At 49.6% G+C, this 63,225-nt stretch overlaps 8 protein-coding genes across 8 annotated transcripts; 3 read left to right on the top strand and 5 right to left on the bottom strand.

Moving 5' to 3' along the window:
• Positions 1–6,462: 6,462 nt before the first annotated feature.
• PV07_08697 (uncharacterized protein) lies at positions 6,463–7,629 on the top strand (the record flags this gene model as incomplete). The annotated part of the gene is made up of 3 exons (XM_016395891.1): positions 6,463–6,793; positions 6,914–7,221; positions 7,273–7,629. 3 exons carry the CDS (start codon positions 6,463–6,465, stop codon positions 7,627–7,629), a joined length of 996 nt encoding a protein of 331 aa, XP_016245747.1.
• Positions 7,630–11,519: 3,890 nt separating this feature from the next.
• On the bottom strand, positions 11,520–12,740 carry PV07_08696 (uncharacterized protein; the record flags this gene model as incomplete). The annotated part of the gene is made up of 4 exons (XM_016395890.1): positions 11,520–11,555; positions 11,617–11,704; positions 12,155–12,236; positions 12,656–12,740. The coding sequence occupies 4 exons, from the start codon at positions 12,738–12,740 to the stop codon at positions 11,520–11,522; spliced, it is 291 nt and encodes a 96-aa protein (XP_016245746.1).
• Positions 12,741–22,439: 9,699 nt separating this feature from the next.
• Positions 22,440–22,781, bottom strand: PV07_08695 (uncharacterized protein; the record flags this gene model as incomplete). Its single annotated transcript, XM_016395889.1, has 1 exon — positions 22,440–22,781. One exon carries the CDS (start codon positions 22,779–22,781, stop codon positions 22,440–22,442), a length of 342 nt encoding a protein of 113 aa, XP_016245745.1.
• Positions 22,782–31,254: 8,473 nt separating this feature from the next.
• Positions 31,255–31,626, top strand: PV07_08694 (uncharacterized protein; the record flags this gene model as incomplete). Its single annotated transcript, XM_016395888.1, has 1 exon — positions 31,255–31,626. The coding sequence occupies one exon, from the start codon at positions 31,255–31,257 to the stop codon at positions 31,624–31,626; it is 372 nt and encodes a 123-aa protein (XP_016245744.1).
• A 1,321-nt stretch (positions 31,627–32,947) lies between these two features.
• PV07_08693 (uncharacterized protein) lies at positions 32,948–33,651 on the bottom strand (the record flags this gene model as incomplete). Its single annotated transcript, XM_016395887.1, has 2 exons — positions 32,948–33,078; positions 33,144–33,651. The coding sequence occupies 2 exons, from the start codon at positions 33,649–33,651 to the stop codon at positions 32,948–32,950; spliced, it is 639 nt and encodes a 212-aa protein (XP_016245743.1).
• A 3,744-nt stretch (positions 33,652–37,395) lies between these two features.
• On the bottom strand, positions 37,396–37,728 carry PV07_08692 (uncharacterized protein; the record flags this gene model as incomplete). The annotated part of the gene is made up of 1 exon (XM_016395886.1): positions 37,396–37,728. The coding sequence occupies one exon, from the start codon at positions 37,726–37,728 to the stop codon at positions 37,396–37,398; it is 333 nt and encodes a 110-aa protein (XP_016245742.1).
• A 467-nt stretch (positions 37,729–38,195) lies between these two features.
• On the bottom strand, positions 38,196–38,796 carry PV07_08691 (uncharacterized protein; the record flags this gene model as incomplete). The annotated part of the gene is made up of 2 exons (XM_016395885.1): positions 38,196–38,447; positions 38,506–38,796. The coding sequence occupies 2 exons, from the start codon at positions 38,794–38,796 to the stop codon at positions 38,196–38,198; spliced, it is 543 nt and encodes a 180-aa protein (XP_016245741.1).
• Positions 38,797–49,354: 10,558 nt separating this feature from the next.
• Positions 49,355–50,449, top strand: PV07_08690 (uncharacterized protein; the record flags this gene model as incomplete). The annotated part of the gene is made up of 1 exon (XM_016395884.1): positions 49,355–50,449. The coding sequence occupies one exon, from the start codon at positions 49,355–49,357 to the stop codon at positions 50,447–50,449; it is 1,095 nt and encodes a 364-aa protein (XP_016245740.1).
• Positions 50,450–63,225: the final 12,776 nt, after the last annotated feature.

Genomic DNA, 63,225 nt, shown 5'->3' with positions numbered 1-63,225 from the left:
GCGAAAGCTTTATCTTCCTAATCTAATTTCAAAGTATAGCGTTAGAATATAGCGTAATATCGCGTAGCGGATCCTATTTATTTAAGTTAATAGATCCTCTAGGCTACTAACTATTCCTCTCTTAGTATCCTAAAGATCTACTTAATTCTTTCCTTAAAAACTAAGAAGTTCCTAAAGATTTCGTTTATCTCTTAACTTCGCTATACTAATATAGAGCTAAGGTAGTCCTCTATAATAGGTTTAAACTACTTAAACGCTAATCTATAGAGCTAAAGTCCTATAAATAAAACTTTTTCTATATAGGTAGAGTATTTAGTATATTATAAGGTAAATACCGCCTTTAACTATATAAGATATATACTAAGTTTACTTCTATCTCTATAGTACTATTTAACCTTAAGGTCGTCTTTTATCTTTCCGGCCTCTATATTATTAATAGTTAAAGTAGTAATACTTATAGTAGAGGTATTAGATTACTAGGTGAGTCTAAGCTTAGGCGACTTAGGGTTAAAGCTATTAGACATTATCGTTAAGTCCGCTACTATCTAAGCTAGTAGTTAATGTATTACGAGCTACTATATGATACGTAAGGTATCTATAGGTAAACTCGCGGTAGTTTACTTAGTAATATAGTAGAGAGGGATACTATAGCTAAGACTAGAAACTAAGTGTATAGTATATAGACCTATATATATAGTAGATAATCGTGAGGAACTCGATTCTATATAACTATTATTAACTATAAGGAGAACTATATAACTAGGTACGGCTATATACTACTCGGGATATATATTTAGTATGTTACTCTATTAAATATATTAAACATATTAATATGTTTCTAAGCCGACCTAGGTATATTACTCTATTGCCCCGCTTAGTTATGCTAATATGTTTACTAAGACATTGGCGTCTGACATGTTCTCCTCGGTAGACCTTCCTTCCTGCCTTTCTCCCTTGGCCTCCCATATGGTCGGTTCGTAACACAATGCTGCTCTCCATTTCCGTACGATCAATGACTAACTGAACCTATAGTTGTTGATCGCCAATATCCTGACCTCTTGTGACAGTGGAAGCTATAGAGTTGCTGCAATATTTTCACTCGTCCAGTACCCTCTGGCCCGCAGGTGATGGACAAACATGGACAGATTGGGATTCTATGTGTGCTCAGGTTCCAGTACTTCGAGCAACAGTTGGAGCCTGTCTCCATTAACGAGCTCCCTGACGAGTATATACTACAGCACATCAATAACGTATTCAAGATCTTATGCTGTAAGTCCTTCTACTTCATTGAGTCCTCTGCCTAGTACATCGACCTCTTCAACGACGTCAATGCGCACTCACTCATACCCGACTTCCTCCACGAACCTGTCTTCCACGAGCCATCAGACTATTGTACTTTCATATACACATAGTGGAATGGGAAAGGTTTGGAGAGGACCTGAGGTGCAAGGCGGGCGAGCAAGGTGATTGGTCAACTTTTGGCTGTACATTGTACAGACAGACGTTGCCACTCTCTGATTGGTCAGTTCGAGGGTACCGCTTTAGCTTGGTAGTCTTTTCTTTTGTTATTCGCCTGGGCAGATAGAGAGACAACAAGACAATCAATCAACTGCTTTACAAGATGTGAACGTGCCTGTTACCTACCGCCGTACGAGTTGGCGCCTATGGCTAGAAGCCTCGCCCCAGTTCAATAGGCATACGGTTCTGTGTCGGGACGAGCTTTACTGAGTAGAGTCATCATTCGGAAATACGTGTTCGTAGGCCAAAGGGAATAAATAGTCTTTCAAGAATCAAGATCTGGACTAAAGCTGACTCGATGCTTTTAAGGTCTTGAAACGAATAGTCAAGGTTGTGAAGATGTGTAGTGGGTGGAACTAAACGGCTGTGGGGGGGCTGCCTTCGAGCCCAATCTAGAGCCGCTTCGAGCAGCCTTTGGAGACTTTTGTGTAGTAAAAGAATTAATCCGTTGAGTCCGTGGTGAGAATACAACTCAAGTGGCGGGTGTGTTCCACGAGATTCAGAAGTGTGACGAAGAATTCACTTTTGGGGCGCCGAAGAGAGCGACACTGGAGTTGTAGAATACTCCTGGCTCGACAGTTTCAGAAGGAGGCCAGCCAGCTCAACAACTCCAGAAGGGGGCCACGCAGATGAGCAGTCACCAAGATGGCGCCGAAGAGAGGGCCGGAGAGACACTGGTGTTATAGAGTGCTCCTGGCTCAACACCTCCAGAAGGAGGCCAACTAGTTACGTTGTCACTGCTTGAATCTATCTACCTTGACATCGAAGATGCCAGATACGCCTGTCCACGGTGGTGTGGGATGGGCGTTCGACGCCACGTCAGCGACCTGATGATCAACAAACAACGGAGCCGGCGGCAGCGCTAGCCATAAGATTTTCTCGCACTGCTGCTTGTTGAGGACATCATGGGCTCTCTGGGTAATGAGATAATCTGGACTTGATGCCAACTCTACAATCAACGTCGCTTGCGAATCCGCCAACTGCCGACTCCCCAGTCTGGGTGCTGAGCTGGTGAGAGGTTGTGTTGGCTCTTCTGTTGGAACTTGGGTGGGAGGAGGGCCGCCTTGTGAATGATATGGTATCCCGAAGATACCACTGGCCAAACCATACTGTCGCTTTGGAGCTGGCGGTGTCATATCGTCTGGTCGCATTCTGTCTGTCGTTGCACTGCACACGGAAGAACTGTCCCAAAGCGATCCCGCCGATTCGGTCTCTGTCTCCTACCTCCAAGTCTCCAAAGAACCCATTGTCGTCAGAACTAAGTACTCCAACGGTAGAGCCCAAAGAAACAGCCCTCAGAAGGTTTCAGCGTATGCGAAGATTGCCGGTCGAGAGGTGGTAGGTGCTGTAGCAATCATTCTCCTTCGGCTTCGCTGAAGCTGAATTTATCCCAAGCGCGACGAAGAATTCCCTGTTGGCATGGGATGGCGGCGTCATAGAACTCAGTTACTGAAGGTTGTTGATGTGATTATCAACAAATACAGCAGCCGGCGACAGGGCTGCCTCTCAGTAAGCATTGAGATAGGTTTGGTGGATGGAAATGTTGAAACATTCGACTTTAATCCTCTCAATGTTGTATTGTAGGTGGTGGGTGCTGCTGCTGCAATCTGGCTTCTCCACTAAAGCTGAAGCAGAATGTATCCTAACCTCTGCATTGCAAACAGGATAAGACAAAACAAAACAAAACAAAACACAGCACAGTGGGTGAGTGAGCGGGTCTACGTCGCAAGCAAAGTAAAGTTTCAGCGACTGCGCTGGACAGACTGCGCTGACTGCGGTGCACTGCCTGCGCTACCGCCCCTAGCTGACTGACTACGCTAGAGTGACTACGCTTTGTTCAACTTTCAATCAAAAAACCGCATTTCTTACTCCTCAGGTTTCTTTGCCAATTTTTGTCTTTGGGGAAAGTTACACACAATCCGAGTTCAATAGTCTAAATTGGAAACAACCCATGTTCAGTGGCAGAATCCAAGCCCTCAGTCGTCTGTGCGGGTTTTGTGCTATTTGTATATACGGTGGTGACTGATTTTGCACCCCGGCCACCTCTAGCACAACGTTTAGCACCGCGACCTCTTCCTCGACCTTCAAAATTACCACGGCCACGACCCCAAGTAGAAGCGTCGGTTGATGCGGGAGGTATTGTGAGATGGTGCCTAAAGTAGAATAATTAGCGATTTTAGGCATAGGAATATGAGTGTCAGCTCTCTCACTACCTGAAATGCGATTAATAGCAGTATTAACGTTGCCGTCGGTTTCGTTCAAGGCATAGACTAAATCTTCATCGCTCCAACCGGGATAGCTTTCTTTGAGGAGAGGGACCTTATCGGCAAACTTTTTGAGCAGTTCACCGACTTCACCCTGATCTTCTAGCGGCGCGGGAGGGAAGTTCTCTTAGTCGTGATCTAGTTTGTGTTGTGATCTCGAAGGATTGCGAGTGCCACGGAAAGCACTGTCCGTAGTGGGAACACCGGGGCTGGGGCTAAATTCAGCTTAAGCTCCAGCGAAGGAGAAGTTAGCTGGCAGCAGCACCCACCTGCAATGCAATATTGAAAAAAGGTAGCAGGGCGAGAAGGTAGCCCCGAGTACGTCGTAAGAAACCTTTTGGTAGTAAAATAATTAGTCTGTTGAGTCCGTAGTTGAAACCGTAGAGAACATGGAGGTTGTTGGGTAGGCAGCGAGAACACGAGGTTGGGATAGATTCAGCTTCAGCTTCAGTGGAGAAGCTAGATTGTAGCAGCACCAACCTGCCATGTGATTCTAGGGGGCGGTGGAGGGCGCGGTGCCTCTGAGTAGGCGTAATTAACTCCGCAGTGAGCATACAGCCAAAGTGGCGGGTGTGTTCCACGAGATTCAAAAGTGCGACGAAGAATTCCCTGTTGGCATGGGATGGTAAAGTCCCAGTTCCTGGAGGTCGTTGTCGAAGTGTAAGCGCCTGCGCCTCTCGACCCCTCATTTCGCAAAAGATCCCTCATCCTCGTCGCCACAAACATTGCCCCTCATCAGTTATCGCAACCCAAACATCAATTCTTTTACTACAAAAAAAGTTTCTGGCCCGGCGGCTTCTTGCCCTTCCATCGTCTTTTAATATTGCATTACAAGTGGTGAGTGATGCTGCAATCTACCTTCTCCTTCGAGACTGGCTTCCCACTCCTCTCCCAGGAATCAAGCAACTGTCACAAAACGCGGTCGCGGGCTCGTTTCACGTCCAAAACACGAAAGCACGTGCCACCTGAAGCTAAAGCTGAAAATTTATCTTAATAACCTCACTACAGACTCAACTGATTAATTCTTTTACTAGATAGAAGCGTCTGGCCTAGGGCCTTCTCGCCCTTCTATCGTCTGATGGGTGATTGCCTGCAATCCACCGTGGGCCTTGGGTCTGCAGAAGACTCCGTTTTCAGCTGGCTGGCTCTGGAGTTCTTTCCGCTGCAATCGGCGCTGGTACCACCGACTTCGCCGCCGACACGGGCATTCTCCCTCCAGACTACCCGGTGCTCCAGGAACAATACTTCTATTTGTGAAGGCTTTATATCACACCGCTGGTGACTCCCTAAGCGTATCCTGCCTGGCTACAATGCCAATCACATCCACGTCTACACTTACAACTATTCTAACCTCAGACTACGCGGCCGGTGACCCCCCAGCACAGAGCATGACGGTGGATGGTTCCTTCCAAAGCCTTGTCGACCCAAGGGCTCGCTCTTGTCCAGTCCATGGGCGGTTCCTTCCAAAACATTGTCCATTGTGGTCCCGGAGGAGTTCCCCTTTAGTAACGAGGAGCTGAAAGGGTTTCCGGCGTCCATGATGAAGGAAGACGTATCGGAAGTTGGCAAATCGGGCGTTTACAAGGTCGCAAGCTGAGAGCTGGAGTAATGTTGTCCAATGTCGACCCAAGGACTCCCCACTCTTTTGCCAGTTATAGACGGTTCCTTCCAAAGCCTTGTCATGAGGGCTCGCCACTCTTTTGCCAGTCGATGCCACCGCATCTTCGACAGGGTGGTTGTCAAACCCAAGGTACGCAAGACGAAGAACCTTCTGACTGTCGCCGAGCCCAACCACATCCGCATCCACACCTGCAACTATTCCAACCTCATATCTCACCTTTCTCTTATGCTTTGTTTCGCCGACATTCACATAAAATGAATCGTGAGCTAAGACGTTGTTGTATAGTGGGTGGGAATGCAGTTTCTGCTTTCTTGTCATGGCGGTTGTAAGCCAGATACTTCCAGCTCAGCAGAGAATGCCTCTTTCCCAATAGACGGGCGAGTTCTCCCCTACGCCGGTCGCCTTCCCAATTCCGGCTGGACATGAAGTTCTTCGCACCACAATCAGCGCTGGATACGGCGTGTTTCGACAGACAGCGTGGTCTGGCCACGCAACCATGCAACTATCCTTGGCCATCAGGACACGCCTGCAACACCGGAACTACGCGAGAAATCAGACCTAGTGCTCCAGGCACAATGCTTCTCAAGGAGGTTTCACATCACGCCGCAGGTACTCCCCCAGCGTATTTAGCCTGGTTACTCCATACCTACAACTATTCCAACGTTCTTGACGTATCCACCAAACCTCTATCACTCCAGCGTGCCTCCAAATCAAGTGGGCGCTGGTGCCACCGACTTCGCTGCCGACATAGGCAGTCTCCCTCCGGATTACCTAGTGCTCCATCCAAGCATAATACTTCCAAGGAGTTTTCACATCAAGCTGCCGCTAGTGACTCCCTAAGCGTATTTGCGAGGGCGCGTTGTGGCCACAGGTCTATAGCCATTGTGGACGAGGGCGGCCCCACCGACTTCGCCGCCGACATGGGCGAATGATTCCTATTCTCCCTCTGGATTACCTAGTCTCGGCACATGCACGTGATAGATGCTCCAAATGCACATCCGCATCCACGCCCGCAACTCTGGAACTACGCGCTAAATCAAACGTGGTGCTCCAGGCACAATGTTTCCAAGGTGTTTTCACATCGCTGGTGCCGGTGACTCCCCAAGCGTATCCAGGGCTGACCTGGCTACAATCCCAATCACATCCGCATCCACAGCTGCAACTATTCCACCTCAGCACCTCAACCGACATTATTATCACGCCGGTAGCGCCATCTTCGCTACCTCGAGAACCCTCCCAGACAGTCGCTTCAGCCTCTACCTCCGCAAACATCACAGTGTCAGCTCCTTTGGAAGGAGCTCAAGACCCACTCAGCCTCAGGGACGGTTGACACACCTTATCATCCACCCGGACCAAATGCGGGCAGGAGAGATCCAAGGCGGAGGAGTGCGTACAATGAGATGTCTAGTCCAGTCTCACACAAGCTTTGACTCCGAATAACCGGAACCCCTTCTCAGACTCTTTACAAGTCAATTTCCTTGGACACGCCCTTTGATTAACGGCTCTCAAGGCGTTGAACATGGTAATGCTCTGGTGGCCGCGTTGCTGAACGGCGAGAGCAACGTGGTCCAACTGCTTCTTGAACATGGTGCCGACGTGAATGTTCCGGGCGGAAATTACGGCACTGCTTTGAAGGTGGCAGCTCTCCTGGGATATGAGAAGATAGTCCGGCTACTCCTTGGCGGGGGTGCCGATGTGACCACCAATGAAGGATTTTGGTACACCGCGCTAGAAGGGGCGACGAAGGAAGACCGAGATAAGGTAGTCCGACTGCTCCTTGAGCGTGATACACACGTCAACGCCCAAAAGGACCAGTTTGTAAAGGTTTTATAAATAGCATCGACTCGCGGCAAGTATGAACTCGCCCAGCTGCTTCTGGAAAAGGGTGCCGACGTGAATGCGCAAGGAGGAGACTTTGGCAATGCTCTGCAAGCGGCATCAATGTCTGGCCAGGAAGGGATAGTGCGGCTGCTCCTGGATCGCGGTGCAGACATCAACGCTCGGGCAGGCTGCGGCGACGCACTGCAGGCCGCGGCCTACCATGGCCATACAAAGGTGGTCAAGCTGCTGCTCGACTACGGTGCGGACGCCAAGGCACCCAGAGGACTGTTTGGTACAGCGCTGCAAGCAGCGACACGCTCCGGTAACGAAAGAGTGATTCAGATGGTGGACAAGGCAATCGAGTCGGATCGGAAGGATTTGATGGTACCAGGCGTGTCTACTTAACGCACCGGCTACGCCACAAGATCCGAAGCACAGCGAAAGATCAATTGGAGAGCAGTATGGTCGGAGGCGACTGAGGATCGTATCATCACTTTGTCGATGTTACAATGCCTCTTGCTACATAGATATCGGCAACTCAATACAACTTTAGCTTTCGAGTCGACCCCCAACTGTCCGCCCTACTTGTTGTCCCTTAGACCAGATACTGCAAGTCTGTTAGCAAAGACAGGTGCTAATGAACTGATCCTGGCCCTTTACGTTGGCTGAGAGTACAGCCCAATTGGGGTTAGTTTCATGCTCCCATTTCGAAGTCGGAAAACCGAGTCCCCAGCGAACGGGATAGAGGCGGCAGGTGTGAGCGCATACTCTATTCCAGCGTTTGCAAATCCAGCAACTTCCCTTCGCTGTAATAGTCCCCTTTCCCAACTTCGCAGAGTTGATCGTGGTCGGTGGCGCTCACCATTCCTCTTTGGACGGCAGTCGAACGTTGGCCGCATACGGTTGGCAATGTTCGTGCGGCCCACGGCAAGTTCGAAAAAGAAAAGACGTGAGATTGCGCTTCTAGTGTCTGGTGTCTCCGCAAGCTCAACAGAGACAAGTCTAGCATCTGCTCACTATCGCTAGCGGCAGCCGAAGACGCATCAGCAGAATTAAACCGATGATGCTAGTTCCAGTACAGCCACCGTGGGCTTAGATATAAAGGTAGGCAAGCCGCCCAGCAAGTTTTCTCATCACGCATTTACAAAGTGAACCGACGCAGAAGATCAAGAAAAGTCACCACTTAGCTATGCTCGACCTCTTAGAAAAAATGGATCCCTGGACAGAAACCTTCCAGAAGATGGAAGAGAGCCTAGCGCAGGCAAAGGAAATACTGGAAGAGATCAAGCAATTTCTAAGCGCAAGCCAAAGCCAGCCGACCATGGTAGCCACCGCCTGCCCAAGCTGCGGAAGGCAAAGAGCATGCACTGACCGTTCAAACTTGCCTGGGCTATCGCAACGTTCAAAGCTACTCAAGGAGGAAGTAAGTACTTGCAACATTGACATTCGCTATCCCGAACCACTATCACTTCAAGGCAAGCATCTACCACTGTGATTCTGCAACCGTGGTGCGATCTGTGCTTCAAGCGGATGCTATGGCAACTGAAGCTTGATCTCTTCCGATTTTTTGGTGTGAATGGCGTGTCAAACAGACGACTTATCTGTTCCCTGCGCGGTGGACGACCAGCTGTTCCCTTTCGTTCGTACCAAGGCCAGGTTCGAGCCCCGCTTCCTTCTGTGGCGGCAATATTCAAGGAGTAAGGCTACGAGTCTCTCGCTACGTCGATATCGGAAATTCAGTATAGCATTAGCTTGCGGTCGGCCTCTCGGATTCCATCTGTTGGTTATTCCAACTGCCATAAGAGAGTATCCAAGACTAAGGATCTCGTCCAAGCGAAGGCGCAGGTAGGAGGTGTTCAGCAATATTAGAACTGTGACGGAGATAGCTTGTAAACCTACAAACCTACTCTCTGTCTTGTAAGCTTGCTCTCTAATCTTCCTCACTTGCAAACTACAAACCTGCTCTCGTTCTCTGGGGAACTTGCTCTCCAGTCTCACTCACTTGCAAACCTACTCGAGGAGCAGGTAAAAGCGGTGTTTTGGATCAACCGTGGAAACAAAGTGGTTTTTGGACGAGAAGCCAAAAGGTTTGTCCATCCAACACACTCGAGGAACACGAAAAGTGGGTTAGAGGGCACTCAGTGAGTCTCAGCCGACGCTCGCAGGGCACTCGACAGGCATTCCCAGCACCTAAACCGTTTCCTGGCACCCAGCACTCACTCTGTAGCGCACTCTTCGACTTCACTCGCCCACCCACCCGCTCACCAGTGTCACAGTTGTAGCGTAGTTAGTCAGCGAGTAGGTGAGTGCAAATGTGTGGGTACAAACGGGCCCGAGTTGTTCCCTGACGAAATTCAAGTGGAGTGGCCACTGCCCACGGAACTCCGACGAGTATGCAATCAAGTTGGCTGCAAGGCATGCGGCGGGCAAGTACCGGGGTGCACGATCTCGCTTGAACTACATTCTTATCTATCCATCCATCCATCCATCCATCCATTGATGACTCGCAAAGGTGAGCGAGCGAACATATTGCACAGGATAAAAACCCAAAACAAAACACAGCACAGTCAATCAGCCACTGGGTGGTTCTGCGTCAGGAAAAAAAGCAAAGTCAAGTCCTGCGAGTGCGCTGCTGAGTGCCCTCTGGGCTGCCGAGTGCCCAACTAGACGATCGCAGGATCGGTATTATCCCATGAAGTGTCATTGATGATGCCCGTAGAGTCGCCGCGACTACACGACGACGAAGGGGGTCGGGATTGATGTCTTCGAGTGTCTGCCTTCTGGGGTTCAAGCGCGAATGATTCCCAGCACTTCCACATTCTTGACGGCGTGCATAGCTTCGTCTTCGTTGCAGAAGAGCTATTGCTCACTGCGGCGCATATTGAAGTCGGTCTTGATGATGGCGACTATGGCTTCGTCTTCGTTGCGGCAGGGCAGTTATTCACACCAGGATGTGCCATGATATGGTTCTTGAGGACAGCGTTACGTCACGGCTTTTCTTGACTGCTAGGATTCCGATGACGCCAGCACGGGTGCTATTGCTCATACCCAGGTGTGTCGATGATGTGGTTCTTGAGGACAGCGTACATCGCTTCGCCTTCGCGGCACCGCTCGAGTTGTCGTCTTTCCCCCTTTCCTTGCGCACTGAATTGTAGATGCGATCGGCGTGCCATAAAATAGCTCTTGATAACGGCGTGCGTCGCGTCGTCTTCGTTGACTGCTAGGATTCCAATAGCGCCAGCCCCGCAAACAGCCTGTTGCTGACACCGAGATGTGCCTGCCACATGATATGACTATTCATGGCGGCGTGTATGGCTTCGTCTTCCTTAACTGTTGGGATTCCGAAGACGCTAGCATAAGGGCTGCTGAGCGCTACTGCTCTCAAAGCACTCCCTGTATAAACCAACTTCTTTCTCCTGAATGTATTGAAGGCAAACGAATCCGTGTTGTGGCCAAAGGGAATAGGAATGGCGTCCTGGCTTTGACTACCAGGACTCCTTCCGTAGCGCCAGCACAAGGGCTGTTACTGGCACCGGGATGCCACAAGGCAGTTATTGATAACGGCATCCCGTTGTTGATCTCACCAACGACTCAAATAACGACTCGTTACCGGAGATTCAAGCGGTTGTTCCAGTCGTCGCACTGATCAAACACGAACAAGACGAGCAACACAATGAGATTCCCCATCACGACAGCGTAGCGACCTTGATGATACCGCAGTCGTCCCACTGATCAAACACGAACAAGACGAGCAACACAATGAGAGTCCCCATCATGACAGCGTAGCAACCTTAATGATACCGCGTTTGTAGAGCCTTTCAGCGAGACGACTGATGATGAGCTTGTGAAGCCCAAAGACGACCATAAGGACGTCAGAGTGGATGCCGTCACGGCGTTTCTTGACTACTGGGACTCCGCTGGCGCCAGCATAGGGGCTGTTGCTCACACCGGGGTATGCCATGAAGTGGTGGTGTTGATGATGTCTGTTGGGTCGCCGCAACTGCCAAGTACTCGACGATGAAGGGGGTTTGGTCGGCGGAGCCCGGCTCCAAGCAGAACTCAGCAGAGCTTCGGCGGTATGTATCGTTCCAGAGCATAAGTACGGAGAGTTTGCTTGCCCAGGGGACTCTGGGGCTGCCGTTTTCAGTGATGATGGTAGGATGAAAGGCCTCTTCGTATTCGTGATTGTCTTATGGGGCTTGAGCCTGAATAATTCCCAGCACTTCCACGTTCTTGACGGCGTCCATCGCTTCGTCTCCGTTGACTGCCAGGATTATTTCCGGGGCTTGTCTCCTTTAGGACAGTAGGAGGAGCATCGTGACGGCGAGAGCCTGGCTCAATCGTTAGCAATACGGTCCTTGTAAGGAGCCATCACTCCGACTGGAAACATACCGGTGCCTCAGTCTTGGTCTTGGCCTTGGGTGCTTCCGTGGCGGTGTTGCCTTGGGCTGAGGTGTGGCAGTAGCGGCCTTCTTTCTGCCTGTAGTGGTCTTTAGCTTGCTCATGGCGTTCTGCAGCTCCACCAGAGGTGAGGGAAGGACGGCTTCTCGCTCAGAATGTCGGTTGCTGGCAGTCGAGATCTCAGTCGCCTCGCCTCGACCTAGATCGGAGAATTGTTCAGTGCCTGCCGTGACTCGCCTAGCTCCTGTGACTTCATCAACTGCGTGTGCCTTCACTTGGTCTCGGTCTCGGTCTCGGCCTTGGTCTACTTCATGCCAGTGGGGGCATCGGTGACAGTGAAAGCCTTGCTTGGTCTTGGTCGTGTGTGCTCTCGTGGCGGTGTTCGCCTTGGGCTGATCTGCAGTGCGGTCTTCTTGGTGGTGGTCGCCGTGCTCAGGCGGAGAGACCGTCGATGGGTGCTTGAGCCTCCCAATGTAATACCAGGTTCGTCTCGTCATAAGATCATCAATGGCCTTCAGGTTCAAGTTACTTGCCCAGCATCGTCAGCGAGGGGGAGGAGAAGCTGGCTAAGCTGGGGCTGTCAGCGAAGGCCAAAGTGCCGCCGGTCTGGTCTGGGTCAGGTTCAGCGTAGTGAGCGTTTGAAAGTTGTCGGTGTAGAAGCCTATGTACCTAGCCACGTTGGAGAGAGAGGGCATGTCGATCTTGCTGGCGTTTCGGAATTCTCGGAAAGCTAAGTTGGCAGCATCCTGGAGGTTGGGGAAGGAGATGGACCGGGGGTTTCCCTCCGCTAGCACTGTAATGGAGAGGTAATGCCTGCGCTGCATCTGACGAGGTGGTCGTAAAGGAAAACGCGACTGAACTCGTCTCGGTTCGTCTCGGCCTGCGTTGCATCTGGGAAGGAAAGGTCGTCGTCGTAAAGGACAACCTGGCTGAACTGGTAGTGTCCTGGGACCGCTGGTGGCAACCACTCTGTATCGTAGTGAAATCTCCCCCTAGCGACCACTGATATGGTCGGGACTTTGCGACTCACAGAGCGAAGCGCCATCAACCAGATAATCGCCGTCGTTCCAGAAGATCTCGTCGTTTGCCATGCTGTTCATCATATCCTCAGCCATCGCGTCTCCTGTATTACCATGCCCGAAGCCGGTCTGCGTAGTCGAGAACTCGTTATTAGATATGTAGAGAAGAGTCTGGACCATCGTAATAGCACCGATTAAGTTATTGCTGGAGGAATCCGTGGAAGAGCTATACATACTTACGCTCGGAAATTGGGCTCCTGCAAATGCGCGTGGTATGGTGTTCATAGGCAGAGCAAGCAGGTAGGGCAGGTCGTTTTCCGCTGCAACTGCAATTGCTGTTGCTGTTGCTGGCGCTGGTGTTGTTACCGTCGGTATTGTTACACATTCACATAGATTCGCGAGTATGATATGCGAAGATACGCGAGCTGCAAGATAAGCGAACAAGATACGCGAGATACTTCAACAAGTCAGTGAGTGTGCATGCAACATTTTTTCCCAAAGAAAAAAAAAATTCGCAAAACCAACTCGAGGGACTGGGCGGACATGGACGTGCACGTGCCTTGTAAACTGCGCTACTTGCTGACTGCAGTGTTTGCTGTCCAGCTTTATTTGCTGTCGAGCTGTTGATTTTGTGCAGCTTTGTTTGCTGTCCAGCTGGTCGTTCCTGTGCAGGCAGCGTTTCCTGTACATCTATTGGCCCTGTGCCTCTGTGCTTACTGTCCAGCTATGCATGATGCCTTACTAGCTGCGCAGCTGAGGCAACCCTCGAAAGCACAAGAACAACCTCCTCCACTTCATCACCCCTCGCCTTCCGCTCCGAGTTCGCAGAATCACGCCGAGAAGGAGAAGGAGAAGGAGATACTATTTCTGCCCTAGTTCTAGGTGCGTAGATTTGCCACTTTGGTCTGCTATAGAACCTCACTTTTACACCAGTTGTCGGTGGAAACAGCCAGATCAGTGGCATAATATGGAATCGAGGCATTGAGAGCGATTTAAACATCTGTGTGGCACTGGATGGCATTGGAGAATCCAGCCGGGGTTGGTATCGATAGCATCTACAATTCAGTGCGCAAGGAAAGGGGCAACTTGGGCCGTGCAACGAAGACGAACTCCTTGAGAACAGGACTTTGCCATAGCGTACTGCTGCTGCCGATCACATCTACCGAGCGAACAAGAAGAACCGGTCTTACGCCTTCGTCACAACCAACGATCTCGATGCATCCATCTTTATTTGCGGCAGCAAAGACAAGAATCGTGCTCTTGAGGGCGTAGATGAAGAGGACGGACTAGACGGCGCACCGATTCTTGACGCATCGAAGACCCAATGAAGAAGCCTTTCAAAGTAAGTTATCCTCCAGCTCAGATGGATTTCTCCTGACAATAGATCTAGACTATTTCGGCGGCCTACAAACCATACACCACCTGAACGGACGGTCGGCCTTTATTCACTAGAGGACTTCTCAGACTCGAGCCTCAGTACCCGCCTCAAGCACGAGTTTGCCTACGAAGAACGATATCCTCGTTGACGGACAGAAATTGAATAACTGAAGACGAACATGCTCTGGACACGAAGTCAAAAGATGGCACAGTGCGACGTGAGTTGCGATCGAACTGCTTGACGTCGATGAAATCTGGGGCCAGAAGAGCGCGAGAAAGAAGAAAAGAAGAAGCGCAAGGACATCACCGACAGTTAGGTGGATGACTTCATGACACATCCGGGCGGGGGCCTATGCAACGAAGACGCAGCGATGCACGCCGTTGTCAACAACTACTTCATGGTGTATCTCAGGCTGCCGATCGCATCTGCAGTTCGCTGCGGAAGGAAAGGGGCAACTTTCACCACAGCGCCTCCCGGTCCACGACGTCAACCACCCTGTCTCCATTCTTCAGTTTTGGCACCTCCTCTGCATTGGACAGATCAACGGCGGCATCGAGAAGACCAAGATCAAGACGACGAGTGGGGTCCTTCTTCATTCCTTTCCATTTGATCACCATAAGCACCTGAACCGGGCTATCTTGCCACAGCCTCGGAGCATTTCCAGCCCAGCCCGGGTGGTATTATGCTACGGAGAGCCCTCACCCATCACCAAAGCCTGGCCCACCAATGTCCTCTTTCTCGACAGCAAGCTGCCAAAGTCGTTGGAACAAGAACCCCGCTCCTGATTCTAGAATTCGAGACTCGGATAGGAACTGACACTCTCACACATCTGGCGAAGCCCTACCAAGTCGGTTCGGTTCAGAAAGAATGGCATCATTGCTCTTGCTAGTGCTCGTGGAGCCAGTAAGCACTTTGTTGATCTTTCATATCTGTCAAGGCCTCCTCAGCGCCGCATGCAGCCAGCCAGGGAGGTCACGTTTGCCAGACAATCTGCAATTCAGAATGAGCCCACCAAATCCTCGTTTGCACACGCCGGCTTCGAGATCCTGCGGGATGGCGAATTTGAACCGTCGTTATCGATGAAACTGCACAGTCAATTGAAGTCTCGGTGTTGATTCCTCTCAAATCATAGATGTTCAAAGGGCATCCTCGTGGGTGATCCCAAACAATTACCACCTACAGTCTTGTCGCGGAAAAGCGGCCAAATTTCAACATGAGCAGAGTGTTTGCAAGTGTGCAATGCAGAACGGGGGTGCAAACGAGCCCAAGTCTTGTTTTCCCTGACAAAGTTCAAGTGGCTGCGGAATTCCGACAAGCACTCGGGTGGGCGGACCCTATCATGGGCGCAGGCAGATTCACATGGCGTCAACGGCTGCCACCCACGCGATCCACCCCTTCCAGGAGGTTTTTCTCAAGGGTTTCAAGGACAGCAGCGTCGAGGTGAGATATTTGGACGCCATGATGGATCGTGAGCGATGTATATTGGCTCGGTCTAGGTCCGTCTCTCCGCCATCAAGGCGTTTACCTAGTTCTTCCATCCCGCCACGAAGAAGACACAGCCAAAGCATTATCCATTGATGCCCGAAATTCTCAATATTCTACTACTACGTAAAGAAGCTGGGGCGACACCGATAATCTATCAAAGGCATTTGATGATGGTGGATGACGTCAAGAAAACGAATACTATGCAAGCCAATACAAGACAAGGAGCTCGTTGGGGACAAAGCAGAACAAAAACAGAATACAACAAAACACTGCGCTGCACTTACTGCGCTGACTGCGCTGCACTACCACCACTCACTCAGCTCCAGGTTATGCTTACAGAACTTCTTTCTCGCCCACCCTACAAGGCGGTCCTCGAGGAGACGCGGAAAGAACTGGGAGTGACGAAGAATTCGAAGAGAGAGACCATCGGCGGCCCAGAAACCTCGGGGAGAATGGTTCTGGAGAGGGGCACGGTAGCATTTTTCCCTCGATGTCAATTAACTACTACTTGCAAGATCGTGTTTGACATATTCAGCCCCGACGTTGCTTGCCCCGTCTTTTTTGACCCCAATATTGTGTGTGCCCCGTATGTGAACTTTGATTGTTTGAACTGGGATTGTTTGCAACTTTCGCCCAAAGACAAGGAAAGGGGTGGTGTCAATCAGGTCGCATGGAGGACAAATTCTTTCCTTTTATGTTCCTACATTGTCGTTGTTCGTGGTCGTCCGGCTCCTAGGCTCGTGCTTAATAGCTCCGCTTATATCTCCCTATCCGAGAGCACTCCTCTTTCCGGTACAGCTCTGCTAACTTTCTCTTTTGTTTCGTCTTGCTTGGGAGCAGTCTCGCTACGCCTCTCGCTTTCGTTTCCGATTGCCTCATTGATTTGGGATCCAGTGGGCGCTGAGGATCGCCATTTGGCACTGGTTTGGAAGAGCGGGCCTCGAGGAAGAATAGAATCGATGTGCATTGACCGCGAAGGATCGCCGTTCGGCATCCGGGGGTTTCGAGAGTGTGCAGGGTGCGTGCCATGTTGGACGGAGTGGTCTGGCCAGGGTGAGTGTGAGAGTGAGAGTTAGGATGAGGATTAGCTTTTGGGGTCCCAGCGGTGCGGGTGTTTGCCGTTGCTGGCTGGTGCGGGACTGACCTGTGACAGTTGGTGATAGGTGGAGGTCGTGCTACTCGAGTAACAACAGGATCGATGTGCGTTGGCAAAATCCCCGGTGATACATCGACAAGACTTGTAGACCATGAGCCGATCGATCCGCGTCCTATCATTTGGCTGATGCGCACCTGCGGGCACAGGCACCGGCTGAAACGGAGAAGCTGTCCTACACCGTCAAAACCCGGTCTGGCGATCTGCAACTCCTGGACAACGTGCAGGACTGGATCAAGCCCGGGACACTAGGGGCGCTGATGGGGTCTTCAGGCGCAGGCAAGACCACGCTCAGCATAGCGTGAGTCCAGACTTGTACGGTCGCGAATGTCTTTTGTGTAACCTTTACACGGCGCAGGAACGTCTCAAAAGCAATGGAGTCGAGCTGCCCTCGATGGGGTCAAAGAGTCGATGCGGTTGTTGAGGAACTGGACGGCTTTCCGGACAGTAAAGCGAGGGCGCCGAAGGGAACGCAAATGAGATCACTGGCTCAGATACGCGAATATGCAAGATAGATAAGCTGCAAGATATGCGACCTGTAGATACACGAGATGCAAAGATTCGCGGAACAGATTTGCGAGACGCAGATTCGTGAGATGTAAGATGCGCCGAGCAAGACACACGAGATACAGCAGACGAGCTGCTTTAACAAGACAGTGAATGTGTGAAGGTGGATTGTGTGAACTCGGGCTATGTGAAACTAAGGTTGTGTGTTCAAGTGGCTGCGGAATTCCGACAAGCACGCAATCAAGTTGGTGCCAGACGTGAGTGAGTGGGTGGCTGATCTTCCGATCATCCAACTGCTTGATAAGACTCTTTTTTGCCCCAAAAGCCGGGTCCAGCGCTGCATTCTTGCTATCATTGGAGTACAATGCTGTGGTAAGTCGGACGTACTCTGGGTGCTGCAGCACAAAATGCTTTCGCGTGACAAGTGGCGTCAGCACCAACTTGGTATAATTGCTGGCACCTGGGCATTGGAGCAATAATTGGCATTCACCAGGTGGGTGCGCGCGGCAAATTTCCCGGATCCAAGCCAGAAATAGAAGCAAAGACGGGGGGGCCTCATTCAAACGAATGGCCGTGAGACAGGCGATTGCCAGCTCAGCTTAGACGCACCCTGGCAGTGGGCTTTGACGGCCCTCGAGCGAGGCGGTTGAGGTTGTTTCTCTGCTCATCTGGCGTAAAGTGAGGCTCATCCAGTGGAAAAGGTGTAATAGACCGGGTAGGCTATGATACTAGAACATTGAGCGTCCATAAAGTAGATGAGAAAGGCTGAGGCCGGAATTCTCGTCAGTGAATCTTCAATCTTCGTCTACGAGAAACAACTTCCCGCACAATCGTAATAATACAAGGATATCACGTCATCAGCAGCATCAGTTGGACAGTCGCAATGCTTCTCGCAAGTCATTCTGACAATGGATTACCAGTCTTGGTCCCCAAAGGCCTTTATGTCATCCTCCCCAGCTATCCACCGAGCTTCCAATACCGAAGATGAGAATGGATGGGCCTTTAAGGACGAGCAACAAGTGCCAGAGGAAGAGAAAAGGAGTCTGGCAAGAGAAAAGAAGTCTTAAGTATTCCCAGTCTAGTCGCCTCCAGCCACAGCCCGGTCGGCGGCCAGATAGCCAGCGTCGACCACTTTCATACGCATTCCCACTCCATCCATTGTCTGAGGCCGTACAAATAGCTTCTGCCACTCTTTGGGAGGACCAAGACGTCAATCGGCGGACGCCCATAGTGACAGAGGATAGACATAGCCTTGAAATAACCCTCCTTCAGGTAGAAAGCAGCAGATTTAGCCGCATTATAGACCCTTGTGCCAGTTCCATGCCCAATACTTCCTACATCACACTCTTCCAGAAGATATTCAAGTACCGTATCTAATGCCACGGTCAAGATGGCCGAGCATCTGAGATGTTCCTCCGCTTCTTCGCCCCCATGCAAGCCTCCGACGACAGTTGCGGCGAGACGGGCGGAGACAGGATCCAGAACGATGGAGACGAGAATCGAAGATTGGAAGGCAAGGGAAATGCTTCCCGGGATCTCATCGACGCCATTTTCGCCCGTGACAGAAGGCGACTGGATTTGGCGCACCCTCTCGCGCAGGGCAGCCTTTGCCGCGAAAACGAATGCACTGGCCGATTCCGGTTTCTGAAGATCTGGGCAAAGGCTGCATCGTAGGGGCGGGCGGGCGGGGGATGGGTCCGTGGCTTGCAGGCAGGCAGGCAACGTCGACGAAGCAGCCCAGCAGCCCAGCAGGTCGCTTCTCGCCAGGCCCGTTGCGTTGCCCCAGCGCCATTCCGCCCCGGACACGAAATACAGACAAATCGCAGCCCCAAGGCCCTGGAGCCGTGACGTAGACGGCACAGATGCGCGAGCAAGACAGCACGAAATAAAGATCCACGAGATGCTTCGACAAGGTCGTGCGTGTGTCGAGTTTGAGGCAGCGAGCGAGGGTGTGTCCCTTTTTTCCCACGCGCCAAAAAGTGGTTAAATGCCAAAAGTTGCCAAAGTCCCGAAGTTGGTCCATCAAACACTCTAACACACTCACACACTCGAGGAGGACGAAGAGGGTGGTTTTGGTCGACAGTGGGACACAAGTGGCGTTGGGACGAAAAGCCCCAAAGTGGTCAAAGAGCAAAAAGAGTAAAAGTGGCAAAAGTCCAAAAATTTGGCCATCAAACACTCGGACACACTACTGCCCTATGACCCTCAACTGCAGACGGTCGATGCGCGCCACCGACTCGTCAGCCGCGCCAGCCAGCCAGCTTGCGACACCTCGGACGCGCTCAACCTGTTCCTGTTGGCACAGACCATTGACCATGCCTAACCATGCCTGCGCAGGCACACATGCATGGGCTCACGGTCCGTTTGGGAAGGGTGTGGCGTGGTATGGCACAGCACACGGTATGGCGAGGCGATGCTGATGCTGCGGTTGCCCTGCCACCTGCCTAGGCGACCGAACCGTGTGTGTGCGGTGCCGTGGACGTCCCGAACTATGCTGAAACCGTTTGCCTACAGCGATCAGTCAGGGATCTGGTGCTGGTGCTGGTACACAACACCACACTTGACCCTCCCTCCCTGTTATGGCGTGTGAGTTGTGCAACTAGGAGAACACAATACCTTTTGTGAGCAAAATACAGGCCGCCTCATAGTCGGCGTGGGCAAATTCCATTTCGAACGAATGCACTGCTTCAATAGCAAGTATGACTAGAACGAGGGGGGCCGCTGCGTTAGCAACTGCGTCAGCCATTTGTCATTCTACAATATAATACCGTTTGGGGGGGGGCTTACAATTGGCTTCGGAAATTTTGAAAAAAGCACAATGGATGATCGGAGCGTGTGGATCAAAGTGTCGGAAGTAGGCGACAATGCGACGCAGGGTGCGAGAAAGGCTTGGTCGTGGGAAACGGCCCAATTAACCATCCGAGTCGGCCACGGTCAACCTTGCCAGAAATATGTCTAGTTCGTCGGGCTGAATCTGCAAGGCCTGCTTACTGCGAACGCCGAACGGGGGACCAAATGATGGCTTGTCCACGAGGGAACGACCACCATCGTCCGGGCCGATGGTCGCAGCTGATACAGGTTCTTCAATGGGCGCGGGCGTGGAATGGTGATTCCAGAGGAACTTTAATCTTTGGTCCCTTGATTTCCCGGTAGAGTTGCATCACATATGACTTGTCTATGTCGTAAATGAGCACGCCACAAGATATAATGCTTAACGATCATCTCACTGCTCCGCGGGAACTGCTCGAGTAAGGTGCATATCTATCGCAAGCCCTGCTCAGCATACGATACCGCAGGACCATTTACTGCCAATCTGATATGTCTCTTTCCGTCAACGAAACTTGATGCGCTTGCGCAACCAAGCTCGTCAGCGTGCTACCAGCTTCGATATAGTCCACAACTCTCAACGGTGTGCATGGGTTGCTTCTTGTGATTCGAATCTTTATGGACCGAAACTATTGAACAAAGATGTCGACCGCCGAAGCGAAGCAGAACACATTGCGAACATGTCGAGACAGCTGCCCTCTGGACGTGGGAAGTGAAGCAGCCGGATCGACCATCATGTCTTGACTAGCTATTTCTGCTGGCAGACGATGGGACAGTTTGCTTCGACCGCCATTCAAAGGCGAATCCGACCGTATAGATGAGGCCCATCAACTTGGACAGAAGCTCCCTCGGAGTCCAGCAGTCATTTCCAATGTGCATGGGGGAGCAATTGAGAACGCCCGTTGAGTGAGATGTGGGTGCAGCGTCGGCGTCATCATTTGAAATGCCGAAGCCGATGGAACCACTGCACCATTTAAATGGTCGTCGGCACCGCAGCCCGCGGGTGCAGCTCGCCAGATTGCACCGGAACCATCGCAGGTCTCTGAGCCAGCAATTGGCGACAATGGCTAACTCTGGTGCATCCCATGACTTTTCAGAAACCGACGAATGGCAGTCTTAGGGATGGTAGCATATCATATACTCGCCAGCGGCGTTCGGTTGCCCCCTCTATCACCCTTGGATGACTCCATTCTATCCATCGAGACGCCGAACGCGAATCCTAGCAATCCTCCGAGTGTATCTGCGGCCGACCACCGAGACCTATTCCGTCTGGGGAGACAGGTGTCAGTCGTGACACCGGGATGTAACAGCCAGGAAAACGTATGCTAGCATGCAATCTCCTTGTACCGTTTTATAGAAGGTGAAGCCGGAGAGTCGAATCATTTGGGAGAGCACACAGTAAAGGACGTGACTGTTTCCACCGGCGGATTTTTGGCAACTCACTTTAACACCTCAGCTTGACGAGGTCTTATGCACGAAAGTGCCTCACAACTGGCGTGTGAAACCTAAGGACACGAAAGTGTTGGTATCGGTCAATCAAAACGCGGAGAATAACCTTGTCCTAGGCTATGCCGAGTTGAACATCGGATGGTGGATCGTAAATAATCAGCTCAGACAGTGGAAAGCCCTTTCCCTCGCCGAGAAAATACTTCGACTAGTAATTACTTTTCCATTGTACGGGGATTGAATTCGTTGGCATGCATGTGCAAGAACGCACAGGGGCCTGTCCAGGGGCCGGTAGATGGGCGCGGTGCTCTAGTCGTAACGCTGTCTCGCTCGCCTACCAACAACAACAACAACAACAACAACAACAACAACAACAACAACAACAACAACAACAACAACAAACCAAACACTGGAGGTCTGCGTATAGTCGCTATGGCAGAATCGATCGCACGACTGCCTACAGCGCGTCGTAGGAACAGTAACAAAAGAAAGAACAGAAGGTCTCGAGCACAACTAGCACTCTATTCGTTGTTTGAAGCAATGCTGAATTAATCTGTTGCTATTGCTTGAGGACTATCAAAACTACTGCCTGCTCCGCCATTGGTAAAGCACCTTGCACAGTCACGTGACTGTACAACTTGACCACCGCGCCAGCCCATTACGATATATATGGAAATAGGGAGCAAATCAACTGGACAAGCTATCCAAGGTAACAAGAGAGGTCCAGTAACAAGAATAGACCCGAATGCTCGCGGATATGGACCGACACCTCGAGCTTCAACGACTTGTTAACAGGCAATGCGCAAATTTATTACTTGCACAGAGGGCTCGAATGTAGCTCAATCGATCGCCGAAGGAGGCCCAAATTCGTCAGGTCCATGCCGAGGATTAGATCATGCGGGTTTTCGGGCTTGAAGGTCGTGATCATGCAGTATAGACCGCACGGTTTAAAGGGCGACTCGTTGATTTGATCGAGGGAGGTGTTGCGGCGGTAGCGGGACTAGAGCTCTTCGTCCGTGCCGCCAGCGACTTGGACCGTAATGCTAACGGCCATGGTGATCGGATTAGGCACCAGGCCCACGGCGAAGCACGCCAGATTGATCATGTCAAAGACAGGACTGGCTTTCGAGGCTCTAACTAGGTCGTTGATGAAATCAATAAAGGTCTTTGATCTATGCCAGTCGTGTGGCACGAGTTGCTTGTAGACAACGGCAACTTTTCTGGGTGCACCAGCAGGTCCATTAGCAATAAGAACAGGGGTTTCACAGCAACACTGCCTTAAGAACCGAAGATCGAAATGAGTCGCTGATTCGAATTGATTTTCCGAACAACTTCCAACCATGGAATAATGGGACAATTGGAAGCTTGGTGAAAAGTCCAAGTGCAATGTTCAAGTGGTAATCAAGTTGGTGCAAGACGTGGGTGAGTGAGTGCGCTGTAGACTGGGTTGTGCTGGATGCCAGAGTGGGTCTGCATCGAAAAAAGTTGAAAGGTTACAAGTTCGGCGAGTTCGAGAACAGCATGAAGGACATGGTCAGCAACCCGCAGCGCCTGGCGGGCGCTGGCGAGACCCTACGGGTGCAGGCGTGCTTCCTCGAGCTTCAGTCGGCTGTTCGTGCCTCTGCACATGGCGAATGCGATGCCTTTACGTTCCCGGCTTGGTGTACTTGATTGCCGTGTGGATGCCTTGCACTTCTGCTGATGGACTTGGTTGCCATAAACTTGCGCCTTTGTACTTTTCAATGTATTTGATTGGTATTGATGCCATGACTTTGTGCTTTGCACTTGATCCTTGATGCGATGCCTTTCTTGGTACTTGATGGTTGCGTGTTGATGCATGACGTGCGCTGATGTACTTGGCTGCCATGAGTTTGCCATGACCCTTGCACTCGATGCATTGCACTCAATCAAGGTCATTTGATGTACTTGGCGCGCTGCGGCCTTGGTGTACTAATCCATTCCGATGCCATGACCTCCTTGATCCGCTGCTGGCTTCGATGCCCCTGTTCCATTGCGCTTCGTAGACGTCTTGACCCGTTGCATGACGTTGGATGTACTTGGACATTGCAGGCATGATATACATGGCCAACTGCCATGGCCTTTGGTGCACTTGACCTTTGCCATGAGGATGCCATGACCGCACTCCATCCATGCCAGGCTCTTTATTCCGGTGCAGGCTTTGATGCCATGACCATTGCCGGCTTTTGATACGCTTGCTTTGTCTCGATGGACTTAATCCGTTGCCTTGGATGCACTTGACCGTTGCAGGTTGATGCCATGACCACTGCACTTCATCCATGCCAGGTCCTCGTTGATCGTTGCTGGCTTGATGCCATGGCCATGCCAGACTCTTGTGCACTTTCCTTTGTCATGGCCTGATGGACTTGATCCGCTGCGGGCTCTCGCACTTGAAGCGTTGCCCTATGATGCCATAGCTTTGCACTTTCGTTGACTCCTTCTGATACAATTCGTTGCCACGAGTGTTAACGCCATGGCCTTTGCACTTCCGTTGCCAGACTTGACGTCCTGATCCGCTGCGCTTCGTGGACATGTTGACTATTACTATGACTTTTGATGCGCTTGAACGTTGCGGGCTTTATGTACTTGATCCAGGTAGGATTTGATGTGCTTCGTTGCACGGCTCGAGACGTGAACGGTGAACCATGACCAGGCTTGATGCATTTGGCTCGTCGCAGTTTGATGCGCTCCCGTTCCCATGACTTGCTCCGCGATCTTGATGCGCTCACATTGCCGACTTGATGCACTGAACCATCGCGATGAGCTTACTCTTGATTCATGCTGACTGCGCTATCCCGCTTCGTAACAGCTGGTCCGCTTCGACCACTGCGTCGCCTGGCTGCACTTGTAGCAAAACCATGCCGGCTCCATCAATGCTCTTCCGGCGATTCGTATCCACGTCGGAACCTTCGCGCCTCGCATGTCTCTGTGAGCACCTGGGGCGCCATGTGAGGCAGAACCGGCCTAGCACTGGGCACCATGATTGGCATCCGCCATCGATGACGGCCATTCCAGCAGATCCTAGGCCGTGAAGTGCGCCACCAGCTGGCGCACCAGCACCATCTTGGAGACGCAGATCGATGATATGGACCGACTATGACCATCCATAGACTTAGCTCAGCCTGCTCTTCCAACCGCATCCTACAGCCGCGGTATCGTCTACAGACGTCCACGCGGATATGCTTCGAGCGCAGGAGCCCAGTCCTCAGCCCACACCGCAACAGGAAGCCTGCCTGAGCGCTTCGGCAGCAGGAGAGTCTCAACAGTCCTGACGCATGCTGAACAGCTTGACAGTCCCGAGGCTGAAGCGACATGCCAGCATCGACCGCGCTCGTTGTTTCGTCGTCCGTGTCTCCGAGTTCGTTGTCTTCGAGTCTGCAACATGCCACTGGCACCACTTGGATCAACAGCGCGGCAACTGAACGAGGCCAACTTACATATCCAAATATCGTGCAGGTTGTCCAAGGCAAGAAGAGTGTCGTCGTCGAGGCACTCAATCGCCCACGCTCTGGCTTTTCGGCGACGCAACAAATTCTGGCCCTGCGCCAAAAGTCGCCGGTGCAAATACTAAAGGTAAAATTGAAGCGCAGGAACCCACCAGGAGCAATACACGAGCGCCACATCAGCACCGTAGGCTAAGGGCCAGGACGGATGCATCGGACTGAGGAGATGCATCAGGACTCGTAGTGTGTCAGACTCGTGCCAGAGCCGACGCCAGATTGATGCAGCACCTCTTGTGCGTTCATCTTGCTGCGGCTGCGCATGTGTGCTGCTCTGTGCTGCCTCGTACGTTGCTGTCGTGCTGCCTTGTATCTTACCATTGTGCTACCCTGTCTCTTGCTATCCTGCTTTGCACCTTATTCTGCTTCTCTGGATGCTGCTCTGTGCTACCTGGATCTTGCTTGTCTGCCTCGTATATTCTTGCTGTTCTCTGTCTGCTCCCGTAACCGTTGCTGGCCACCTCCAAGTGCTAGCCATAGGATGTCGTCAAGTAACGCACTGGCTGTCGATCTACTGGTAGAGCCGCAACCGAACCTCGCATCCGCCGGTTGACGCCACGCGCCCTGCATCCCAGGGCGCTCGGCAGGCACAGGCACGTAGCCACGTCGTCTCCACGTTGCGATTCATCCCCAGGTCTGTCTTTCGTCGTCTCCAGCTTGGATTGTCGAAGCGATCCGATCGTCGTGGTCCGCTGTCCAGCCTGTCGTGTCTTCCTCTCGATGCGTGCGTGCTGTCCTTCTTCTCGAGCTCAGCTTCATTGTGTCCTCTCCAAGCCGGCCCCATGGTTGTCTCCTCAGATTCCTGTGTCGTGCCTCGTTCCTCCTCGATGCCGCCTGCTGACTTGTCTCATCCCAGATCGCATGGTCTCGTCCATCTCCTCATTGCACCTGCCATACTGTCCCATCTCTTGATGCCGCCTGCTGAAACGGACAGCTGGCTCGGCTCTCCTTGCCCTGATCCCGGCCATATGAAGCCGCCCCGAGAGACGTCGCAGAATAAGTATGGAGGAGTAAGGATGCCTGAGTGGGTGAGTCAAAGGATCGCGGTCGAAGGAAGGAGGAAGGAGGTTGAAGGTTGTCGTGGAGGTGGGAGGAAGGAGGTCAAAGGTCATGGTGGGTAGGAGATATACCTGTTCGAGGATTAGTAGTCAGCTGGATACCCGACTCGCTGGATACCCAACCCGCCAACTAACCGACCACGTCGACCGATCCCATTTCCCGGCGCCGCATGGCATCAGTTGTTGTTCGGGGCCGATCTCTGCATCCGAGGCTGGTGGCATGCGAGGCCGAGAGTTGCAGTTTCCGTCACGCCCAGATGGCTAACGCCGCACAGTCATCGTGCCATGCCAGACGGCTGATGTCTCGTCCCTCTCCCGGCCTCAAACACGGCGTCCTGTCCAGCAGGACGCCCATTCCGCGAGAAGCGTGCGTCAATCCGGCTGGTTGCAGTCCTCATGTGCTCCGTCATCTCCAGGCGTTGCGTCAAACACCCCAAAGACGTGGGCGATCCAGCAGGTGCAAGCATCGTGCGAGGTCCAGAGCAGAGTCTCGTCATGTGCGTTCCTGACCGCTCGTCCCAGCCGGGAGGGCGTTCCTGTGTTTGAAGTAGATGCGCGAGTCGTCGCGAGTCCCATCGTGTTCAGAGGCCATCTTGGGTGGAGCGAGTGTTGCAATCCAGCGCGTGGTTGCCGTCTTGACGTCGTGTCTCGATTGCTGACGCTCGTCCCAGCACATGCTCTTGCAGGCTCAAGCATCAAGCTGTTCCATCAGAGACGGTCGTCCTGAGACGGGGCGAGCATTGCTGCAAGCCCGGAGCAGTCGCCTCCTCGCTGTGTTGTGTCTCTTCTCCTAACTCTGCCTGTCCGGCATATACTCGTCCGGCACTCAAGCATCGAGTGCCATCAGACCGTCATCCTGAGATGAACCAATCGCTTCTGCAAAGTCTAGCTGGCGGCCGAGTCCTTGTTGCGCGTCCTCTCCCGCCCCAGTCCGTCAAAGTGTTTGTGCAGGAGGAAACCGTCTGTTGGAGAGAGCGCGGATCGATCGAGTCCGGCTGTCGTAGGGTCCGGATGCTGCAGACTCTCGCTTGCCACGCATCAGCATACGCGCTGCCGTCGAGGAAGACGTGGGTCCAGCGGGCGTGCTGCTGTCGAGCAAGATGCGGGTTCAGCAGCCGTTCGTCTGAGCAGTCAGCAGCGATCCGCGTGGACAGAGAGAGCTGGACGTACGGGAGCACCCGAGGTCACTTCCAGGCACGCACCGCCTGCGGGAAGTTCAAGGAAAGAGGGAATGCAGAGAGATGAGCAAAGGGATGCCAAAAAGAAGGAAAAGGCGTCCGGTGTCCACACCAGAGCGCTTGATGCTAAAGTCCAGGGCACGACCAGAGCAGGTCTGAGAGGCGTGCCAGTTGCATTTATGACAGCTCTGGGCTGCCACCGCCAGCCCACAGATGCCTGCTATCACGGGGCAACCTACAACAGGAGAGATCGCCGTTAAGGGTGCAATTGAGATATGAATTCTGAGACGGAGGAGTCTAACTAGGTGTTGCGACAACGGCACGAAAGATAAATGTGCACTCAGCCTCGTGTGGGGTAACCAGCCTCGTGCGGGGTAGCCTGTCACGCTGGCCGTGATACATGCGCCCGCACTGCCTGCACATCTGCCCTGCCATCGAGGCCAGATCACGCAGGCTTCCATGCAAGGACTGGAATGGCAACATCTGATGCGGTCGCCGAGACGGACACCGAGACGCACACCGATGAGGCCTTTTCAATTGGCTCCACCTCCGGAAGGATATGTCTGAGAGGCAGGTGCTCGGCAGTCAATGGGGCGAAGAAAAAGGGGTTCATCTTGAGGCAATTTTGCCATGGACGCCACTGACGCCAGAGCGTCCTGGTATGGCCTCCCACATATGCATCCTTCTCGAACTGGTATGGTTTACGATTCCGGATGCCACTAGCCACCACGATTACGGTTGGCTGATGCCTCTGAACCGTTGCGCCGGGTTTGATGGCGCCACGGACCAGCTGACGACCTCGCCATGGGCATGGTTCCTCGGTTGCGGGCGTGGGCTGCATGTGCAAAGGACCAACCGAAATCTGCCTTAGTCCGAGGCTGACCGGTCTAGCTCGCAGGTCCAGCCCCAATTTGCAGGAGTTGGTGTGTGCAGACTCAACAAGTTTGCTGCCTGGCCGAATTGCTCATGTTTAGCAGAGCCTGACCGGCTACTAATGCCTGTACCTGCACCACGCAGGGGCCAGTCCCCCCAAGGCTGACTGCCTGGACCTGAGATTGCCGGCCACGCGGACAAGGCATCAGGAGACCGAGCTAAACCGATACAGCAACCTCGTGGTGTTGAGCAAGACATGATTGGCGAAGCCGAGTAGTATCTGCATGTAGGGCTTCAGCCCCCGATGCAGGTCCCTCTACCGTCTCTGCACCACAGCATTTGTACAGTTTCTGATCTTCCGCACTAGATGCAGGGCAGACTGAGCTGCACAGCGTTGTACACTTTTAATTTCCTAAAACAGAGCAGCAAGGCAGACTTCAACTTCTGCACCGCAGCATTTCTACAATTTCTGATTTCCTGCACCTCGGCCAAGGCAGATTTCTGCACAGCAGCCCCCATTTTAGCAGACAGGACGGACTCAGGCGAATGGTGCTGCCTGGAACTGCTGTCCCAGGGTTGCCGATCTCGATCTTAATAATGTGGGTCCAGCTGTACAGATCTCGATCTCAGCGACGCGGGGTAAAGATCTCAATCTCCACTATGTTGCTGCCTGGACCTGAACGATCGGCGTGCAATTCTGAGTAGTACCTTGCTCATATCTGTGACTTACCGCTCAAATCCAATCGCAGCTGCCGCAGGATAACAGGGTGCAACTCCCACATTTGCAGCTGTTGATTCCGGGGTCACTGCTGGTCGAATTGCCCTGGCGTGACTGGCCCGTGCCGCACCATTCCTTTTGCACATTTTGGACGCAGTGGGCGCTGCTCTGAGCTCAACTCCGCGATCAGACTTGTACGCTAGAATGCCTCGCAAGACTTTGCACGCTAGCCAATGCGATGATCCCTAATAGAACTTTTGCACACTGGCGTATACATTCCGACCATCCTGATAGGACTTGCAACGCCAGCTCATGTATGTAATATCTCTAACAGGCCTTTTACATGCTGATGTATGCAATGCGACCATCCTGTTAGTACTTTTGCGCACTTTTGCCGACTTTTCAGGACTTTGGACGCTAGCTCATGCAGTACGACAATCCCAGGACTTTGCAGGCTTGCACATTCTCTCGCGGACTCCGGCCTCGAGAATCCCGCAGCTGGCCATGCACGTGCTTGATTCATTGGCTACGACAAAAGTCTCAATGCTGATCTCTACACGGCAAACTTTACCATTTCCAAGTCTGGCCACCGACTGTAAGCGAGCTAGACCATCGGTTCCATAATGGATTGTACACATCAGCTCGATTCCTGCGTACGGACCTTATACCAGCTCGACGAATCATACTATACGCTGTGACCGGTGAGTCTACCAGCGCTACCATGTCGATTGCATGCCACGCAAGTAAGGACTCGAACCCCGACAGGTGCATAACGCCACTCGCCCTTTACTTCCGGAACTTCCCCTCTGCTTGCCAGCACGTTTGTGGATATGCCAACGCATATGCTAACATATGCGCCACGGCTGGCATGATATGCGACGCCATTCCACGCCCTGATGTGAACCCCGTCTGCACAGCCAAACTTAACTCCAGCCCAAGTTGACATGGCAGTAGAACGCATCTACATCGCGGGAACAAAACGAAGCGTCCATTTCCATGACCGTCGCGGCCTCACGACGTCCTCCAGACTCACCGTAGGAAAGAACACGGTCGGGCGGTCGATGAGATACAGCCAGAACATCGGCACCGGTGCGGTACCAGGACGCCGGGACGCCTTACGGCCCAGGACATCGAGTCTGGTGGCACAAGTGTCACGGTCTCGGGATGCACTGAGTCGAGCGGGAAGCACCCGTGGCGCGGCCGGGGTACAACGGCATCGAAGGACTCTGCGGACGCCGAGGGAGAACAAGGGAGGACGTTGGGGCCATCACTGCAACGTGGAAGGTGGCTGCCACAGGCTTGATTGCGTCAACAAATGCATAGCGCGGCGAGGGTTTGGGTCCGGCGCGTGTTTTCACCTTTGTTTTCCAGCATTTGATTCCGTTTCTTTCACTGCATTGCTCGCAGGAGGATATTGTCTGGTTGGGTCTTGTCTCGTTGCTCGGGTCGCTTCTTTCATAGTTGACCAATTGAATGCATTGCATACATCTCTGGCAACTGCGTTCCATCACGTCTTCTGCTGTGCCATGCACGCGACTGGATTGTTGGGCACGCTGGCCCTGACGAAGCTGAGGACTCACCTTTCCCAGTTTTGCTTGCCGCCATTCATCTACCGACCCAGCCTCATGTGCCAAGAGCCGCCTCCTTTGTGATGGCACAGGTCGCTGCAGATGCTGTCTGACGGTGCAACTATGGCAGAAGCCCATGCCCATCCTCGCTCTGCTCAAGCACCCTCTGTATTTTACCGTCCTTGCACTTGATCGCCCATAGCGTCACAATGCCGCCAACGTCTTCTCATGTACACTCCCAGCAATCGTTGGCATCTCGGGCTCACGTGGCAGTGTCCAGGCGGAGCCGTCAACATGTCCAACTACACCGTGTCGGCCGAGGGCGAGGCTATGTCGCATCGTGAAAACATTGCCAGATCCCAAGCCTGTCTCGCATCTGCCTCCACTCATCATATCAACCATGGCACAGTTATCTGGTGTCTGTAGGCACTGAATACGAAAGGCCTGGGCGTAAAGGCCACCGACATGTCGGTGGCTGGCCGCGGCGAGAGAAGCGCTGGCGAACAAGGCTCTTGAGGTCGGAAAGCGGGAACTGCTCTGATATTCTGCACTGTGGAAGAGAAGGGAGGTGTTTCTTGACGGCCACGCCATCCTTGTGTCGTGGTCGTTCGCAACGTCTCCGGCAAGCGACGTGCGCGAGTTCGACAAGATATGCACTGGGGATGCCACCAGCGTCAAGGGGTCAACAGGAAATGTTCATTCTAGCCAATACTCTACAAAACATACTGCTGCTGAGAATGCCACCAGCTTCAGTGCGCATGAAAGGCCTCATTTCTGGCCAAATTCTTCGTCCTCAAAACATGACGTGCCAGTGTGACACCCGGTCTTCGAGTCCCAAGTATTGAAGCCCCGAGTATCAGGTAAAGAGTCCTATAAGGAAGCCCGAGAGTTTTGCAACCAAGATGCATGCTGCAAAAAAGACTAACATCGTGACCTCCGGTCCATACAAGAAGTTTATGGCAGACAGGAACCGGGATATCGCATCCTTCAGGTCCAGTCCAAAATCATGGCCTGCCCCAATCACCAGAAAAGCCACGCCCCACTCCGAAAGAAATATGGAGACCTTGAAGGATACAGACCATGATCCTGGCAGAAGGGCCGTTGCGGATCCAAGCCTCCACAAACACGGTATCGGTGGCCGCGGGAGCCCTCTCCTCCGCGTCCGGTATCTGCTTCCCGAGCCGCAGCAGCCGGTACAGCAAAGACATGGCGACCGAATGCAGTGGAGACGTGAGGACGTCGTTATCGTGCACCAGAAACTCGCGATCGTGTAGACGTCCGTCCTGCACCCGGAAGCGTACCACCAGGGATACGTCCGGGTCCGTCATGGGCTTGTGCACGCTGTGGACTCCCCATCGGCCAGAAGGATGCGGCGGCAACAGACGGTGTCGGGTAGGGGGCCCAAGTTATATTTGTGGTTCTTCGGTTTGGTGGTGGTCGTCGCTGTGGCATGTCGAAGGTACGACGGGCAATGTAGGTGATTGATATCTCGAGGATTGATGCAGCAGAGCCGGACAAGCAGGGCAATGCGACAATTGACGGCGACAAGCAGAGAATGAGAGTAGGCGTGGCAACGGAACAACTGACCAGGACGCGGACGCAGGAAGGAGGCCGCAGCCGACAGAGCAGAAAGACTGAGACCTACTCTCCCCCCTTGAAGGGGCACGACACGGTCCAAGGCAGCGACATTGCAAGCGCTGGCGGGAGGCGTGCGTGCAAATGCCGTAAGAAGGCGCAGCTGGTTCAGCGACATCAGGAAGTCGCGTGCCACAGCGTTACTATTAGGCTCGCGCGAGGACCCAGACGCCACGAGGCTCTGATGCGGGAGAGTAGAGACGGCGTTGGGGCGGGTCGTGGAATGATTTGGAGTTGCTGCGGCCTCGTGCTGGGGCCACATTGGATGCGAGCGTAAGCCGTCTTGTGCTGTCGGCGTAACATTGCGCCTGTCGTTGCAACGTCTGCCGTGAGCGAGTTCGTCCTGGTACGAGATGTAGTTTTTTGAGCAAGTGCTTCGTTTCGTGCCCATTGCCGCCTCTCGTGGTGTGCCTCTGCAGATCCGTCGTTGTCTGGCTCGCATGCACTATGGCACATGATTACATTTCAGTCTTTTATCGTGCTCATTATCGTGTTCTTCTTATTATGGTGTTATTTGTCTTATCGTTTTCGTGTGCATCTGATAATTGCCAAGTTGCCCGTTCACCCTGCCAGGCGAGCATATCGCTCGTGCTGCCTCGCCATCGCTGCTCCTGCCCTATGTCTGATCCTTTGGTCTTGGCTGGTCCCTGGGGTCGCACCAGTGGCACCGTGGTTGTGCTTGTTATGTAACTTGCCATCTCGGCATCATCGTGGTTATGCTTGCTGCAGCGTACTTCGGCTTTCGGTGGCCGCAGTGGTGTCTCGCATGCCCGGGCATTTTCGGGGCCGTGGGGCCTGCAGCTTGTGCTGTCGCGCTTCGGTGCCTTGTGTTCTCGGTGCGTTCCATTCTTGTGCTGTCACTCCATCAGTGCCTTGGATTCTTGCTTTCCATCTGCATTTTCGCTGCTGACCCAACTCGGTGCTTTTCCTGTCCTTGTGCTGTCGCCCATCTGGTGCTTTCTATCTTCGGTCCCGGCCGATTAGTGCTGCAGTTCGGTGCTGACTCCTTGTGCTGTCACTTCTTGCCTTCTCGTGCTCTTCCGGAGCTTCTTCCCTTCCGAATCGCATCTCCGGTGCTGTCCTCTCAGGAGCTGTTGATCCTGTCAGTGATGTCTTGTTGCGCAGTTGCTGCTCAGGGGTGGCCCAAAGCACTCACGCCTTGTCCGTGACTGCTTTGTCCGGTGTGCCTTGCTCCGTTCCTGAGTGTCCGCAAAGAGTGACGCTTGTTCGGTGGCTCTGTTGATACCTTTCGGTGACCGCTTTGCAATTGCTCGTGTCTCGGCCGCAAAGGCTTGCCTGTGCCTCATGCTTGGTCGGTCCTCGAATCGTGATCTTTCGATCCGCCACTCGGTGGCCCCGTTTCTGGCATTGTGTCCTTGCCCGTGACCTTTCGGTGACGGCTGAGTCGGTGACGGTTTCGGCAATGCCTTTGGTAATTGGTGATGTTGCCACAGCAACTCGTCGCCTTGTTCGGTGTCGTGGCTCGGTACCCCTTTGGCCTTATCCAGGACGCCGTCGCTCATGCCACGGCTCGGTGACGCTTTGGTCTTGTTCCATGCCGCCTTCAGCACCGCTCTGGCTTCCGTGATTCTCGGTGACGCCTCGTTCGTCTCGTGGCCTTCGCCGTAATGCCACAGCCACGTCCGGGACTGGCTCAGCGCCATGAGAGGGAAGCCACGTCATCGACGGATGCGACACCGACAAAGTGAGGCTGCAGGCCATGTCGTGCCCAGGCAGATTTGACATGCATCTCGTGGCTGTGATGGGGTGCTTTACGATTTGGTGTCTGGCATCTCTCGAAGCACCAGTCTGGACGATCAGCCAAACTCCATACAGCTGACACTGAGGCCCATCTCGGTGAACATGTCCAGCAGATTACTGCATATGATGCCCAGGCAGAACTGACAAATTCCTGGCCTTCAAATCCTTGCACCTTCGAATTCCTTCCCCTTTCTTGCCCTTTCCTTCCCCTGCGCCACCGGATTCTTGACATCTGCCTCCGAATTACCCCAAGACAACCCGCACTTGCGTGCGTCCTGGCAGGTGCCACTCACAACGGCTCTACAACTTTGCAGCCTGTTCACCGCTGCTGCCCAAGGCGCTTTGCACGGCACGTGGATGACGAGCCAGCGCAAGGCAGCCAGGCAAGGCAGCGAGCGTGGGTGACGAGCAGAGCTCGGTGAAGGGTTCTGGATTCCGCGAGTGTTTGGCAGCTCAAAGCTTAGACTTGGAGATTCTGTGAATGCTTCTAGAATTCGGTAATGGTCCTGGACTCGGCTCACCCGGAAACTCGGTAATGCTTCTACCGCTCACAGTATCCGGAAACTCAGTAATGCTTCTGGACTCTGGGCTTCTGGAAATTCGTGATGCTTCTGGCCTCAGAGCTCACTCGGAATCCGGAATGCTTCGACTCGGAATGCTCAGCCAGACCATCGTCATGGTCCAGAGCTCACCGATTTGGCGAATGCCAGCAGAGCACGTCTGAGTGCTCCAGAGCCCATGACCATTCGACAAGGCGACCAATGAGCTGAGCCTGACGTTCCCCGACCATCCGCGAGATCCATGAGAGCACAAATGCACATTGGGTCGATGCTCCGTACCGAGTGCGACCCCAAAGCACGTTGGGCTCAGGACGCCCCACGACATGCGACGCTCCCCCACGACGAACATGCAGCGCCATTGACATGGCGGCCGCTGAATGGCCAAAGAAGGTAGAAGGAGGCTCGCCTCACTGACCAGCGATGGCCACGAAAGTGAGGCTCGCAGTGAGGGCACAAGCTCCGATCATGTCCATCCGCACCATGCTCCAGGCGTTGACCGAGGAACTCATAAGGGCCGAGTCGTCCTCGAGGAGACAACCTCAGACCACGAGCCAGGACCCAGAAGGGCGTCCCATGGCGGCCGAGTGAAGCGTCCAAAGAGGCACAGGTGAGCACGAGTCCAGGGCGTGGAGCACTTGCTGGAGATGAAGGTGGAGCGCCAAGACTCACCAAGAGGCATGAGCACGCAGTAAGTCCACGAAGCGTGAGCACCGACCGAGGAAGCAGAAGTCTCGACGGTGAGTACCGAGTCCAGGTGAGTACCGAGCTTGCCGACGGCACCGGCCAGCATGGCCAAAGTGCAAGCTTACTGACGGCATAAGGACCACGATATAGCGCGGAGAGCCCGGATTCGAGAGCAGGTCAGTGCATGAGCCATGGGGCTTGAACCAGGGAGTGAGTTGCAGCATCGACATTCTCAAGTACAATGCACTGACAGCATAAGGAGCCACGACACGACACCAAGAGCCAGCGAGTCAGTGCCTGAGCCATGGAGCTTGAACCAGGTAGAATCACCAGCGGATATTCGAGTACAATGCACTGATGGCATAGGAACCACGATGGCATGAGCCACGGAGAGCTAAACGATACGGGGTAAGTCGCCAGCGGACACCCCAAAGTGCATTGCACTGATGGCATAAGGAACCACGATGGCGAGCCACGGAGAGCTTAAATCATGCCGGTAAGTTGCCAGCATGGACATTCCCAAAGCAAATGCCTACTGACGGCGCAAGGAACTACGATATAAACAAGAGCAAGTCGCAGTGGCATGAGCCATGGAGCTTGAACCATGTCGGGTAAGTCACCAGCGTCGACATTCTCAAAGCACAAAGCTGACTGACGGCATAGGGAAATACGATAAGTAAGAGCTTGAATCCGAGAGTAAGTCGCAGTGGCATGAGCCATGGAGTTGAAACCAGGGAGCCAGTTGCCAGCGTGGACATCCCAAAGCAAATGCTTACTGGCAGCACAATGCTGACTGACGGCACAAAGAACCACGATACAAGCAAGAGCTTGAGAGCATGTCAGGCAGCAGCCTGAGCTTGAATCATCTATCAGCTAACTCTACAATGCTACGACGCAGAGCCGCATGAGCCGAGCACTCGGCGTCAATGAGCAACTCGGATGAGTACCAAGTCCACGGCGTGAGCACCAAGTGAGCATTACTGACAGCAAAAGGACGCCGTTCTCAGCGACTCCCACAGTATGAGCACTCGACGGATCAGCACGGGCAACACGGTCCACGACGGCGTGAGCCGACAATGCCCAGATGAGGACGAGGCCACAGAACCATCATTTCTGGCAGCCAGGGCTCTTGTGGACAGCCGATCTCGACAGCATGAGCAGACGCTGACCAATCTCGACGCCACGCGAGACGCTGTCGTTTAGTCACCTCCATCCGCCCCCATTGCCGACCTGGTCTTCCGCAGAGCTCACTTGTCCAGCCTAACATCAAGCCCGGTATGTGGTTCTCCTCGATCTCCGGCCATCTCCTTGTCCTGCGGCCAGTTTTGTGATATGCAGTCTTGTCTTATGTCCTCTCCTCGTGCTATGCTAGTCTCCTTTGTGGTCTAAGCAGACGTCTGAGGTGGATGGAGTCTGCTGCGGAAGCAGATGTCGACGGATGTGTCGAGATGGGAGAAGCAGGTCGGTGGCTGTGGATCGGTTGCTCGTGGTCTGTCGGTGCCAGAGGCGTTCGGATGGTGAGCTGGGAGCAGCTGTGGCTGCGTGGAGTGTCAATAAGAGTCGAGGTGCCAGAGTGTTGAGTTGGCCCCATTGCCGGCTGCCATTCGGTGTTACGGTCGATGCTGGAGACGGTTCGGTTGTCACTGCAGCAATAAAGGTCGCCATGTGCAATAAAGAGGTCGTGACTACATCTGCCGTTCTTACTGTGCATGATCCCCTTGTAGCTGCATCTGCTGTTGCTGAATAAAAATGTCGACGCAACTCTGTCTGCTTCTGCGTATAAGAATACTCATATTAAAATTACATCTGCAGTTCCTATTCGTATATAAAAATATTTACTGGTTTTGTTGTAAGCATCAAGATATAGTGGTTGCTCCAGCTACAGGTAAAAAGACATGGACAAATGGCATCTTGCTGTAAAAAATGTCAACTGGCTGTTACTGCTGCTGCATAAAATATCGATAGATGGCATCTGCTCCTGCTGCAAAAAGGTCAACAGACTGCTGCTCCTGCAGATGACACGCACCACGATGCCCATCCACCGAGATCTCCCGCCCAGTGCGTGCCTGCAGCAGCCACGCACGACATCCTCCATTCACCGCGACATCCTGATCAATACAAGCCGACATACCCTCCTGGGCCGCCTGCTCCTTTGGGATGCGCGGAGATGCCTGCGCTGGTAGAGTTGCCTGGCATCGACAAGCCGGTACCGCCTAGGACGAGCCTGTCTACAACAAGCCAGATCAAGGCGTTGATTCCAAATAGCGCTGCGAACATGAGCGTGGTAATGGGGTACAGTGGCCGGATGTGTAGGCATGGTATGCTCATGATGGCGGTCGGGATGAGAAAGACAGCGGTCGCCATGAGGCACAGCCCTACCACCACCGGTAACAAGCTTTCCTCTCACGGGAGGGTAGGGTTGTAGGCGCCGCCCGCCAGGAGACTAAGTTGGAGGACGGCCGCCACCAAGAAGCAAAACAGCCTCAGCTTCTTCTCGGCTTTCTTGCGGGATTCTTTTCTTTCCGCCTCGCGTACGGCGTCTGCGTCTTTCACGTTACTTGCCTTGCTGGCATCTGTCGGATGGTCTGCATCGTCGACACCGGCCTCGGCAGCCTTGGCAGGGACATCTTCCAGCTCGTCGCTACCATCCGTGGTTTGTGTATTGGTCCTTCTCAGAGCAGCGTCTGCCTTGAAATCGGCCTCCATGGCCTTGAGAGCCACAGGAGTGAAGCTCATCGTGTTGTGTTTACAGGATGTAACGTTTCAGCAGTGTGGTCCAAGGCGTGGTCGAAGACGTGACGTTTGGTGGCTGTGAGCAGATGGTCAGAGGGTGCAGGGAGCGGTGTACCTTTGTACCAGCTCGGCTGGCAAATCTGCCGAGCGGCCTAGCAGGCCATGTTCTGGTCAGTGGCTCGCGCGAGCCTAGCAGGGCTCGTTCCGCGTCAGCACTACCATCACCTAGTAGACCAAACCATCCACAGACGGTCCCTCCACTGCAGGCTGACCATCCAGAGACGGTCCTTCCACTTGCGGTTAGCGGCTGCTGCCATTGTTACCGTCCATGCCAGAACCGAGACTCCCTCGTTTCCACAACTCGCCATCTCACGAGGTCCGAGCAAGATAACGGTTGCTGTAACAGTGCTGCATCATGTCTGGCCGCTATCTGCCTGACTCGAGATGCCCAAGCGCGAGATGCCTCCATCTTAATGGGGCCCGAGATGCCCTCCTGAGATGCCTGCTCTGATATGGCCGGAGATGCTTGCTCCGCCGTCTTGCTTCGACTTGCCACGGGCCTGGATGTGCTGGTCCAACATGTGCCAGACCAAGGCGTTGACTACGCACAGCGCTGCCATTCCCCACATGGCAAGATGGAAGTTGGGCGCAGGGCGCACGCATGGGATGATGGTAAGAAGGGCCATAAAGACGAAGGCACCGGCCGCCATGATGCATAATCCCTACCGACGCCGATAACAAGCTCTGCCCTGGTGGGTAGAAGAGCTGAGGGAGGCTGACGGCCAGGAAAAGGAGTTGCAAGAAGATGGCCAAGAAGGTGGTAACCCTCCGTAGCGTCTTCTCCTTGTCGGCCAGCTCGGTCGTGTCGCGAGGATCTGTTTTCACGTCGCTTACGTCCTTCTCCGGGCCGTCTGCATCGTCAGTTATGTCCATAGCGTCGAATTTCGGATCAAGGTCTGCGCTGGCGGCAGCTTTTCTATGCTCAGGGGCCGAGCTCATCGTGGTGTCGGCAGATGTGATGCTCCCGGGCGGATCGTGTTGAAAGACGTGGCCTTGCTGATGGTGAGTCATGAGGCGGACGGTTGACAGACGGGGTGCGAGGGAGCCGCGCTTTTATACACTGGCCACCCCAGCGGACGCCATCCTGGCTCGCGCTCAGCCTCGTCCATCCACCGACGACTAGCTGCAGGTTTGTCCGTCCAGGCAGACTTGCCGAGCCAGGCAGACTTGTCCATCCACTGCAGCTCACTTGCGATTCGCGAGAAACGAACCGTCTCCGCCTCGCATATTTGTTCTCCCAAGCTGTCAGCGCTGGCCATGTCAATCGAGTGGGCGACATGAAGTGGAGGCTCAGGATAAACTTGCTGTCTAATCTTGTACGTCCATGGGCCGGTTGTCACGTGTGGCGCTAACCCAGATCAGGACTAGCCTGTCTGCCACTTTCTTTTATTCTAGTCGAGTCGCAGGCTCTCTCTTGTTCTTACTCCTCAAATAGACAGAAAACATCAAACAACCAACCTGCCATTGCGGCAACACCTCCTTGTCCTAGTTGTGGGCTAGTGTGAGACTCATTCGCTTGATATCTTACAACAAACTGGTAGCAACGCTTTCTCCGCCGAAACCTTACTGCAAGATTGGAGCGATCCTCGAAGGTCTTCCGTGGCACTGTGCCCGGGCATCCTTCACCTGCCCAATTACCCTTATCCTGCCTACTCGTCGAATCCTCCTCCTTGACACCTTTATTTCCTTTGTCCTCAAAAACACAGAAAAACCACATCAGAAAAGCAGACAAAAGACCATAAAAAACGAAGGATCTGGACACAACCATTCGCTTGTTGTCTTACAACAAACTGCCCATCTTATTCATGTCCCGAGCCCTATCGCCAGTCGAAAAGAACTAGTGGCCCACTGAACTAGAGACCGCAGCTTTGATCTGGGCTCTGCAGAAGCTTTCTCAGTATGTCGACTACGGCAACTTCACCGTTATCTCTGACCATCAAGCTTTGGTTCAAGGATTTAAGGACGAAGGACCTCTTAAAGGTAGTCGTTCTAATCGCCTGAAAGCCTGACGAATCGTCCTGTCGCAGTTTCGTGGACGCATGGAAATCTTTCATAAGCCTGGCAAAGAGCACAGATGCCACAGAAATGCAGACTCGCTTTCGCGTCTGCCTAAAGTCGATTTTCCTGTCATCACGCTGAGCGTCATGCATGAGTTCTCTTTGAGCATGTTTGCGGATCGAAATGAGACGAGCCCGAATAGATGTTTCAAGACCGCACCTGCGCCTGCGCCTGCGCCCGCGCCGGAGTCGAGTCCCATCTCCTCCGAACCTACCTGGAAGATGGATTTGTTTCAAATCGATCCTAAGCTCCGGCAAGCCATTCTCAGGCACCTGCCGCGAGACAAGAGGCTGGGTTCCATCTACGCCGACATTCGCCGCAGGGATGAAGGAAACCGCTGTGTAACCAGATGGCCCAGTGACGACTCGGGAGAGTTTCAGAATCGATCCAAGCCTCCTCATGTATGAAAGCAGACAATTTGGTCACGAACGTCTCTGCATTCCCGCTAAAGTTGTCCCGACACTCTTGAAGCAAGCCCATAATGAGCATGCCCACCAAGGGCTTTCCCGTGTCATTGATCGCCTACGCATGAACTTCTACATCCCTGGGCTCAAGGAAACTGTCTCAGATTACATCAGGTCGTGCCCTGTCTGCGCAGTGTCAAAATCAAGCAACAAGCCTCCCTTCGATGAACTGCAACTGTTCGAAACTCCTGGAAATCCATTTGTGGTTCAGACCACAGATTTCATCGTCTCCTTACCTGTTGCCGCCAACGGTTTTGACGCCATTTTGACTGTGACTGACAAGTTCACTAAATGAGTCACTCTCATTCCATGCAAAACCACATGGGATGCTTTCGAATGGGTCATTGCTTACTATGACTACTGTTTCCCTCATTACGGCCTACCTGCACAGATTATCAGCGACCGAGATTCCAAAATCACATCAGCGTTTTTGAAGGCCCTCTTCAAACGCTCTGGCACTCGACTAGCCTTTTCCGCAGCCTACCACCCGGCAGCAGATGGTCAGAGTGAGCGCACCAATCAGACGGTGGAAGTTGCTCTTCGCTGCATGATTGCAGATTGAGCAAATGACAAAGCCACCACTGACTGGGATGAGCTGCTTCCCGACATCCAATACGCCTTGAACACTTCTGTGAATGCCACCACGAAGTAGACTCCCTTCGCTCTCCTATACGGTGTTCTACCCCGTTCCGATATCGACCCCACTTCTTCCTCTGCAACCGACCAAGGCGCGGAGAGTTTCCTACAAGATCGCAGACAGATAAGAAAAGAAGCCGTGGACACGATCAAATTAGCTAAGGCTTAGATAGCTAGATACTTTGATGAAAAACACACCCCACTACGCGAATCCAACATAGTTTACTTAAAGCTAGCTAAAGGTATATAGCCTAGCTGTCGTCTTCTAAATATAACTGTGATGGGTTGAACCCAGGAGAAGGCTCGGTTCTGGCGAACCAGCGTCAAGACTAACGCTAGGAAACTATACCTTCTGATTAGGTGTGTTCGCCTGTATAATGTACAGGCGAAATGCTGCCTCCTGATTAGTTAAGACATATACGGTGTAAGGGATATAGAATCCTAATAGCTGAGACACCGTACGTAAGGGAAGGTAAGGAGCTGGAATAAGTACGTAAGGAAGGAGTAAGGAGGTAAGGACACTAGTTACCTCCTTACAGCGCGTTAGAGGATATAAGGAGAAAGGAAGGACAGCCATTCCTTCCTTCTCTCTCCTCAGATTTGTCCTCCTTATTACTAGGCTGGCTAGCTAGTTGCGGAACTCTTTCTAAACCCTCACATTAGTGCTCTATAATGCGTTACGTCGAGTCTTCCTGAAATTGCTCCGACCGTCGTGTTTCGTCCTTTTGCTGCAAGAAGCCTTCTGGGCGCAAGGCTGCTTCCGTTGTGACAAAGCTACAGTAGGTCCGCAAAAGTCACCGGACACTAGTCTCTTAGCACGCCTCCTGAATACTACCCCCCTGTACACATAATAGGTTTTTTCCATATATTTACTATGGTAGAATAGTATAATGAGGATCAATAGATAGCTTAAGCGAAGCACTTTCAGGAAATCGCATCTTCTAGATTAAAACCGCGTATACTAGCCCTTAGCCTCAATAACTGCGTTAACTCTCTCGTCTATAGACTTAATAGTATTCTTAATCTTTTTCTTATCTAGACTAGCCCAGGCCCTAGCGATAGCTCTTATAAAGCGATCGAGGACCTCTTACGACTCTCCTATTATACACTAAAGCTCTAGATCGATTACGTTAACGAGGCATTTAAGCTCAAACCAGAGGTTCTTAATAGGGTTTAAATCTAGTAAATATGACGATTAATCCGTAATATCTATTCCATAAATATCTAGCTACTACTTAACCTTTTTAGCGTTATATATAGGGACGTTATCCTATATAAGGGCCTGCTTGGCTGAGCGCTTTTGAGCGCTTTTGGCCCCCAATCTGACCAAAAGCGCTTATGCCAGAACAGGTCCTTAGCTACACAGGCGCTTTTGATTATGTCAAATCCACCAAATTTTTAGTGTAAAAGCCATCGAACGCCACAGGTTATAGCGCCTCTTGTATATCCACAATTTCATAAGCGTATAAACGCGACGAATTACTACGTTTACATGCGCTTTTAGCCCCCACTAGGTAGTTATGCAATCGCTGTAATCTATGTGATATTCACCCCCTTTTCCTATTGAATATCTCGCCTTTTGCTATCCTCTAGATAGCTAGTAATTTGCAAAGGAAGCAGAGTAAGATACTAGGCGAGAAATAGTCGAGCGAGGAGGAGTTACTATATCTAGAACTACTTAAAAAAGGCAAAAAGGAAGGCCGTATAGGTAAGCGATTCAAGGCAGATTTCTATAGAGACGTTATTAGCGTAATGAAGGTTAGATTTCCATAGGTAAATATAGACCGATTAAACTCGAAGAGGGCTAGTTAGAAGGCTAAATGAGAGCTATTCTTAAAGTTATATGAAAAGACAGGCTATTCGTTCGATAAATCCACTAGGTAGTTCTCTACGGAGGAGGAAAACTAGTAATCGCTTACTGAAGGGCCTCTTAAGGACTATGTGTGGTTTAAGACGTATGCGATGCCGCATAAATAAGCCCTTAAGGAGATCTTTTCTAGGTTAATAGCGATAGGGAGACTTACGCGAGATCAATATAGAGCGCTTAAGGATTCGATCGATTTAACTGAGTCTCAACGTGAGAGTGAGGAGGAGGGTTTTCTAGCGTCGATTGAAGGTGGTTTAGCCATTCCAGCGATCGATCGAAAGCGTAAATCTGAAGATCCAGATAAACTTAAGATCGCCATAGACTAGGACGTCACTCCGGTAAGGTAAAAGAAGAAGGTAGGATCAGCTAAATTTAATCGAACGATAAGAGTCCTCGTAGACTCGATTATAGAGGAACAAAAACTAAGGTCTTAAGAGAGGAAAGATGAGAGATCGAGACGCCTAAACGCTAAGCGGTAAGAGAAGACCGTCAAACAGATAGCGATTCGATCGCTTTAAGACGTCTACCTGGACAAATTGACTGAGATAGAGATGATAAAGGCGATCAAGGTAGTCAGCGCTTACGCTAAGATGTTCGTTGAATTATAGCCTAGGTTACAGGAGGCTTAGTTAATGGACGAGATTCGTAACCTGACGGACTGAGGTCGATCGACTAGGTAGTAGTAACATGTCGAATTTCATACGCTTCATCTACCTATCCAATACTATTAATAATCTAGCCACATCCTCTCTGCGATCCAATCTCTTACTTCATCCATCTCTTTGCGAACTCGTCTACCTACCTAGATAGACTAGCGCGGAGGCCTAGGAACGTCAATATCTGTGCTATTTACGATGTCTAAAAGGGCCAGATTAAGATCCTCGTCGTCTCGATCGCGCTGAGCGATAAAGTTAAATACTATCGTAAGCGTAATTATAAGGTCGATTTACTTCTCAATTAAGTACTCATTCCTACCACTAAGTATCTTAAACTTACGTTTAAACACGCTAAATAACCTCTCGATCGTATTCCTTAACGTGAAATGCCTTAGGTTAAATAGCTCCTCCTTATTACGCGGTTTATTAACGCCCTCGCGTAACCACTCCTTTAGGTAGTATCGGACACCGTCGTAAGGAACCAACATAAACGAGGCGTTATAGTACCCAGCGTCCGCAAGGAAATAGCGACCTAGAGGAGGCCGAAACGCCTCTGTCGCCAGGGCATCTTTCAGGACAGTACTATCGTAGGCAGAGCCCTCCTAGCTAGGATAGACTAGCTAGAACTGCAGATTGAACGAGGCGATTCTAAGGACGTTCTGTATCAATATGCCTTTACGATTACGCTAGGCGCCTACCCCCTCTTCGCCTAGGGTCGAATAGTTAAGGAAAACCTATATATAAGTCCCATCTAGAGCCCTAACGCAGTCCTTAAAGTAGGGCTAGAACTTACTGTTATTACGGATGAAAGGCGGAACCGGTGTATCTATCGTTAGCTACGTTACAACCTATAGATATAACGGTAACAAGGTCTTCAGGATCAAGTTGAATAAGTATGAGATACCCTAAGGACCTCGAGAGAACACTATTAGCGCAATAGCCTATGTAGCACCAAATCGGCAGATAAACAGGAAGATCGCCACCTTCTCCTCTCCTCGACAGTCATATAGCGTAAATCTTATAAGCCTCCATTATCACGGACCTAGGCGACGAGGTCGTCAAATGTCTCAATCGAACACCCCAGATTGCGGTATAAAAGGACTGGTCTACGTCGCCAATCGATTAATAATTCAGCGCCACGGCGAGGATTCGAGTAAAGGGGCTCGCGATTAAACCTATTAGCGATTTTGCTAGCGAATAGCATAAACAGGAACGCGAGGACAGGTCCAACTATGGCGGTAGATTGGACAGAGATCGCTAGGTAGGTAGGTAGGGCCATCAACACTAAGGAATGCTATATAAACAGCTAACGACGAGGTCTTAACTGCGCTCAATCGACTCGTTTGCCTACAGGAAAATCAGGAACGTCATGGCGGCCGATCTATGCCTAGTCAGGGATCGCGCCTAGTAAATTAGGCGTGACGGCGCCAGAGACGACGCGGCTTGGCCTGTTCTGCCACAAGCGCTTTTGGGTGTCAAAAGCGCTGTCGAGCCAAGCAGGGCCTAAATATCCTCCTAGGCTCCTAGACTACTAGAATATTATTAGCGAGGACTTAGATATAGGAATTCGCTAAGGAGCCCATCTTTACTAACTTCTAATTACGGAATAAGATATATATATCGGAAGATTCGCCCTCGCTAAAGATCGCTACCTAAATCATAATAGAGAAATCTCTAGATATACCTTTAGTAGTGATTTTATCGCTATCCCATTTCTACTTAGGCGTACGGAAGACCCATTCTCTCTTATTACTGCTACCGCGTTAAATAGAGTATTCGTCGCTCTAGACGACTTTGAGCTAATCCTCCCACGTCTAGTCCTTATGGGCCATGGCCTATTCAAAGCGCTATTTAGTACGTTCGTCCGTAGGCCTAGGACGCTTTTTCGCGAGTCATTTCTTAATCCTATTGTCTCTAAGTAGGCGAGAAATAGTATCGTCCGAGACATCAAGTTAAAGCCTTTTTCTCAGCTCAGCGTACGAGATCTTAGGCGAGAGCTTAACTATACGTAGAATGAGCCTTTCTAAACGCTTAGAAAGCTTTTTAGGCCGTCTAGTCCGAGCGCTCTTATCTGGTTGTGGATTCTGTAGTATATCTAACACTATCGATTTCGGGATGTTTATGGTAGTCGCAATTTCGCGTACAGATTTACCAGCTAGATGAAGGCCATATACTGTTCCGCGCTCAAAATCAGAATATGCACGTCTCGAAGGCATCTCTATAACAATTAAACAATAAATGAAGCGATGGTGGTTGAGAAATAATCAATTGAATTGTACACGTCTATTCGGTGGTGTGGGTGCCAAGCGACTAGTGTCCGGTGACTTTTGCGGACCTACTGTCGCTCCTTTAGTAGGTAGCTCAGGCACCCCTCTCAGTAGCCGACTTTGAAAAGTCCAAGTGCAAAGTTCAAGTGGCTACTTCCGACACGTACGCAATCATGTTGGTGGAAGACGTGAGTGAGTGAGTGCGTTGCAGACTGAGTTGTGTACTGTGGTACTGTGGGTGCCAAAAAGTTGACATTCTGGAAGTGGTTTCCGGCGTGTACTGCCAGAGTGGGTGTGCATCGCAAAAAAGTTGACATTCCGGAAGTGATTTCCGGCCAGAGTGGAAAAAAGTTGAAAAGTGAAACGTGAAAAGTTCAAAAGTGCTGTGTGGTGAGGGGTTGTGCGGGGGACAAAGGCAATGTGGTGGTGGCGTTGTCATGTGGTCACGTTGTCATGACAAAACAACCCCATGTCGCGCGACCTCAGGCACGGCCTGTGATTGGTCCATACCGCCAAGAATTCTGTCAGACAGAATAATATTTTTTCAAATGACAAATGACCAAGATAAATGACAACCTGCACCGCCGGAAAAGACTTCCAGCATTTTCAACTTTGAGCGTTTTCAGCGGTTTTCAGCTCCCTCGCTGCCTGGAGAAGTCTCGAGAAGTGCACCCTCTGGAATTTAAACTCTCGCTGCCTGGAGAAGTCTCGAGAAGTGCACCCTCTGGAATTTAAGCTTTTCGCTGCCACTCGAGAATGTTGAGAAGTCCCCCTCGACTTGGATCTTGGGCACTCCTGGAATTTCAACTTTTCCACCCGCGCCATGGTCGTTGGCGCGGCTGTCGTGCAGGACGTTAGGGGCGCCTGAAGGATCTTAATTAGGGTATCTAAAGGTAGTGGGGATGCCTAAAGGACCCCCCCCCCCCCCCCCCCCCCGAAACCGCCGACGGGCCCCAGCGAGCGAGCGAGCCAGACCCGAGCATCTCGCCATGTGACCTGAGCACCGATTCCATTCAACATGGGATATTTTCATGTTGCTCGCTGCTGGGGCCGAAACGAAAGAAACTCTCGGACAATACATGAATGAATGCTAACCAACGAGGGAGCGACCAGCGCTCGGCTATCTGAGGCGCGCCAACAAGAATGCATCTGCCATATGCCGCCGACCCCGGGCCACACCTGAAGTGACGCCACATATATGTACAAAACCAGATCGACTGGAGATGGCCTCCCTCACTCTCGGTACCATTTTCGCGTGCAACAAACCTTTTGCTCACCACGCTGACAGATCATGCTCAGAAGCTGCCCACACAGGCGCAGAGTTTCTGGTGGGGGGAAGAAAGGCGACGGCGGATTGTGGACGACCAAGGCGAAGAAGAAGGGATTGCAGGTCGGTTGTGATGAAGACGGGCGGGGGGTTAAGATGGTTGGTTGGTGGTTGAAGGGTGCCTTTGTTCAGCACAGAGACGTATTCGGCTGCCGGTCTAATGCTTTGTTCTTCAGTAACAACTCATGGCATAGATCTTCGGCGCAGTTACCATAGTAGCATCTCCCCTCCGTGAGTCGGTTGTCGATAGGCTTCGGGCCGATATATGCAAACCGGTGCAAGTAGCGGCATTTGATGCAAGGGGCGTAGATTTCGAGGATGCTGCCGGCTCCAGCCAGGACATGGAATGCGCCTCCATGGGCAGTCAAGTGGTCGAAGCCTTCGAAATGTTGTTTCTGCAGCTCGTAGCTCATTGTGTGGTCATTCTTCGGCTTCCGCCATTTGTCGTGCGCTTTCTCGAATAGTTTCCACTGCTTTGGCTTCTCTGTCAAGCTGAATTGGAAGCGCTTGTTCCGCATCCGTCTCATATTGACTTTGACCCCATCAAACTCGACCTCTCGTTTGTTTGGTGTCGTCTCATTGTTTTCCAAGGATAACTGCCATCTCGCTGCAGTAGCTGTGATAATGATGCCATGGGGTGCAAAGCATATAAAAACGACCGAGGGCAACCCGCAATGGTTGGCTTGTGTGAAGTATTTGCCGAATCGGGCTTCGAAGGCCAGCACGAATTCATCTGCAATCAATCAGTCACCTGGATATACCAATATTGCCGATCACGTACCGATATCTTCAGGCACCTCAGGCATAGCCTTGTAGAATAGCTCCAGGAGAAGCTCAATCGCCGACGAATTGGGTATTTTGTTTTGGTCATCATCCTCTTGAGCAAGGTCGCCCTTGAGGTCGTCCAAGAGGCCCGCAAAGTCGTCAATGGTTTTCGTCAGGGGATCTGACTTCGGGTTGGGGTGGAGTAACCGTGCTCCCTTCGAAACGAAATCGAGGACTTTGACCAGGCGCTGGTATGTCAAGTATTTCTGGAGGAGGGCGTTTTCGGAAAGCAGATCTTGCGCACATTTGGCAATGCTGGACATGTTCTTGACCCCGGCGGTCAAGATTTTGATCGTGTCGTCGTTCGTGAGGTTCGTGAGGTCGCGATCTGACAGCTTCCAAAAGTCTTCAAAGTCAGCAGAAGTGCTCATCTCGTTGGAACCAGCCATGATGAAGGAAATGATGAAGGAAATGTGTATAGAACACTCACATCTCGGTCCTGGAGTACTTCCCTTATATCACGTACCGTCTGTATGAGCATTGTCGTATCGTGAAACAGCTCCCGATCATCATCTGAGTGCTCGCTTTGTGGAAGTGGCAGTGCAGTTGAGGCATCTGCCCATCTCACAGCCTTGATCCATGGGAACAAGAACACATATCCTTTGTTGAAGTAGCAGCGCAGTTGAGGCATCTGCCCATCTCACAGCCTTGATCCACGGGAACAAGCACACATATCCTTTGTGCAATTCAAACAGACCAGATGGAAAGTAGGCGTTCCCACCACTGGTGTTGTTTGTCTTCTGTCATCTCGGAAAGGAAACCAATGCTCTCAGACATTATCGCTCGTGCGACTGATTCCTAAGTCTGCGATGAGTCAAATCTGTGCCTGATGGACTTGCTCACGATTCAGGGGGGTGATTCTCAACCTCAAGCTGAGAGCGAGGCTAGAAGTTGAAACATTTTGTTGTTGTTGGGTTTTTTTTAGCAACTTTCGAGACAAATCGGTCTGGAACAAAGCCGACAGAATCAAAAGTTTCGATGGAGATCAAAGACCTGGCACCAGCTCTGTATACACCAACGACTCAAAGTCCTTCGCACCGACTCACTGGGATTCGTGGCCAGCTTGGCTCATGGGCGCCATTGAGGAACCGACTCGTCTAGACCGACTCGTCTAGAGACATGGTTCCAATCGAGCAGTGCCTAGATTTTGATTTGCAGCCCCGTGCGGCTTGCAGTGCAGGAGAGCTGCCCCCATGCTGCGGCAGGTGCGTAGACTCCCAATTGAGGGCAACTCCATGGGGTGCCAAGCCTGACTGCAGTCTTGAATGCAGTCTGAGCGAGGTCGTGAATGCAGTCCTCGTGAGTCTTGACCCTTGCACTTCTCCACGGTTGTCATCTCTTCACTCTTGCCTCGTCTTGGTCCCAAAACACCTTGTTGATCACGTCAATCCCATTCATATCCAGACCAGCGAGTCGAAAGTATTGCCGTCCCTCCCAACCTTCTCGAGTCCTGCGAGAGTCAACTCACGATGACTCCTACACAGAACGCAATAGAAGAAGCAGAGAAGAGAGCAAGGAAAGCAGTAGACGAGGAAGCAAGCGAAGAAAAAGAAAAAGAAAGGAAGCTTATACCTCGTCCCAGAGACCGGGTGACGTATTTTGTGGCACAACATGAGTACGGAAGGACAATCACACTCCGCGAAATCGAAATGGGAAAGGCGTCCAAGGTTGCGGACCCCTTACCATACCCTGGGCCTATACCATGCCTCAAGTCTTTATCATGGATCGGCTCTGGCTGTCTCAAAGAATTTTTTCAATGGCTTCACCGGTTCGACTTCACTCAAGATGACGAATACACTTTTAGTATATTTCTTTGTGGCGTCTACGACACGCTACGTATCTTTCGGATTCAAACTCAGCCTGACCCGTTGTACTTCGACCCCGATACTTCTTTGATGCCAATGAACGCTGCCGGCGCAACTACACCTGACAAGAATGAGGAGTTTATGGACCTTATTCATGAGTTCGACCCGGCTCTTCAAGTAGAGCGCGGCTCTAATACCGAAGAAGAACCTGTTCTCCCTCTACGGTTCGGCCTCCCTGTGGGAAGAGTGATTAATCAAGACCCGTATTACACGGTGGAAGACGGCGTTTTTGGTGTATTTCATATGGTCTTCCATCCAATTGACAAGAGCTTTTGGTTGGTGCGGGATCGCTATCTCGGCATGGAGAGGTTCACGATTGACGACCCTGAGGAAGAAATGAAGCCTCAATTTGAAGAAGTGGACAACCAAACACGACGCCGGTGGCTAAGCGTGAAATTTGGGGAGCAGAACCATCTGCAGTTTGCCGAGGCCTTCCGCTTGGGGACAGCGGATCTTTGGTTCCCCGAAGGCTTGGGTCTCAGCGAGCTCGACGCCGGCGAGCGCCTTCCTCGATTCAACGACGAAAGAGACGTGCCGACTATTGATTTCTCCCGCATTCCAAGCGTACCGCTGTTCCCCGACGACGAGCCCCTACAAGTTCACTACGCACGGCGCTCCGACTTCATGAGCTATCTTGGGGAGCACAGGGTGGCGAAGGGATGCTCATGGCTCAGTGTGTCACTGCCGCTCGAGCACTAAGTCACTGATCTCCCCGCCTGTGGATTGGTCGTGGGAGGGTTTCCGTGACCGGGTCGAATTGGGAAAACAACTTGGCCAGAAAGGACGAGGGGGACAATGAAGGGGGGGGGGGCCAAAGGAGGTTGTCGGCCGTCCTTCTGGCGAGGTCAGAGATATTCCCTGATGGGTGGACAAAGGATGCTCATGGCGGCAGTGTGTCACCACTGCTCGAGCACCCGAAGAGGCGAAGCCGCCATGCCCAGGCGCTCTGGATTTGAACCGCCCAAGAGGTCGACATGTTCACGTCGGGAAGGCGGGTGTTTGAGCATGGCTTTTCACAGTGAACTTTTTTCATAGTGCACCGATAGCTTAATAGTGTTGCTTCTAGCTTTGACGGCTCCTGTCCTTGCGGCTCCATGTGCTTTTTCGTGCTCCTCGATGGAAACTTGGTATGAAGGGCGGGGGGTGAATGTCAGTGCCCACCCAGCGTTGAGCGCCATCCGTTTTCCTGAGGGTCGGCCGACCTCGCTCTCTTCCGTTACCTTGTCAAGGGCGGGTTGAACCCATGCTTGGACCTTTGGGGCGCCTGGCGCCTGTTCAAACAATGAAAGGCATAGCCTGGACCATCCGATCTGAAGCCCCGCCGGTTCCCCGACCAGACAACCCTGAATATCCTCTTTCCAGAGAACAAGTCTGCGGGACAGGTCCAAGCAACCTCACTGGCCAAGCATCTGGCGCATTCCAATGCTTGCATGGAGCGCGTTTGGTCGAGTTCACGTGGCGGAGCGCCTGCGAGCATGATTGTTGGATATGACGGGGGTGAGGGGCGAAAGGTCCTAAAGTTCCCCTGGTCCGCCCGCCCGCACCCACGCAACCCTCACTCAACCCAAGCGATCAACCTGGACGGAGGAGGGCTGCTCGGCTGAGTCAGGACGAACAAAGGCCCCTTTTCCTTTGCGCGGCCGGGTGTGTCTTTGCAGTCATTCGTAACTCCAGCAGTTCGTGCTCGGAATGCTTGGTCCTACCGTGTAATGCAATGGACGACCCATCTCCTTCGGCACTTCCTCCAAATAACGCTCCCTGGGTGCCTGGCTAGGTGGGCGCGACCAGATTTGTCAGCGGATGGGGGTCAGGTTGTTGCCAATTGGGTACCTCAACCAGAGACCTCTAGTTCTTTTGTTGTGCAATCGATAGAGTGTCCTCGTTGTGCGCAGCAGAGAATGAACCTGAAGTAAAGTACAAGGGGCTGAATCCTCGCGACATTTACCGTTTTCTTACTGCCAGATTCTATCTGTTCGAATAGCGCTTAAAGATTAGCGTCGAAGCTTAAATAGCTAGACGAGCGGAATCCGTAGTCGGCGCCGGAGGGCGTCTTCGCTAGACCTCTATGCTAGCGTACGTGACCCGTGCCGGCGCCGCCGTATTAAGTTATGCCACCGCTCGAGCTCGGTCGATTACTCTACTTCGCGCCCGCCCGTGACGGGTTAGGGGAACGGACAAGGCAGGAGCGACTGGTCCATTCCGTCGCTGAGGAGGCGGTTCTATGGTCGAACACATGTTCTCGACTCGCTTAATATTAAAGACCGTTCCTCCTTCGCAGGCTTCCTGTCCAGAGCTTTCTGCGCCGTTGCAGACCAACTCGGCCGTTGTGATTGCAAAGTCGTAGCATAGCTGCGATCTGCTACCCACCAAAGATCGCTCCATGTATTGACAATGATAGTTGCGAAAGAAGAGCTTGAGGTATGCTTGGGGGAGTGGAATCAATCTCCCGCATTCGCCACGGGTTTGATCGTTCCACCTGGCCGGAAACCACTTGGCGAGTGCACAGCAGTAGCGTCCCGTCCTGCCACGAGGCCAGGGACTTCAGACCTAGTGGACTTCGCACCCGGTGGTAGGATCACTCGCCCACGCTCGCGTGAGTGACTGTCTCGCCTTAGTGCCACACAGCTGGGCCTTTCGATGCCCAAAGTGGCTGCGGACGGCCATGAGCTTTTTCCCCCAGCGGTCCCGTCGCAGGAACTCCTCAACCGGCAAGATCGACTTGACCGAGACTTGGCGGGATAAGGAGAGGTCGAATGCGAAGGCCGATCCCTCCAAGGCTATGGGAAGCATCGACTGTCGACGACTTGCGCCGATGTTGCACCAGGACAGCGAGGGCGGGAGTGGCGGTCGTACGAGGGTCGTTTGCGATCCAGGGCCACTCAAACTTGTCTGTTTTCATCACGCACGGTCTTGATGCTCATGGAGCTCGCGGCCTCGAAGGCGGTATCCTACGCTCCATGAACCATAGCATTGAAGACTCTCTGCGCTGGCCACGCCGGATTCGTCGAACCGGTCGCGGCAACAGAAACCGGCTGTTCGATCAGAATCGATCAGCAGCCGCAGTCTCGTCGGTCCATGGTGTCACCGGCGCCCGAGCCAGAGCGCCATCACGCTGATCCTCCGCCTCGAGACGGCCCGCCAGCACCATCCAAAGCTGGCTGCCTCGCATCACAATCTCGTCGCCCAGCATCCCCTCCTGCACGAGCAAGTGCAGACGCCATACAGAGTCAGTGAGTGGAGTTCCACCTGGCCGAGTCGATGCAACAACGTTGACATGCTGGAAGTGGTTTCTTGAAATGATCGATGTTCATATGCCCAAAGATCGAGGTGACAATCACATCTCGATACTGTCTCATCCACAAGGTGGCCGAGTCGGTGCAACAACGTTAACAAGTTAACATGTTGACATACTAGAAGTGGTTTTAGCCAAGTCGGTGCAACAAGTTAACATTCTGTCGCCAGAGCGTCGTGTCAATATTGCCAGACCTCGCTAGGAACAACCCTTATTACCAAATCGCTTTGCGATCGATCACCTACGCGCCGCTCTATGCCACAAAAACTTGTAGAAACAGTCTGCGCCGCTAAATCTCTCATTACGTAATCACCTACACACCATTCCTTACCGCTAAAGATCTCATTGCTTAGTTACCTACGCGCCGTTCCTTACCGCACAAACTTATAAGAACATTTATCCTATCAAACCTATCTTTACTCAATCACTAGCGCCCCATTCCTTCCTATAGACGTTAACATACTAGAAGTGGTTTCTTACCGAGTCGATGTAATAAAGTTAATAAGTTAATGCTGGAAGTGGTTTCCGGAAGTAGTTTCCGGCTAGAGTAGACAAAAAATTAAAAAGTTAAAAAAAGTTAATATCCCGGAAGTGTTTTCCGACCAAAATAAAAACAAAAAGTCGAAAAGTTGAAAAATTGAAAAATTCGTAGGCTACGTAAGAGGTTATGCGGGGAATAAAGGCTACGTACTAGTGGTAATTACGCTATCATAATAAAAAACCCTATATCGCGCGACCCGAGATACGGCCTATAATTAGTCTATACCGCTAAGAATTCTATCTAATGGAAAATTATTTTTTTAAATAATAAATAACAACACCTATACCGCCGGAAAAGACTTCCAGCATTTTAAACTTTCAGCGTTTTAGCCTCTATCGCTTCTCTAAACCTTAATGTATCAGGAGCCGATATAGCCTCTTTATAACTTAGAGGTTCGAGGGATAGAGTTTTAATCTATTCGGCTAGCATAGTAACTACCTTATCCTTAATAGACTTTATTTAAGTGTCGCGATATCTAGCGTCTAAGTGAATATTCATTAATATCGTTATCGATATCGTCTCTAGTTATGATGGGTTGAACCCAGGAGAAGGCTCAGTTCTGGCGAACCAGCGCCAAGACCAACGCCAGGAAATACTGCCTCCTAATTAGTCAAGATTTGCCTATATAATGTACAGGCGAAATGCTGCCTCCTAATTAGTCAAGACGCACACGGTGCAAGGGATATAAAGTCCTGACAGCTAAGACACCGTACGTAAGGGAAGGTAAGGAGTTAGAATAAGTACGTAAGGGAAGATAAGGAGCTAGAATAAGTATATAAGGAAAGGAGTAAGAAGGTGAGAATAATAGTTACCTTCTTACGGCGCGTTAGAGGATATAAGGAGAAAGGAAGGATAGCTATTTCTTCCTTCTCTTTCCTTAGATTTATCCTCCTTATTACTAGGTTAGCTAGCTAGTTATAGAACTCTTTCTAAACTCTCATAGTAGCTTTCCATCTAATTAATATATGTCTAATTTTAAGTCTTATATTATATATATCTATCTTCATTCGTAATGTTCTGATTGTAGTCTACTCTTTTACGAAAGTATATATCGTAACGGTTCGGGTCTAGCCTTAAGGTATATAGTAGACCCTAAACCTATCTAGTTAGTATTAAGATAAATTTACTTTTCTCCTTCTTAGGAGCTAGCGTATCCTTTTCTAAGGTTATTAATATTAAATCTTCGTTAGTATCTAATATCTTACTTATATAGTTAGAGTCTTAGTCTTCCTTATCGCTAAAAAAGGTAAAGTATTTTAAGTGAACTACCTTTTTAGCTCCTTATAATACTTTAGAGTTAGACTAATTCCTTTCTTATAAGGATTTATTAGGTTCCGTATCTCTATTCGTCTACTAATTTTAAGATAAATCCTTAGGGGTAATCTTATCTCTTTAAATAGTGTCTCTAAGATTATCTTTAATTTCCCCCTAATTAACGGAATCTATCTTATAGCTCTTAGTAGACTCTTCGTAGATTTCGGTACGTTCTTTATCACTTCTACTAGCTTTATTAACTTTAATTACTTTAGGAATATTAATCTCTAGTATATATTAGTATATATTAGATCTAGCTAGGGATCGTCCAGTCCCTAGCTATCTTTAACTCGTAGATTCCTAACCTTAAATACTTTACGTTTTTTAGAGGAGAAGACTTTATTAATAAACTTATAAGAGTTTAGAAAGAGTTCTATAACTAGCTAGCTAACCTAGTAATAAGGAGAATAAATCTAAGGAGAGAGAAGGAAGGAATAACTATCCTTCCTTTCTCCTTATATCCTCTAACGCGCCGTAAGGAGGTAACTATTATCCTCACCTCCTTACTCCTTTCCTTACGTACTTATTCTAGCTCCTTATCTTCCCTTACGTACTTATTCTAACTCCTTATCTTCCCTTACGTACGGTATCTTAACTATTAGGACTTTATATCCCTTATACTATATATATCTTAACTAATTAGGAGGTAGTATTTTACCTATATATTATATAGGTAAATCTTAACTAATTAGGAGATAGTATTTCCTAACGTTAGTCTTAGCGCTAATTTACTAGAACTAAGCCTTCTCCTAGGTTTAACTTATTATATTACTCCCCCCTCCTTCTATACTTACTTAGGAAGTCTCGTACGTATCTAGCGTAGCGGAGTCTTATAGCGCATTAGTCGGTTCCTATATTAGTTTAGCGTATCTAGTCTATTTCACTAGATATTACTTCTAGGATCCTCTTCCTCTTTATATAACCTTATCTTCTAGGATCGCCTCTACCTCGTATTCTTTATTATCTCTAACTATTACTAGTGTAGGCTAGTTATTATCTATTCTCTATAAGTTAAGAGAGTCTATTAAGGCTATACGAAGGAGGTCTAAGTAGAAGACATTATAAATACTTAGCGGAGTATTTAGGTAGTAGCTATAAGATCTCACTATCTCTATAATAGTATACTTCGCATTCTTCTAGTCTAGTTTCTTACTAATATATATTATTTATATATTTCTTAAGTTAAGCTATACCTTATCGCTAACTTAGAATTATAGTATCTATTATCGCGTTTAATTTATTCTCTTCTCCTACTTTTACTACGTAATAGCTATTAAAGACTACGCCTATTCTTTCGCCTCTTAGAGTCACTATATAATAAAGTCTACTTATTATATAGGTTCTTAAGGAGTCTCCACTATACGAGGGGGTTCTTATATCTAAAGTAACTTAACGTAATATCTATATAGTAAGAAGAATAAGCTTACTCCTATAGAGTATACATTATAATTATTAATTACTAGTTCCGCTATAGGTAGGAGTTCTACTTAGTTATCCTATTTTCTATTTATAAACGTACGAAGGTACATTTTAATCATTTAGTTTATTTACTTAGTAGATCTATCTATCTCCGGGTAGTAAGCTATAGATAGTTACTATATAATACCTAAGAGTTAATAGATCCTTTTCTATAGTATATTTATAAATTAGGGGCCGTAATCTAATATAATTACTAATAGTAGTCTATATTACTAATAGAATATCTATAGGAAGACTCTTACTACGTCTTTTAACTTAATTATATATAACGGTTTAAGTAAGACTCCTTTCTCTAGTTAATCTATAATAACTATTAGATTTATATAGCCCTAACTTTCTAAGAGTTCCGTAATAAAATTAACTAATACTTCTTTCTATAGTTAATTAGGGATTAGGAGAGGCTTTAGAAACCTCTATTTCCGTTCTTTCTAGACCTTTATCCGTCTATAGATATTATAGTTCTATATAAACCTTTAAATATCTTATAGTATATTTAACTAGAAGAACTACCTTACTATTAAGGCCACCGTCTCTTCTTAACCTAAGTAATTAATAATCTTTAAGTTATATACTTATTAAATAATTACTATACGGAGAGCCTCTGATTCTAGCACCTAACGCTATCCCTAAAATAATAGTTACTCTTCCTCGTTAAGAATATATTCTATAATTAATACTTTTAGACCTAGACTAGAGGGGAATATATAGGTCCCTCTTTATATAGACTTAATAGTCTCCTAATATATCTAGTTATTCTATTAAGCTAATCTCTATTATTCTTTAATTAATAATCCTTTCGTCAATATTATATTTACTTATAGCGCCTTAGATCCTATTCTATCTAGTATCTCTAGCTTAATAAGGCGCCCTATATAATACTAAAGTCTTTTATCCTCTTAGTCCTAAGATATATTCTACTCTCTCTAGAAGAGAGTATCTACTTAAATATTTTACCTTTTAGAAATATACGAGATTATAAAGTTATATCTTAATAGGATAAGGGACTAATATATTTATCTCTTAGTGAGTTTTTATATAGATATAAAGTATTCGAGATTCTTATAGTCGGACCGAATCTCGAATTTCTTAACGCTCTATAGTTTAGTATCCTATTTCTCTAGATATTATATAATAGTAAGTATTTCCTTATTATAGATCTTATAGTTATATTCGGCTAGATAATTCTTCTTTAAGAAGAAGGTATAGGAGCGTATAACTCCCTTATTATTAACTTAGAAGAGCGTCCCCCTAATATACTATTTTAACGCGTTAACTTCTATAATAGTCTCTCTCTCGTAGTCAAATAGGATTAATATTAGAGCCGTTAAAAATATCCTTTTTAGCCGTACGAAGGCTTAGTCCATCTCTATTATCTATTAAAACGTTATATCCTTCCGTATAAGAGTTATAATAGGAAGTATGATCTTAGAGAAGTCTTATATGAACTTCCTATAGAAGTTCGTAAATCTAATAAAGCTTTATACCTCCTTTATTAATTTAGAGACTTCCTAGTTAAGGATCGCCTTTACCTTCTCTAGATCTATTTATAGGCCTTTCTCTACTTCGATAATGAACCCTAAGTATTTCGTTAACTTAACCTCGAATTCATACTTATTAATATTAATCTATAGTCCTACCTTACGTAGGCGTTTAAGGACCTTCTAAATATAACTCTAGTACTCTTCTAATAACCTATATAAATAGATTAGGATATTATTAATATAGACTAAGTAGAAGACGTTAAGATAGTCGCGTAAGGTCTAATTAATATATTTCTAGAATATACTAGGCGCGTTCACTAATCTAAAAGGGGTAATAAGCTATTTATATAGTCTATATCTCGTATAGAATGCCGTCTTCTATTTATCTCCTTCTATAATACGAATCTAGTAGAATACCGCGATAATATTAAGCTTTATATACTATTTAGCTTATTTAATATTCCGTAGTATTTCGTAGATTAATAGTAGAAGGTACCGATCCTTCCTTATAATCTTATTTAATCTATAATAGTCTATATAGAATTATAGTCCTCCCCCTAACTTCTATATAAAGAGGACTAGCGCTACTATTAGTAAGTTACTTACTTAGATAAACCCCTTATTAAGTAGCTCTATAAGTATCTTCTATAGAATAAGTAGTTCTTCTCTTAATATATTATATAGTAGACTCTAAGGTACCTTAGGGGTTCTCCTATTATCCTATATAAGGTCTATTATATAGTCTACCCCTTTTCCTTAGAGCGATAGTAGTTTATCTACTATTATCCTATTAAATATATTAAGGAAGGAGTATAGGTATTCTAATAGCTTTATATAGGGGTCTATTATCTTTTTAACCGCTAGGGCTTTATTAATATTAGCTAGACTAATAGCGAATACTTATATACTCTTCTACTTATATTGTTATTACGTAAGTAGAGAGAAAGCTACTATACTTATAAGACTATAGTTAACCTTTAAGGAGGTCGCCTTTAATTTATTTTATACGTATATCCTCTATAATCCTAGATATAGATAGAACTCCTTTAGATAAAGCTATATATTATTCCGTTTTATCTAAGGAAGTCCTAATATAATATTATACGAGGTTAAGCTTAGGATAATATATAGGAAGATAGTTTTCTTATATCCGTTAATATTAATCTTTAATTTAGCTACTTCTAAGATTAATAAGTTCGTTAATTTATTAAATCCTATAATAAGTCGAGAGGGAATCTATATACGCTAAAGATTTTATTAAGAAGTAAAATAAGCGTTAACGAGACTATATAATAAATATCTAGAATCTATAAGTATAGATATAGAATACTCTTTATTCACTATTAAAGGTACTAAGAAAGATAACTTATCTATTAAGTCTTAAAATCCTTATTAGGCTTCCTAAATCTTCGTACGCTTTTAATAGTAACTTTTATTAGGAGCTACTCGTTTTTTAGATCCTCTTTACTCTCTTCTTCTATAGTTATAGTCGTAGTTACTATATGTCCTACTTAAGGACGTATTACTAAGAGTAGAGAGTATTAGCGTATAAAGTATTCTCCTAATCCGTATCGAAGATAGCATTCTACTTCCTTTCGCTTATCTAATATTTCCTTAGATACCTATTAAGCGCGCTACGTACGTATAACGGCCGTAGTAGTAGTATCTAACGGCTCCCACTCCATTATGTCTTCCGCTAGAGTAACCTTAATTAGCGTTAACGAGCCCTTTATCGTACGGAGCTTATCCCGTCCCTTCTTATATTAGAGGTTCTCTAGGTTAGTACTAACGGTATAAAGTAACGTATAGTACTCCTTATAGGATCTAGGGATAGAGGTTACTATAATTATATTCTATAGCTTATATAATAGATAGTTAGCTAGGAAGGTCTTCTTAACCTAATTATCCTAGTTAAGACCATTAGCGTCTAGTATTATACGATTAAATTTAGTAAGGAATGTACTAAATGTCTTTATCCCTTACTATATAAAGCTAAGTTTCCGAGATACTCACTTAGTAACTTTATAGTCTTTATATACTATCTATAGTTACGTAAAAAGACCTTAAACTATTATCTAGTCTATTAAAGTGACTATATCTACTTAGGTACTAACTTATGTAAGGGCTTCTCCTTATAGTCTACTATATATATACTAAAATCGTATAATCTTAATATCCTTATCCTTATTAACACTAAGCTTCGTCTTTATCTACGTAAGTTATAGTCGAAATTCTATCCGCTTTCCGCTAAACTTAGGGAGTTTAGGGAGTTTCCAATATTTCTAATCTAATAATTCGTATATAGCTATTAGTTCCTATACGTTACTATTCTCCTATAATATTAACTTAGGAGTAGAGATACTCCCACTATTCTACTAGTTCTAGAGTAGCTATTCTAGACCTTCTATTCGCTAATTCTATATCTAAACTATCTAATATAACTACGCTACTTACTCTAGGGGTAGAGTTAGACCTAATATAGACGATAAATCTATTTCTATTATTAATATATATAGAGAAGGTATAAGAAATAGGAGATTTATCCTAATATAAGGGTTTAGAAAGAGTTCTATAACTAGCTAGTTAACTTAGTAATAAGAAGAATAAATCTAAGGAGAGAGAAGGAAGAAATAACTATCCTTCCTTTCTCCTTATATCCTCTAACGTACCGTAAGAAGGTAACTATTATCCCCACCTCCTTACTCCTTCCCTTACGTACTTATTCTAGCTCCTTATCTTCCCTTACGTACTTATTCTAACTCCTTATCTTCCCTTACGTACGGTGTCTTAGCTTATTAGGACTTTATATCCCTTATACCGTATACGTCTTAACTAATTAGGAGGCAGTATTTCGCCTGTATATTGTATAGGTAAATCTTGACTAATCAGGAGGCAGTATTTCCTAGCGTTAGTCTTGGCGCTGGTTCGCCAGAACCGAGCCTTCTCCTGGGTTCAACCCATCACAGAATGAAGTTGTTGATGGTGGTGGAAACAAAGACCTCGCCTTGTTCCAAAGTCACTTAGCGGATCGCCTTTACGTTGATCCGATCCGATCCGAATGTCCGAATATCAACCGAAGAGGTCGCTGCCGTATCGTTAGGTTTTGGGGGGGGGTGGAAATTCTGCCAGACCACGCCTCGAGGCTGCGCCCATCACCAACAACACTCCTCCTGCGCCTGTACCACGATACCCTCCACCACTGTGGCCTTCTGGACGAGAGAACGGGCCAGCGAGCCTGCCAGCAAGCCTGCCAGCCAGCCAGCCAGCCAGCCAAGTCATTCTCTGCCTCTGCCGCCAAAACTCGATGGTGGAAGTGTGTATACCCGCTTGTGCTGGCTGGCACATGGGCAACACTTTTCTGCCGGGTTTGGCCGTGCGTGCCTCACCAACGCCGCCTTCGCCCCCTTTGCAGCACCGAAGGCCCGCCCACCGGCATTCGTTCCTCCGCTGCTGGGCCGCTGGGTTTGGGATCGGGATGTGGTTTTGCGTGTGATTTTGGCATTTTGGATGTCGTTTTGCATGTAGTTTTGGATTTCCTTTTGGCATTTTGGATATGCTTTGCCATTTTGGATGTCCTTTTGGCATTTTAGATATGCTTTGCCATTTTACATGTCATTTTGCATAGCATTTTGGCATTTTGGATGTGGATCTTGCATTTCAGATGTAGATTTGCCATTTTGGATGTGGATCTTGCATTTTAGATGTAGATTTGCCATTTTAGATGTGGATATTGCATTTCGGATGTCGTTTTGCCATTTTATATATGGTTTTGCATATCCTTTTAGCATTTTGGATATGCTTTACCATTTTGCATGTCCTTTTGGCATTTTTGGATATGCTTTGCCATTTTATGTCCTTTTGGCATTTTGGATATGCTTTGTCATTTTGTATGTACTTTTGGCATTTTTGGATATGCTTTACCATTTTGCATATCCTTTTAGCATTTTAGATATGCTTTACTATTTTACATGTCATTTTGGCGTTTTCCATGTGGTTTTGCCATTTTATATGTCGTTTTGGCGTTTTATATGTCATTTTGCATATGATTTTGGCATTTTAGATATAGTTTTTGCATATCCATTTGGCATTTTGGATGTTGTTTTGCCATTTTGCATCTCATTTCGTATTTTGTATGTCATTTTGGCGTTTTAGAGGTAAATCTGGTATTTTAGATGTGATTTTGCCATTTTCTATATAGTTTTACATATCTATTTAGCATTTTAGATATGGTCCTAGTTTTGGACTTTAGATTTTAGACTTAGTCCTGGTTCCGGGTTCCCCCCGGCTCCCAGCAGCAGCATCTCTAGGTGACTCGGGGGATTTCTCCTTTTCCTGGCCTTTCCTGTGCGCAGAAGGCCCGCTACTCGTAACAGCAAAAGTGGTGCTGGAGGTCATCCTAACAGTGGAAGAGAGTGTTACGAGCTGCTATATGACACGTGAGGTGTCCACAGGCAAACCCGCGATAGTTTACTTAGTGATATAGTAGGGAGGGACGCTGTAGCTGAGACTGGAAACCAAGTGTATAGTATACAGACCTATACGTATAGCAGATGATCGTGAGGAACTCGATTCTGTGTAACTGTTATTGACTACGAGGAGAACTATGTAGCTAAGTGCGGCTATATACTACTTAGGATACATGTTTGATATGTTACTCTGTTGGACATGTCAAACATGTCAACATATTTCTGAGCCTATCTGGGCATGTTGCTCTGTTGCCCCGCTGGGTCATGCCAACATGTTTGCCAAGACACTGGCGTCTGACACGTTCTCCTCGGTCGACCTTCCTCCTTGTCTTTCCCCTTGGCCTCCCATATGGTCGGTTCGTAACAGAGAGGTGCTGGAGGTCGTCTCGACAGTAAAAGAGGTGCAGAAGGTCATCCTGACAGTGGAAGTGTCAGGAATGGCTCGCCAGTAAACTATCTGATAAGTGTATTGCCAATCTATAGGCGCAGACAACAGCGATTCCGAAGCTGGAGAGCTTCAGAAGGTAGCCCGCGACCCGTACGCTTATATACATCTAGCCCCTGAGAGCCTTGGCACCCCATGTTCGTGACAGGAAGAGAGGTGCTGGAGGTCGTCTCGACAGTAAAAGAGGTGTAGGAGGTCATCCTGATAGGAGAAGAGGTGCAGGAGGTCATCCTGACATTGGAAGAGAGGTACTGGAAGTCATCCTAATAGGAAAAGAGGTGCTAGAAGCTATCGTAGTAGAAGAAGAGGTGCTTAAGGTTATAGAAGAGGTGCTAAAGGTTATATCACCCCGATCTCTTATAGCTATATACCTAATTTAATAAGAGAGGGTGATACTTAATGGGAGAGGGTGATACTTAATGGGAGAGGGTGATACTTAATGGGAGAGGGTGATACT

This window comes from Cladophialophora immunda (assembly GCF_000835495.1).
Source record: "Cladophialophora immunda strain CBS 83496 unplaced genomic scaffold supercont1.5, whole genome shotgun sequence".
NCBI lineage: Eukaryota > Fungi > Ascomycota > Eurotiomycetes > Chaetothyriales > Herpotrichiellaceae > Cladophialophora > Cladophialophora immunda.
This window is presented reverse-complemented; position numbering and strand designations above follow the sequence as displayed.